This window comes from Rutidosis leptorrhynchoides, chromosome 6 (assembly GCF_046630445.1).
Source record: "Rutidosis leptorrhynchoides isolate AG116_Rl617_1_P2 chromosome 6, CSIRO_AGI_Rlap_v1, whole genome shotgun sequence".
Classification (NCBI taxonomy): Eukaryota; Viridiplantae; Streptophyta; class Magnoliopsida; order Asterales; family Asteraceae; genus Rutidosis; species Rutidosis leptorrhynchoides.
In genome coordinates, this window is record NC_092338.1 from 159,683,790 (window position 1) to 159,755,878 (window position 72,089).

At 34.9% G+C, this 72,089-nt stretch overlaps 1 protein-coding gene, 2 long non-coding RNA genes and 1 pseudogene across 3 annotated transcripts; all 4 read right to left on the reverse strand.

The window, feature by feature from the left end:
- Window positions 1-35,207: 35,207 nt before the first annotated feature.
- On the reverse strand, window positions 35,208-36,577 carry LOC139855363 (uncharacterized). Its single transcript, XR_011761402.1, has 3 exons — window positions 35,720-36,577; window positions 35,561-35,633; window positions 35,208-35,466 (listed from the first exon to the last, which is right to left on the reverse strand). It is a non-coding gene; the product is annotated as an uncharacterized lncRNA (long non-coding RNA).
- Window positions 36,578-39,108: 2,531 nt separating this feature from the next.
- On the reverse strand, window positions 39,109-41,223 carry LOC139854212 (uncharacterized). The gene is made up of 3 exons (XM_071843530.1): window positions 41,219-41,223; window positions 41,015-41,040; window positions 39,109-40,271 (listed from the first exon to the last, which is right to left on the reverse strand). The coding sequence occupies exons 1-3, from the start codon at window positions 41,221-41,223 to the stop codon at window positions 39,109-39,111; spliced, it is 1,194 nt and encodes a 397-aa protein (XP_071699631.1).
- A 166-nt stretch (window positions 41,224-41,389) lies between these two features.
- Window positions 41,390-43,284, reverse strand: LOC139855364 (uncharacterized). The gene is made up of 3 exons (XR_011761403.1): window positions 42,991-43,284; window positions 41,545-41,813; window positions 41,390-41,439 (listed from the first exon to the last, which is right to left on the reverse strand). It is a non-coding gene; the product is annotated as an uncharacterized lncRNA (long non-coding RNA).
- A 1,794-nt stretch (window positions 43,285-45,078) lies between these two features.
- LOC139854214 (glycine--tRNA ligase, mitochondrial 1-like) lies at window positions 45,079-46,393 on the reverse strand (annotated as a pseudogene).
- Between the last annotated feature and the right edge of the window lie 25,696 nt (window positions 46,394-72,089).

A 72,089-nucleotide genomic window follows, 5' to 3' on the forward strand; every position in this document is an offset into this window, starting at 1 on the left:
ATATGCCCCTTTTTATTAAGTCTGGTAATCTAAGAATTTGGGAACAGACACCCTAATTGACGCGAATCCTAAAGATAGATCTATTGGGCCTAACAAACCCCATCCAAAGTACCGGATGCTTTAGTACTTCGAAATTTATATCATATCCGAAGGGTGTCCCGGAATGATGGGGATATTCTTATATATATATGCATCTTGTTAATGTCGGTTACCAGGTGTTCACCATATGAATGATTTTTATCTCTATGTATGGGATGTGTATTGAAATATGAAATCTTGTGGTCTATTGTTACGATTTGATATATATAGATTAAACCTATAACTCACCAACATTTTTGTTGACGTTTAAGGCATGTTTATTCTCAGGTGAATACTAAGAGCTTCCGCTGTTGCATACTAAAATAAGGACAAGATTTGGAGTCCATGTTTATATGATATTGTGTAAAAACTGCATTCAAGAAACTGATTTCGATGTAACATATTTGTATTGTAAACCATTATGTAATGGTCGTGTGTAAACAGGATATTTTAGATTATCATTATTTGATAATCTACGTAAAGCTTTTTAAACCTTTATTTATGAAATAAAGGTTATGGTTTGTTTTAAAAATGAATGCAGTCTTTGAAAAACGTCTCATATAGAGGTCAAAACCTCGCAACGAAATCAATTAATATGGAACGTTTTTAATCAATAAGAACGGGACATTTCAGTTGGTATCCGAGCGTTGGTCTTAGAGAACCAGAAAATTTGCATTAGTGTGTCTTATCGAGTTTGTTAGGATGCATTAGTGAGTCTGGACTTCGACCGTGTTTTCTTTAAAAATGATTGCTTAACATTTTTGTTGGAAACTATATATTTTTAACATATGAATATTATGTGATATATTAATCTCTTAACGTGTTTGATATTATGTGATAGATGTCTACCTCTAGAACAAGTCCCATTGACTCACCTAATAATAATGAAGAGTCAAAGGTAAATTGGAATGATTCGTGGACTGATTCACAAGTTCCCGAAGAGGAACCGGAAGAAGAGTCGGAACCGGAAGAAGAATCGGAACCGGAAGAAGAAATAGAACCGGTGGGGGAAATAATAAAATGGTTAAGTAAAAGAGAATCCTCAACCAACCGACCAAGGTTAATTATGGTCAATGGTGTTTCCGCCAAGGAAGCAAAATATTGGGAGGATTACCAATTCTCCGATGAATCGGATTCCGACGAGAATTCCGATGACGTTATAGAAATTACCCCAACTGAATTTAAAAAGGCAAAAGAAAATAATAAGGGAAAGGGCATAAAAATATAGAAATCTAATTCCAACCCCGATGAACTTTATATGTATCGTCAACCCCCGAAGTCCTTAAGTTGTAACAATGACCCGGGAACCTCTAAACCACCAGGTTTTTCAAAACCAATGTGGACAACGACGGCTCGTATTAGGGGAACATCATATATCCCTAGAAACTTGGCAAAACGAACCAAAATCGAACAAGAAGAAACGAGCGAGTCGGAATAAGATAGTTGTATTCGTGTGGTGTAATATATGTAATATAGTGTGCTTATGCTTTATGATATATGTAAAAAAAATTGCTTGTATTAATAAGTATTTTTATATGAATCTAACTCTTGTCTATTTTACAGTATAAAAACACAAAATGGATAGACAACCCAATATTTTAAGAGACCTACCCGGAGACATGATTGATGAAATCTTGTCTAGAGTCGGTCAGAATTCCTCGGCACAACTATTTAAGGCGAGATCAGTTTGTAAGACATTCGAAGAACGTTCCAAGAATGCCTTGGTTTATAAAAGGCTTTCGTTCGAAAGATGGGGGATATCACATTGGGAAATCCATAAGTTACGATGTGTTTACTTTGACGCATATATTGCGGGGAACCCAAATGCTATTTTACGCAACGGGTTAAGAAATTATTTTGACTCAGTATATCCGAATATAGGACTTCGTAATTTAGAAAAAGCGGCTAACATGCAACATAAAGAAGCATGTTATGCTTACGGGTTAGTAATGTTCGCTTCTCACCAAAGTGAGAACAAGAACATCGGGCTACAACTATTAAACAAAACGTTCCCACAAGTGACGGAGTCGGTAATTGGGGTAAGAAATGAGGTTTTTAGGTTATTACGAGACTGTTGGTCATTACATAACCCTCGTCCCTTTGACGACGTTACAACACGCTGTCTTATCAACAGCCATAACGGTTATGTTCCACAAGACCAAGGATGGGAAGTAGTCCTGGTAAAACCAGAATGCATGACTTGTTTCTGGACGTATGAATTACGTGTCTTTATTGCCTTTGCTGAACGACTTGTGTACTAGCTAGAATTATCTTCACAACTATCTTGTATCAAAGTTATTGTGTGCTATATTTCATGCTTTATGTAAAATAAGCGGTATTGCAAGTTTGTAAAATATTGTATAAAAGTTTGAACGCGAAATATTATTACAATCAGTTTTTCATATAAAATTGTAGTAGTTGAATTGTATATTAGCTACTAAGTATGAACTTAACGGGTAGGTAATACCCGAATTTAAACTTATAAAACGCTAATATGAAGAAAAAGCTTTTATAAATGAGTTCATATTATGCTACGAAATACTATTAACTACTCTTAATATTCTGTATGATTAACTTGTTCCATTTGACTATTTTGAAGGAAATGGCACCGACTACTCGACACACCGTGAATATGAATGAAGAGGAATTCCGTACTTTTCTAGCTTCAAACATAGCCGCAGTACAGGCTGCGCTACATACCAATAATAACCTTGGATCTGGCAGTACAGGAAATCGTGTAGGATGCACCTACAAAGAATTCACTGCCTGCAAACCTTTGGAATTTGATGGAACCGAAGGACCGATCGGATTGAAATGGTGGACCGAGAAGGTCGAATCGGTGTTTGCCATAAGTAAGTGTACTGAAGAGGACAAAGTGAAGTACGCTACGCATACCTTCACAGGTTCTGCGTTAACATGGTGGAATACCTATCTAGAGCAAGTGGGACAAGATGATGCGTACGCACTACCGTGGTCAGCATTCAAGCACTTGATGAACGAGAAGTACCGTCCCAGAACCGAGGTCAATAAGCTCAAGACAGAACTTAGAGGGTTATGAACCCAAGGATTTGATATTACCACGTACGAAAGACGATTCACAGAATTGTGCCTATTGTGTCCGGGAGCATTCGAAGATGAGGAAGAGAAGATCGACGCGTTTGTGAAAGGATTACTGGAAAGAATCCAAGAAGATATAAGTTCACACGAGCCCGCCTCCATACAACAGGCATGTAGAATGGCTCACAAACTAGTGAACCAGATTGAAGAAAGAATTAAAGAACGGACTGCTGAAGAGGCCAATGTGAAGCAAGTCAAAAGAAAGTGGGAGGAAAACGGTGATAAGAATCACCAATACAACAACAACAGCAATTACAACAATAATCGCAACAATTATCCCAACAATCGCAACATTAATCGCAACTACAACAAACGGCCCAACAACAACAACAACAACAACAGCAACTACAACAATCATCCCAACAACAATAATAACCGTAACAACAACAACAATCAGAAGCAGCTATGCCAAAGGTGTGAAAAGTATCACTCGGGGTTCTGCACCAAATTTTGCAACAAGTGTAAAAGAAATGGTCATAGCGTGGCGAAGTGTGAGGTCTACGGACCAGGGGTTAATAGAACGAAAGGAACAAATGGTGTCGGAACGAGTAATGGCGGAGCAAGTAGTGTCGGAGCAAGTTATGCCAATGTAGTTTGTTATAAATGTGGAAAACCGGGCCACATTATTAGAAATTTCCCGAACCAGGAGAACACGAATGGACAAGACCGCGGAAGAGTTTTCAATATTAATGCGGCAGAGGCACAGGAAGACCCAGAGCTTGTTACGGGTACGTTTCTTATTAACAATAAATCTGCTTACGTTTTATTTGATTCGGGTGCGGATAGAAGCTATATGAGTAGAGATTTTTGTGCTAAATTAAGTTGTCCATTGACGCCTTTGGATAGTAAATTTTTACTCGAATTAGCAAATGGTAAATTAATTTCAGCAGATAATATATGTCGGAATCGAGAAATTAAACTGGTTAGCGAAACATTTAAGATTGATTTGATACCAGTAGAGTTAGGGAGTTTTGATGTGATAATCGGTATGGACTGGTTGAAAGAAGTGAAAGCAGAGATCGTTTGTTACAAAAATGCAATTCGCATTATACGAGAAAAAGGAAAACCCTTAATGGTGTACGGAGAAAAGGGCAACACGAAGCTACATATTATTAGTAATTTGAAGGCACAAAAACTAATAAGAAAAGGTTGCTATGATGTTCTAGCACACGTCGAGAAAGTACAAACTGAAGAAAAGAGCATCAATGATGTTCCCATTGCAAAAGAATTTCCCGATGTATTTTCGAAAGAATTACCGGGATTACCCCCACAGCGATCCGTTGAATTTCAAATAGATCTTGTACCAGGAGCTGCACCAATAGTTCGTGCTCCTTACAGACTCGCACCCAGCGAGATGAAAGAACTGCAAAGCCAATTACAAGAACTTTTAGAGCGTGGTTTCATTCGACCAAGTACATCACCGTGGGGAGCTCCTGTTTTGTTTGTCAAGAAGAAAGATGGTACATTCAGGTTGTGTATCGACTACCGAGAGTTGAACAAACTTACCATCAAGAACCGCTACCCACTACCAAGAATCGACGACTTATTTGATCAACTACAAGGCTCGTCTGTTTATTCAAAGATTGACTTACGTTCCGGGTATCATCAAATGCGGGTGAAAGAAGATGATATTCCAAAGACTGCTTTCAGAACATGTTACGGTCATTACGAGTTTATGGTCATGCCGTTTGGTTTAACTAATGCACCAGCTGTGTTCATGGACCTTATGAACCGAGTGTGTGGACCATACCTTGACAAGTTTGTCATTATTTTCATTGATGACATACTTATTTACTCAAAGAATGACCAAGAACACGGTGAACATTTGAGAAAGGTGTTAGAAGTATTGAGGAAGGAAGAATTGTACTCTAAGTTTTCAAAGTGTGCATTTTGGTTGGAAGAAGTTCAATTTCTCGGTCACATAGTGAACAAATAAGGTATTAAGGTGGATCCGGCAAAGATAGAAACTGTTGAAAAGTGGGAAACCCCGAAAACTCCGAAACACATACGCCAGTTTTTAGGACTAGCTGGTTACTACAGAAGGTTCATCCAAGACTTTTCCAGAATAGCAAAACCCTTGACTGCATTAACGCATAAAGGGAAGAAATTTGAATGGAATGATGAACAAGAGAAAGCGTTTCAGTTATTGAAGAAAAAGCTAACTACGGCACCTATATTGTCATTGCCTGAAGGGAATGATGATTTTGTGATTTATTGTGACGCATCAAAGCAAGGTCTCGGTTGTGTATTAATACAACGAACAAAGGTGATTGCTTATGCGTCTAGACAATTGAAGATTCACGAACAAAATTATACGATGCATGATTTGGAATTAGGCGCGGTTGTTTTTGCATTAAAGACTTGGAGGCACTACTTATATGGGGTCAAAAGTATTATATATACCGACTACAAAAGTCTTCAACACATATTTAATCAGAAACAACTGAATATGAGGCAGCGTAGGTGGATTGAATTATTGAATGATTACGACTTTGAGATTCGTTACCACCCGGGGGAGGCAAATGTGGTAGCCGATGCCTTGAGCAGGAAGGACAGAGAACCCATTCGAGTAAAATCTATGAATATAATGATTCATAATAACCTTACTACTCAAATAAAGGAGGCGCAACAAGGAGTTTTAAAAGAGGGAAATTTAAAGGATGAAATACCCAAAGGATCGGAGAAACATCTTAATATTAGGGAAGACGGAACCCGGTATAGGTCTGAAAGGATTTGGGTGCCAAAATTTGGAGATATGAGAGAAATGGTACTTAGAGAAGCTCATAAAACCAGATACTCAATACATCCTGGAACGGGGAAGATGTACAAGGATCTCAGGAAATATTTTTGGTGGCCGGGTATGAAAGCCGATGTTGCTAAATACGTAGGAGAATGTTTGACGTGTTCTAAGGTCAAAGCTGAGCATCAGAAACCATCAGGTCTACTTCAACAACCCAAAATCCCGGAATGGAAATGGGAAAACATTACCATGGATTTCATCACTAAATTGCCAAGAACTGCAAGTGGTTTTGATACTATTTGGGTAATAGTTGATCGTCTCACCAAATCAGCACATTTCCTGCCAATAAGAGAAGATGACAAGATGGAGAAGTTAGCACGACTGTATTTGAAGGAAGTCGTCTCCAGACATGGAATACCAATCTCTATTATCTCTGATAGAGATGGCAGATTTATTTCAAGATTCTGGCAGACATTACAGCAAGCATTAGGAACTCGTCTAGACATGAGTACTGCCTATCATCCACAAACTGATGGGCAGAGCGAAAGGACGATACAAACGCTTGAAGACATGCTACGAGCATGTGTTATTGATTTCGGAAACAGTTGGGATCGACATATACCATTAGCAGAATTTTCCTACAACAACAGCTACCATTCAAGCATTGAGATGGCGCCGTTTGAAGCACTTTATGGTAGAAAGTGCAGGTCTCTGATTTGTTGGAGTGAAGTGGGGGATAGACAGATTACGGGTCCGGAGATTATACAAGAAACTACCGAGAAGATCATCCAAATTCAACAACGGTTGAAAACCGCCCAAAGTCGACAAAAGAGCTACGCTGACATTAAAAGAAAAGATATAGAATTTGAAATTGGAGAGATGGTCATGCTTAAAGTTGCACCTTGGAAAGGCGTTGTTCGATTTGGTAAACGAGGGAAATTAAATCCAAGGTATATTGGACCATTCAAGATTATTGATCGTGTCGGACCAGTAGCTTACCGACTTGAGTTACCTCAACAACTCGCGGCTGTACATAACACTTTCCACGTTTCGAATTTGAAGAAATGTTTTGCTAAAGAAGATCTCACTATTCCGTTAGATGAAATCCAAATCAACGAAAAACTCCAATTCATCGAAGAACCCATCGAAATAATGGATCGTGAGGTTAAAAGACTTAAGCAAAACAAGATACCAATTGTTAAGGTTTGATGGAATGCTCGTAGAGGACCCGAGTTCACCTGGGAGCGTGAAGATCAGATGAAGAAGAAATACCCGCATCTATTTCCAGAAGATTCGTCAACACCTTCAACAGCTTAAAATTTCGGGACGAAATTTATTTAACGGGTAGGTACTGTAGTGACCCGAACTTTTCCATGTTTATATATATTAATTGAGATTGATATTTACGTGATTAAATGTTTCCAACATGTTAAGCAATCAAACTTGTTAAGACTTGATTAATTGAAATATGTTTCATATAGACAATTGACCACCCAAGTTGACCGGCGATTCACGAACGTTAAAACTTGTAAAAATGACATGACGATATATATATGGATATACATATGGTTAACATGAGATTATGATAAGTAAGTATCTCCATAAGTATATTAACAATGAGTTATATACATATAAACAAGACTACTAACTTAAGGATTTTGAAACGAGACATATATGTAACGATTATCGTTGTAACGACATTTAAATGTATATATATCATATTAAGATATATTAATATATCATAATATCATGATAATATAATAATTTAACATCTCATTAGATATAATAAACAATGGGTTAACAACATTAATTGAGATCGTTAACTTAAAGGTTTCAAAACAACACTTACATGTAACGACTAACGATGACTTAACGACTCAGTTAAAATGTATATACATGTAGTGTATTTAGATGTATTAAAATACTTTTGGAAGACTTCAAGACATATATCAAAACACTCATACTTAACGAAAATGGTTACACTTACTTTTCCATTCTTTTCTTTCATCAAGAATTCTAGTCGTATTCTTACCCGTATTATACACAGCTTCAAAACGTACTTACTATGAGTATATACCAATAGGAACTAGCATGGGATTCCACTCTTGATTATGTCATATATGACTAATCAATTTTAACTTCTACCATGAGCTAGTCAACTAACTAGAACTCCTTTTAACCCCACTCACCACTCACCAATTACCACTCATCATTCACTCCATTTCACTTCCAATTCTCTTTCTAATTCTCTCTTTGACCTCCCCAGAAGGTAATTTTAATGTGGCCGATTTCCCTTCTTTTGCAATAAGTTTCGCTACAGCACCCGCTGCTCTAGCTAATTGTCCACCCTTTCCAAGTGTGATTTCTATGTTATGTATGGCCGTGCCTAAGGGCATATCGGTTGAAGTAGATTCTCTCTCAACACACACACACTATTATGAACGTATTTTTCCAGTAGTTAATCATCATCTTCATCAAAAATCACTTCAAGAATCAAGCTATAATCATCATAGGAAGAACACTTCAAGAACACTTCAAAAATCCCTTCAAGTTTACTAATTTACTTCCAAGCTTTCTAATCCATTCCAAGTAATCATCTAAGATCAAGAAACCTTTGTTATATACAGTAGGTTATCTTTCTTATTCAAGGTAATATTCATATTCAAACTTTGATTCAATTTCTATAACTATAAACTATCTTAATTCGAGTAAAAATCTTACTTGAACTTGTTTTTGTGTCATGATCCTACTTCAAGAACTTTCAAGCCATCCAAGATCCTTTGAAGCTAGATCATTTCTTGTCACTTCCAGTAGGTTTACCTACTAAACTTGAGGTAGTAATGATGTTCATAACATCATTCGATTCATATATATAAAACTATCTTATTCGAAGGTTTAAACTCGTAATCACTAGAACATAGTTTAGTTAATTCTAAACTTGTTCGCAAACAAAAGTTAATCCTTCTAACTTGACTTTTAAAATTAACTACACACATGTTCTATATCTATATTATATGCTAACTTAATGATTTAAAACCTGGAAACACGAAAAACACCGTAAAACCGGATTTACGCCGTCGTAGTAACACCGCGGGCTGTTTTGGGTTAGTTAATTAAAAACTATGATAAACATTGATTTAAAAGTTGTTATTCTGAGAAAATGATTTTAATTATGAACATGAAACTATATCCAAAAATTATGGTTAAACTCAAAGTGGAAGTATGTTTTCTAAAATGGTCATCTAGACGTCGTTCTTTCGACTGAAATGACTACCTTTACAAAAACGACTTGTAACTTATTTTTCCGACTATAAACCTATACTTTTCTATTTAGATTCATAAAATAGAGTTCAATATGAAACCATAGCAATTTGATTCACTCAAAACGGATTTAAAATAAAGAAGTTATGGGTAAAACAAGATTGGATAATTTTTCTCATTTTAGCTACGTGAAAATTGGTAACAAATCTATTACAACCATAACTTAATCAACTTATATTGTATATTATGTAATCTTGAGATACCATAGACACGTATACAATGTTTTGACCTATCATGTCGACACATCTATATATATTTCGGAACAACCATAGACACTCTATATGTGAATGTTGGAGTTAGCTATACAGGGTTGAGGTTGATTCCAAAATATATGTAGTTTGAGTTGTGATCAATACTGAGATACATATACACTGAGTCGTGGATTGATTCAAGATAATATTTATCGATTTATTTCTGTACATCTAACTGTGGACAACTAGTTGTAGGTTACTAACGAGGACAGCTGACTTAATAAACTTAAAACATCAAAATATATTAAAAGTGTTGTAAATATATTTTAAACATACTTTGATATATATGTATATATTGTTATAGGTTCGTGAATCAACCAGTGGCCAAGTCTTACTTCCCGACGAAGTAAAAATCTGTGAAAGTGAGTTATAGTCCCACTTTTAAAATCTAATATTTTTGGGATGAGAATACATGCAGGTTTTATAAATGATTTACAAAATAGACACAAGTACGTGAAACTACATTCTATGGTTGAATTATCGAAATCGAATATGCCCTTTTTATTAAGTCTGGTAATCTAAGAATTAGGGAACAGACACCCTAATTGACGCAAATCCTAAAGATAGATCTATTGGGCCTAACAAACCCCATCCAAAGTACCGGATGCTTTAGTACTTCGAAATTTATATCATATCCGAAGGGTGTCCCGGAATGATGGGGATATTCTTATATATATATGCATCTTGTTAATGTCGGTTACCAGGTGTTCACCATATGAATGATTTTTATCTCTATGTATGGGATGTGTATTGAAATATGAAATCTTGTGGTCTATTGTTACGATTTGATATATATAGATTAAACCTATAACTCACCAACATTTTTGTTGACGTTTAAGGCATGTTTATTCTCAGGTGAATACTAAGAGCTTCCGCTGTTGCATACTAAAATAAGGACAAGATTTGGAGTCCATGTTTGTATGATATTGTGTAAAAACTGCATTCAAGAAACTGATTTCGATGTAACATATTTGTATTGTAAACCATTATGTAATGGTCGTGTGTAAACAGGATATTTTAGATTATCATTATTTGATAATTTACGTAAAGCTTTTTAAACCTTTATTTATGAAATAAAGGTTATGGTTTGTTTTAAAAATGAATGCAGTCTTTGAAAAACGTCTCATATAGAGGTCAAAACCTCGCAACGAAATCAATTAATATGGAATGTTTTTAATCAATAAGAACGGGACATTTCAATTTATATAATGGTTTTCTGTCATCAGCAGACCTGCCCCTGCTCTTGCTTCTGCCTCTCCATTTGTTTTTGCTACTCATTCGCTGTCTCCTCCGATTCTCTGTGACAAAGGCATGGGTCTGATCTGTGCCCATGTCTTTTCTCCGTGCCTCTTCACTGAATAGAGCATCCTTGACCATTGACATGGTAAGTTTGCCATTCGGGGCTGAGTTGCTGAGTGTTACTACTAGCGTTTCCCAACTATCGGGAAGGGAACTAAGTAGCAGTAGCACCTGAGCTTCATCGCCAAGCGGCATCTCTACAGACGAAAACTGGTTGACCAAGCTCTGGAACTCACTGGTATGCTCGGCAACTGAAGTTCCACTTTTGAGCTTCATGTTGACTAAACGCCTCATCAGCAGGGCTTTATTCCGAGCAGTCTTGGCCTGGTACATGTCCTCCAACTTTTTCCAGAGGACATATGCGTCTGTCTCTTGTGCAACATGGTGGAAGACACTATGATCAATCCATTGACAGATCTGACCAATAGTTTTTCGATTTGATTTCTTCCACTCTTTCTCTTTGGCAGAATCAGGGTTTATACCCTTCAATTCAATAGGATCGAACAAATCCTTATAGCTGAGGAGATCTTCCATCCGAGGTTTCCACAGCGTGTAGTTTATGGTTGTGAGCATAATCATAGCTCCCGAAGATGATGTTGACTCTTCTGTGGATATTATCACCTTACAATTGAATTTTCAACACTAACGGGGTTGAATTTTAGAAAACAGATATCATCGTTACGTCCGGAACGGTTGAAAATGGTGGAATAGACACTTCGCGGCTCAATTTCACTTACGGGGCAAAATTATAATTTGTTATAAACATCAGGGACCAAAAATGAAATTCTGAAAATTTCAGGGACCAAATTGTAAAATTTCAGTACTGCTACAGTGCCGACAGCTGCTACAGTGAATTGCTACAGGACTACTACAGTGAATTGCTACAGGACTGCTACAGTGATCGTCTTCTCCGGCGAAAATTCCGGCACCGGTCGTCTTCTCCAGCGAGTTGACCAAACTTTGACCGCATTTTCTGGGCTCGTTATAACTCCAACCCAAGTCCATCTGGGCCTCCCCTCCAACGATAGTCCAGATCCAACCTTTATCGCCGCCAACTCGGAACTCTCAACCTGGTGGGAGGGCAGGGAGATTTCGATACAAGGCTTCCAGGATCAACTCATCGTGCCAGGGTCGATCGGTGCCGGAATTTTCGCCGGAGAAGACGATCACTGTTGTAGTGACCCGAACTTTTCCATGTTTATATATATTAATTGAGATTGATATTTACATGATTAAATGTTTCCAACATGTTAAGCAATCAAACTTGTTAAGACTTGATTAATTGAAATATGTTTCATATAGACAATTGACCACCCAAGTTGACCGGCGATTCACGAACGTTAAAACTTGTAAAAACGACATGACGATATATATATGGATATACATATGGTTAACATGAGATTATGATAAGTAAGTATCTCCATAAGTATATTAACAATGAGTTATATACATATAAACAAGACTACTAACTTAAGGATTTCGAAACGAGACATATATGTAACGATTATCGTTGTAACGACATTTAAATGTATATATATCATATTAAGATATATTAATATATCATAATATCATGATAATATAATAATTTAACATCTCATTAGATATAATAAACAATGGGTTAACAACATTAATTGAGATCGTTAACTTAAAGGTTTCAAAACAACACTTACATGTAACGACTAACGATGACTTAACGACTCAGTTAAAATGTATATACATGTAGTGTATTTAGATGTATTAAAATACTTTTGGAAGACTTCAAGACATATATCAAAACACTCATACTTAACGAAAATGGTTACAGTTACTTTTCCATTCTTTTCTTTCATCAAGAATTCAAGTCGTATTCTTACCCGTAATATACACAGCTTCAAAACGTACTTACTATGAGTATATACCAATAGGAACTAGCATGTAATTCCACTCTTGATTATGTCATGTATGACTAATCAATTTTAATTTCTACCATGAGCTAGTCAACTAACTAGAACTCCTTTTAACCCCACTCACCACTCACCAATTACCACTCATCATTCACTCCATTTCACTTCCAATTCTCTTTCTAATTCTCTCTCAACACACACACACTATTATGAACGTATTTTTCCAGTAGTTAATCATCATCTTCATCAAAAATCACTTCAAGAATCAAGCTATAATCATCATAGGAAGAACACTTCAAGAACACTTCAAAAATCCCTTCAAGTTTACTAATTTACTTCCAAGCTTTCTAATCCATTCCAAGTAATCATCTAAGATAAAGAAACCTTTGTTATATACAGTAGGTTATCTTTCTTATTCAAGGTAATATTCATATTCAAACTTTGATTCAATTTCTATAACTATAAACAATCTTAATTCGAGTAAAAATCTTACTTGAACTTGTTTTTGTGTCATGATCCTACTTCAAGAACTTTCAAGCCATCCAAGATCCTTTGAAGCTAGATCATTTCTTGTCACTTCCAGTAGGTTTACCTACTAAACTTGAGGTAGTAATGATGTTCATAACATCATTCGATTCATATATATAAAACTATCTTATTCGAAGGTTTAAACTCGTAATCACTAGAACATAGTTTAGTTAATTCTAAACTTGTTCGCAAACAAAAGTTAATCCTTCTAACTTGACTTTTAAAATTAACTACACACATGTTCTATATCTATATGATATGCTAACTTAATGATTTAAAACCTGGAAACACGAAAAACACCGTAAAACCGGATTTACGCCGTCGTAGTAACACCGCGGGCTGTTTTGGGTTAGTTAATAAAAAACTATGATAAACTTTGATTTTAAAGTTGTTATTCTGAGAAAATGATTTTTATTATGAACATGAAACTATATCCAAAAATTATGATTAAACTCAAAGTGGAAGTATGTTTTCTAAAATGGTCATCTAGACGTCGTTCTTTCGACTGAAATGACTACCTTTACAAAAACGACTTGTAACTTATTTTTCCGACTATAAACCTATACTTTTCTGTTTAGATTCATAAAATATAGTTCAATATGAAACCATAGCAATTTGATTCGCTCAAAATGGATTTAAAATGAAGAAGTTATGGGTAAAACAAGATTGGATAATTTTTCTCATTTTAGCTACGTGAAAATTGGTAACAAATCAATTCCAACCATAACTTAATCAACTTGTATTGTATATTATGTAATTTTGAGATACCATAGACACGTATACAATGTTTCGACCTATCATGTCGACACATCTATATATATTTCGGAACAACCATAGACACTCTATATGTGAATATTGGAGTTAGCTATACAGGGTTGAGGTTGATTCCAAAATATATATAGTTTGAGTTGTGATCAATACTGAGATACGTATACACTGGGTCTTGGATTGATTCAAGATAATATTTATCGATTTATTTCTGTACATCTAACTGTGGACAACTAGTTGTAGGTTACTAACGAGGACAGCTGACTTAATAAACTTAAAACATCAAAATATATTAAAAGTGTTGTAAATATATTTTGAACATACTTTGATATATATGTATATATTGTTATAGGTTCGTGAATCAACCAGTGGCCAAGTCTTACTTCCCGACGAAGTAAAAATCTGTGAAAGTGAGTTATAGTCCCACTTTTAAAATCTAATATTTTTGGGATGAGAATACATGCAGGTTTTATAAATGATTTACAAAATAGACACAAGTACGTGAAACTACATTCTATGGTTGAATTATCGAAATCGAATATGCCCCTTTTTATTAAGTCTGGTAATCTAAGAATTAGGGAACAGACACCCTAATTGACGCGAATCCTAAAGATAGATCTATTGGGCCTAACAAACCCCATCCAAAGTACCGGATGCTTTAGTACTTCGAAATTTATATCATATCCGAAGGGTGTCCCGGAATGATGGGGATATTCTTATATATATGCATCTTGTTAATGTCGGTTACCAGGTGTTCACCATATGAATGATTTTTATCTCTATGTATGGGATGTGTATTGAAATATGAAATCTTGTGGTCTATTGTTACGATTTGATATATATAGGTTAAACCTATAACTCACCAACATTTTTGTTGACGTTTAAAGCATGTTTATTCTCAGGTGAATACTAAGAGCTTTCGCTGTTGCATACTAAAATAAGGACAAGATTTGGAGTCCATGTTTGTATGATATTGTGTAAAAACTGCATTCAAGAAACTGATTTCGATGTAACATATTTGTATTGTAAACCATTATGTAATGGTCGTGTGTAAACAGGATATTTTAGATTATCATTATTTGATAATCTACGTAAAGCTTTTTAAACTTTTATTTATGAAATAAAGGTTATGGTTTGTTTTAAAAATGAATGCAATCTTTGAAAAACGTCTCATATAGAGGTCAAAACCTCGCAACGAAATCAATTAATATGGAACGTTTTTAATCAATAAGAACGGGACATTTCAGTTGGTATCCGAGCGTTGGTCTTAGAGAACCAGAATTTTGCATTAGTGTGTCTTATCGAGTTTGTTAGGATGCATTAGTGAGTCTGGACTTCGACCGTGTTTACTTGAAAAATGATTGCTTAACAAATTTTGTTGGAAACTATATATTTTTAACATGTGAATATTATGTGATATATTAATCTCTTAACGCGTTTGATATTATGTGATAGATGTCTACCTCTAGAACAAGTCCCATTGACTCACCTAATAATAATGAAGAGTCAAATGTAAATTGGAATGATTCGTGGACTGATTCACAAGTTCCCGAAGAGGAACCGGAAGAAGAGTCGGAACCGGAAGAAGAATCAGAACCGGAAGAAGAATCGGAACCGGAAGAAGAAATAGAACCGGTGGGGGAAATAATAAAATGGTTAAGTAAAAGAAAATCCTCAACCAACCGACCAAGGTTAATTATGGTCAATGGTGTTTCCGCCAAGGAAGCAAAATATTGGGAGGATTACCAATTCTCCGATGAATCGGATTCCGAAGAGAATTCCGATGATGTTATAGAAATTACCCCAACTGAATTTAAAAAGGCAAAAGAAAATAATAAGGGAAAGGGCATAAAAATAGAGAAATCTAATTCCAACCCCGATGAACTTTATATGTATCGTCAACCCCTGAAGTCCTTAAGTTGTAACAATGACCCGGGAACCTCTAAACCACCAGGTTTTTCTAAACCAATGTGGACAACGACGGCTCATATTAGGGGAACATCATATATCCCTAAAAACTTGGCAAAACGAACCAAAACCGAACAAGAAGAAACGAGCGAGTCGAAATAAGATAGTTGTATTCGTGTGGTGTAATATATGTAATATAGTGTGCTTATGCTTTATGATATATGTAAAAATTGCTTGTATTAATAAGTATTTTTTTTATGAATCTAACTCTTGTCTATTTTACAGTATAAAAACACAAAATGGATAGACAACCCAATATTTTAAGAGACCTACCCGGAGACATGATTGATGAAATCTTGTCTAGAGTCGGTCAGAATTCCTCGGCACAACTATTTAAGGCGAGATCAGTTTGTAAGACATTCGAAGAACGTTCCAAGAATGCCTTGGTTTATAAAAGGCTTTCGTTCGAAAGATGGGGGATATCACATTGGGAAATCCATAAGTTACGATGTGTTTACTTTGACGTATATATTGCGGGGAACCCAAATGCTATTTTACGCAACGGGTTAAGAAATTATTTTGACTCAGTATATCCGAATATAGGACTTCGTGATTTAGAAAAAGCGGCTAACATGCAACATAAAGAAGCATGTTATGCTTACGGGTTAGTAATGTTCGCTTCTCACCAAAGTGAGAACAAGAACATCGGGCTACAACTATTAAACAAAACGTTCCCACAAGTGACGGAGTCGGTAATTGGGGTAAGAAATGAGGTTTTTAGGTTATTACGAGACTGTTGGTCATTACGTAACCCTCGTCCCTTTGACGACGTTACAACACGCTGTCTTATCAACGGCCATAACGGTTATGTTCCACAAGACCAAGGATGGGAAGTAGTCCTAGTAAAACCAGAATGCATGACTTGTTTCTGGACGTATGAATTACGTGTCTTTATTGCCTTTGCTGAACGACTTGTGTACTAACTAGAATTATCTTCACAACTATCTTGTATCAAAGTTATTGTGTGCTATATTTCATGCTTTATGTAAAATAAGCGGTATTGTAAGTTTGTAAAATATTGTATAAAAGTTTGAACGCGAAATATTATTTCAATCAGTTTTTCATATAGAATTGTAGTAGTTGAATTGTATATTAGCTACTAAGTATGAACTTAACGGGTAGGTACTACCCGAATTTAAACTTATAAAACGCTAATATGAAGAAAAAGCTTTTATAAATGAGTTCATATTATGCTACGAAATACTATTAACTACTCTTAATATTCTGTATGATTAACTTGTTCCATTTGACTATTTTGAAGGAAATGGCACCGACTACTCGACACACCGTGAATATGAATGAAGAGGAATTCCGTACTTTTCTAGCTTCAAATATAGCCGCAGTACAGGCTGCGCTACATACCAACAATAACCTTGGATCTGGCAGTACAGCAAATCATGTAGGATGCACCTACAAAGAATTCACTGCCTGCAAACCTTTGGAATTTGATGGAACCGAAGGACCGATCGGATTGAAACGGTGGACCGAGAAGGTCGAATCGGTGTTTGCCATAAGTAAGTGTACTGAAGAGGACAAAGTGAAGTACGCTACGCATACCTTCACAGGTTCTGCGTTAACATGGTGGAATACCTATCTAGAGCAAGTGGGACAAGATGATGCGTACGCACTACCGTGGTCAGCATTCAAGCACTTGATGAACGAGAAGTACCATCCCAGAACCGAGGTCAATAAGCTCAAGACAGAACTTAGAGGGTTACGAACCCAAGGATTTGATATTACCACGTACGAAAGACGATTCACAGAATTGTGCCTATTGTGTCCGGGAGCATTCGAAGATGAGGAAGAGAAGATCGACGCGTATGTGAAAGGATTACCGGAAGTAATCCAAGAAGATATAAGTTCACACGAGCCCGCCTCCATACAACAGGCATGTAGAATGGCTCACAAACTAGTGAACCAGATTGAAGAAAGAATTAAAGAACAGACTTCTGAAGAGGCCAATGTGAAGCAAGTCAAAAGAAAGTGGGAGGAAAACGGTGATAAGAATCACCAATACAACAACAACAGCAATTACAACAATAATCACAACAATTATCCCAACAATCGCAACATCAATCGCAACTACAACAAACGGCCCAACAACAACAACAACAACAACAGCAACTACAACAATTATCCCAACAACAATAATAACCGCAACAACAACAACAACAATCAGAAGCAGCTATGCCAAAGGTGTGAAAAGTATCACTCGGGGTTCTGCACCAAATTTTGCAACAAGTGTAAAAGAAATGGTCATAGCGCGGTGAAGTGTGAGGTCTACGGACCAGGGGTTAATAGAACGAAAGGAACAAATGGTGTCGGAACGAGTAATGGCGGAGCAAGTAGTGTCGGAGCAAGTTATGCCAATGTAGTTTGTTATAAATGTGGAAAACCGGGCCACATTATTAGAAATTGCCCGAACCAGGAGAACACGAATGGACAAGGCCGCGGAAGAGTTTTCAATATTAATGCGGCAGAGGCACAGGAAGAACCGGAGCTTGTTACGGGTACGTTTCTTATTGACAATAAATCTGCTTACGTTTTATTTGATTCGGGTGCGGATAGAAGCTATATGAGTAGAGATTTTTGTGCTAAATTAAGTTGTCCATTGACGCCTTTGGATAGTAAATTTTTACTCGAATTAGCAAATGGTAAATTAATTTCAGCAGATAATATATGTCGGAATCGAGAAATTAAACTGGTTAGCGAAACATTTAAGATTGATTTGATACCAGTAGAGTTAGGGAGTTTTGATGTGATAATCGGTATGGACTGGTTGAAAGAAGTGAAAGCAGAGATCGTTTGTTACAAAAATGCAATTCGCATTATACGAGAAAAAGGAAAACCCTTAATGGTGTACGGAGAAAAGGGCAACACGAAGCTACATATTATTAGTAATTTGAAGGCACAAAAACTAATAAGAAAAGGTTGCTATGCTGTTCTAGCACACGTCGAGAAAGTACAAACTGAAGAAATGAGCATCAATGATGTTCCCATTGCAAAAGAATTTCCCGATGTATTTCCGAAAGAATTACCGGGATTACCCCCACAACGATCCGTTGAATTTCAAATAGATCTTGTACCAGGAGCTGCACCAATAGCTCGTGCTCCTTACAGACTTGCACCCAGCGAGATGAAAGAACTGCAAAGCCAATTACAAGAACTTTTAGAGCGTGGTTTCATTCGACCAAGCACATCACCGTGAGGAGCTCCTATTTTGTTTGTCAAGAAGAAAGATGGTACATTCAGGTTGTGTATCGACTACCGAGAGTTGAACAAACTTACCATCAAGAACCGCTACCCACTACCGAGAATCGACGACTTATTTGATCAACTACAAGGCTCGTCTGTTTATTCAAAGATTGACTTACGTTCCGGGTATCATCAAATGCGGGTGAAAGAAGATGATATTCCAAAGACTGCTTTCAGAACACGTTACGGTTATTACGAGTTTATGGTCATGCCGTTTAGTTTAACTAATGCACCAGCTGTGTTCATGGACCTTATGAACCGAGTGTGTGGACCATACCTTGACAAGTTTGTCATTGTTTTCATTGATGACATACTTATTTACTCAAAGAATGACCAAGAACACGGTGAACATTTGAGAAAGGTGTTAGAAGTATTGAGGAAGGAAGAATTGTACGCTAAGTTTTCAAAGTGTGCATTTTGGTTGGAAGAAGTTCAATTCCTCGGTCACATAGTGAACAAAGAAGGTATTAAAGTGGATCCGGCAAAGATAGAAACTGTTGAAAAGTGGGAAACCCCGAAAACTCCGAAACATATGCGCCAGTTTTTAGGACTAGCTGGTTACTACAGAAGGTTCATCCAAGACTTTTCCAGAATAGCAAAAACCTTGACTGCATTAACGCATAAAGGGAAGAAATTTGAATGGAATGATGAACAAGAGAAAGCGTTTCAGTTATTGAAGAAAAAGCTAACTACGGCACCTATATTGTCATTGCCTAAAGGGAATGATGATTTTGTGATTTATTGTGACGCATCAAAGCAAGGTCTCGATTGTGTATTAATGCAACGAACGAAGGTGATTGCTTATGCGTCTAGACAATTGAAGATTCACGAACAAAATTATACGACGCATGATTTGGAATTAGGCGCGGTTGTTTTTGCATTAAAGACTTGGAGGCACTACTTATATGGGGTCAAAAGTATTATATATACCGACCACAAAAGTCTTCAACACATATTTAATCAGAAACAACTGAATATGAGGCAGCGTAGGTGGATTGAATTATTGAATGATTACGACTTTGAGATTCGTTACCACCCGGGGAAGGCAAATGTGGTAGCCGATGCCTTGAGCAGGAAGGACAGAGAACCCATTCGAGTAAAATCTATGAATATAATGATTCATAATAACCTTACTACTCAAATAAAGGAGGCGCAACAAGGAGTTTTAAAAGAGGGAAATTTAAAGGATGAAATACCCAAAGGATCGGAGAAACATCTTAATATTCGGGAAGACGGAACCCGGTATAGGGCTGAAAGGATTTGGGTACCAAAATTTGGAGATATGAGAGAAATGGTACTTAGAGAAGCTCATAAAACCAGATACTCAATACATCCTGGAACGGGGAAGATGTACAAGGATCTCAAGAAACATTTTTGGTGGCCGGGTATGAAAGCCGATGTTGCTAAATACGTAGGAGAATGTTTGACGTGTTCTAAGGTCAAAGCTGAGTATCAAAAACCATCAGGTCTACTTCAACAACCCGAAATCCCGGAATGGAAATGGGAAAACATTACCATGGATTTCATCACTAAATTGCCAAGGACTGCAAGTGGTTTTGATACTATTTGGGTAATAGTTGATCGTCTCACCAAATCAGCACACTTCTTGCCAATAAGAGAAGATGACAAGATGGAGAAGTTAGCACGACTGTATTTGAAGGAAGTCATCTCCAGACATGGAATACCAATCTCTATTATCTCTGATAGGGATGGCAAATTTATTTCAAGATTCTGGCAGACATTACAGCAAGCATTAGGAACTCGTCTAGACATGAGTACTGCCTATCATCCACAAACTGATGGGCAGAGCGAAAGGACGATACAAACGCTTGAAGACATGCTACGAGCATGTGTTATTGATATCGGAAACAGTTGGGATCGACATCTACCATTAGCAAAATTTTCCTACAATAACAGCTACCATTCAAGCATTGAGATGGCGCCGTTTGAAGCACTTTATGGTAGAAAGTGCAGGTCTCCGATTTGTTGGAGTGAAGTGGGGGATAGACAGATTACGGGTCCAGAGATTATACAAGAAACTACCGAGAAGATCATCCAAATTCAACAACGGTTGAAAACCGCCCAAAGTCGACAAAAGAGCTACGCTGACATTAAAAGAAAAGATATAGAATTTGAAATTGAAGAGATGGTCATGCTTAAAGTTGCACCTTGGAAAGGCGTTGTTCGATTTGGTAAACGAGGGAAATTAAATCCAAGGTATATTGGATCATTCAAGATTATTGATCGTGTCGGACCAGTAGCTTACCGACTTGAGTTACCTCAACAACTCGCGACTGTACATAACACTTTCCACGTCTCAAATTTGAAGAAATGTTTTGCTAAAGAAGATCTCACTATTCCGTTAGATGAAATCCAAATCAACGAAAAACTCCAATTCATCGAAGAACCCGTCGAAATAATGGATCGTGAGGTTAAAAGACTTAAGCAAAACAAGATACCAATTGTTAAGGTTCGATGGAATGCTCGTAGAGGACCCGAGTTCACCTGGGAGCGTGAAGATTAGATGAAGAAGAAATACCCGCATCTATTTCCAGAAGATTCGTCAACACCTTCTACAGCTTAAAATTTCGGGACGAAATTTATTTAACGGGTAGGTACTGTAGTGACCCGAACTTTTCCATGTTTATATATATTAATTGAGATTGATATTTACATGATTAAATGTTTCCAACATGTTAAGCAATCAAACTTGTTAAGACTTGATTAATTGAAATATGTTTCATATAGACAATTGACCACCCAAGTTGACCGGCGATTCACGAACGTTAAAACTTGTAAAAACGACATGACGATATATATATGGATATACATATGGTTAACATGAGATTATGATAAGTAAGTATCTCCATAAGTATATTAACAATGAGTTATATACATATAAACAAGACTACTAACTTAAGGATTTCGAAACGAGACATATATGTAACGATTATCGTTGTAACGACATTTAAATGTATATATATCATATTAAGATATATTAATATATCATAATATCATGATAATATAATAATTTAACATCTCATTAGATATAATAAACAATGGGTTAACAACATTAATTGAGATCGTTAACTTAAAGGTTTCAAAACAACACTTACATGTAACGACTAACGATGACTTAACGACTCAGTTAAAATGTATATACATGTAGTGTATTTAGATGTATTAAAATACTTTTGGAAGACTTCAAGACATATATCAAAACACTCATACTTAACGAAAATGGTTACAGTTACTTTTCCATTCTTTTCTTTCATCAAGAATTCAAGTCGTATTCTTACCCGTATTATACACAGCTTCAAAACGTACTTACTATGAGTATATACCAATAGGAACTAGCATGGAATTCCACTCTTGATTATGTCATGTATGACTAATCAATTTTAACTTCTACCATGAGCTAGTCAACTAACTAGAACTCCTTTTAACCCCACTCACCACTCACCAATTACCACTCATCATTCACTCCATTTCACTTCCAATTCTCTTTCTAATTCTCTCTCAACACACACACACTATTATGAACGTATTTTTCCAGTATTTAATCATCATCTTCATCAAAAATCACTTCAAGAATCAAGCTATAATCATCATAGGAAGAACACTTCAAGAACACTTCAAAAATCCCTTCAAGTTTACTAATTTACTTCCAAGCTTTCTAATCCATTCCAAGTAATCATCTAAGATCAAGAAACCTTTGTTATATACAGTAGGTTATCTTTCTTATTCAAGGTAATATTCATATTCAAACTTTGATTCAATTTCTATAACTATAAACTATCTTAATTCGAGTAAAAATCTTACTTGAACTTGTTTTTGTGTCATGATCCTACTTCAAGAACTTTCAAGCCATCCAAGATCCTTTGAAGCTAGATCATTTATTGTCACTTCCAGTAGGTTTACCTACTAAACTTGAGGTAGTAATGATGTTCATAACATCATTCGATTCATATATATAAAACTATCTTATTCGAAGGTTTAAACTCGTAATCACTAGAACATAGTTTAGTTAATTCTAAACTTGTTCGCAAACAAAAGTTAATCCTTCTAACTAGACTTTTAAAATTAACTACACACATGTTCTATATCTATATGATATGCTAACTTAATGATTTAAAACCTGGAAACACGAAAAACACCGTAAAACCGGATTTACGCTGTCGTAGTAACACCGCGGGCTGTTTTGGGTTAGTTAATAAAAAACTATGATAAACTTTGATTTTAAAGTTGTTATTCCGAGAAAATGATTTTTATTATGAACATGAAACTATATCCAAAAATTATTATTAAACTCAAAGTGGAAGTATGTTTTCTAAAATGGTCATCTAGACGTCGTTCTTTCGACTGAAATGACTACCTTTACAAAAACGACTTGTAACTTATTTTTCCGACTATAAACCTATACTTTTCTGTTTAGATTCATAAAATATAGTTCAATATGAAACCATAGCAATTTGATTCACTCAAAACGGATTTAAAATGAAGAAGTTATGGGTAAAACAAGATTGGATAATTTTTCTCATTTTAGCTACGTGAAAATTGGTAACAAATCTATTCCAACCATAACTTAATCAACTTGTATTGTATATTATGTAATCTTGAGATACCATAGACACGTATACAATGTTTCGACCTATCATGTCGACACATCTATATATATTTCGGAACAACCATAGACACTCTATATGTGAATGTTGGAGTTAGCTATACAGGGTTGAGGTTGATTCCAAAATATATATAGTTTGAGTTGTGATCAATACTGAGATACGTATACACTGGGTCGTGGATTGATTCAAGATAATATTTATCGATTTATTTCTGTACATCTAACTGTGGACAACTAGTTGTAGGTTACTAACGAGGACAGCTGACTTAATAAACTTAAAACATCAAAATATATTAAAAGTGTTGTAAATATATTTTGAACATACTTTGATATATATGTATATATTGTTATAGGTTCGTGAATCAACCAGTGGCCAAGTCTTACTTCCCGACGAAGTAAAAATCTGTGAAAGTGAGTTATAGTCCCACTTTTAAAATCTAATATTTTTGGGATGAGAATACATGCAGGTTTTATAAATGATTTACAAAATAGACACAAGTACGTGAAACTACATTCTATGGTTGAATTATCGAAATCGAATATGCCCCTTTTTATTAAGTCTGGTAATCTAAGAATTAGGGAACAGACACCCTAATTGACGCGAATCCTAAAGATAGATCTATTGGGCCTAACAAACCCCATCCAAAGTACCAGATGCTTTAGTACTTTGAAATTTATATCATATCCGAAGGGTGTCCCGGAATGATGGGGATATTCTTATATATATGCATCTTGTTAATGTCGGTTACCAGGTGTTCACCATATGAATGATTTTTATCTCTATGTATGGGATGTGTATTGAAATATGAAATCTTGTGGTCTATTGTTACGATTTGATATATATAGGTTAAACCTATAACTCACCAACATTTTTGTTGACGTTTAAAGCATGTTTATTCTCAGGTGAATACTAAGAGCTTTCGCTGTTGCATACTAAAATAAGGACAAGATTTGGAGTCCATGTTTGTATGATATTGTGTAAAAACTGCATTCAAGAAACTGATTTCGATGTAACATATTTGTATTGTAAACCATTATGTAATGGTCGTGTGTAAACAGGATATTTTAGATTATCATTATTTGATAATCTACGTAAAGCTTTTTAAACCTTTATTTATGAAATAAAGGTTATGGTTTGTTTTAAAAATGAATGCAGTCTTTGAAAAACATCTCATATAGAGGTCAAAACCTCGCAACGAAATCAATTAATAAGGAACGTTTTTAATCAATAAGAACGGGACATTTCAACTGTAGCAGTCCTGTAGCAGCTGGCGGCACTGTAGCAAGTTCCTGTAGCAGTACTGTAGCAGTACTGTAGCAATTCTGAAATTTTACAATTTGGTCCCTGAAATTTTCAGAAATTCATTCTTAGTCTCTGAAAGTTTAGAAAATTATAATTTTGTCCCATAAGTGGAATTTAAGCCGCGAAGTGTCTATTCCACCATTTTCAACCGTTCTGGACGTAACGGTGATCTTTGTTTTCTACAATTCAACCCCGTTTGTGCTGAAAAATTATTTGTAAGGTGATAATGTCCATAGAAGAATCAACATCATCTTCGGGAGCTATGATTATGCTCACAGCCACAAACTACACGCTGTGGTGAATCGGATGAACGAAGATCCCCTCAAACCCAAGTCCATCTGGGCCTCCCCTCTAACGATAGTCCAGATCCAACCTTTACCGCCGCCAACTCGAAACTCTCAACCTGGTGGGAGGGCAGGGAGATTTCGATACAAGGCTTCCAGGATCAACTCTTCGTGCCAGGGTCGCGCCACGTCGCTGCGTGCGCTCAGGGGTACGCCCACTGCGATGTCCACCACAACGAGGCTATAGCCTAGCTCTGATACCATTTGTAAGGATCGTATAGCCCAAACACAATGTCCTGCAATATAAGCCCAAGATTCCATCCTTTTCTAAAACCAATTGGTGATAGAGGGACTTCCCCTTAGACTTATATACATATATTTGTTTTGTCCCATGACCGATGTGGGACTTTGGTTTTCACCCCAACACAACTGTCACCGGAAAGTTCAAACGATTCCGTTCAGATCTAGGATTCCTTCCAGAGCTTGTTCTTTTTAGATCTTGTTTCCTTCATCTTGATACCGCCTTCAAACCCAGATCTTGTTATTTTTAGATGACGAAGATGGTGATTAATTTGACGTCAGATCTAGATCTAGTTCGAGTTTGTCGAGGTGGAAACCTAAGATGTGTAGGTGACTTTATATAATTTAACCTGCAAAACCCATTTGTACTAGATCTTGAAAACCAATCACGATGATTTCAAAACCCATTTGTAGAAACGAAAGTTCATAAGATGATGATGATGATGATGATGATGATGATTAATTATTTGTTTTTGTAGCAGTAATCTAAAATTGGTAAAACCCATTTGTAAAACCCATTTGTAAAACGAAATGGATATATGTACTTGTTCATCGAGTTAACGAGGATAATTTGACCAATTTAAGATAAAAGATGAAGATGAATGGATGATGATAATGAAGGGACCAATGAAATTAGAATTTATATACATGGGGGACTAATAATGTAAATATCTAATAGAAGATACATATTATAACAGGTTAAATACATACAATAGGACAATTTAGAAAGTTAAATGCATACAATAGGAGATTTGAAAGTTGAATGCATGCAATAGGAATTTGGTGAAAGTTCAATGCATTTTCATATACTTTTCCCTTGATAATATTAATTATGATTAGTTTCTTACTTATCTCAACTATAGATATGCAGTTTGTATTTTGTTTCGTTAACTGTCTTTGGAGGTATTTGGATTGTTATCTTTTATATGTGTATGCTTGTGACTTTTGGTTTATGTCAAATTCTATTTTGCGTGATGTCTGGTTTTTACGTGATGCTCGTGGGAGCATACCCTTTTGAAGACCAAGAATTTTAGGCAGACTATTCAAGTAAGCTTAAATTTTTGAATTTAATAATTTTTCCTTTATACGTTGAAATTGAAATTTGTTTCAGCTTTTACGTTTGACAGCGAATAATGGTTGTGTAATACAGGATCCCAGATTACGTTCACATATCTCAAGACTGTAGGCATCTCCTTTCTCAGATATTTGTTGTCAATGCTTCCAGGGTACGTGTATATTCAAAGTTGTGAATTGTATTCAACTTTCAATTGGTTTAGCTTTAAAACATGAACTTTTGACTAAAGATTTGGTCACCGGAAGATTAATGTAAAGGTCCACATTGTCTGGAATAATTGGGTTAGTATGAATTTTTTTTATAGTACGCAGTGAACATATTTGAAACTAACACTTTTACATACATATTCAGCTGCTGACGACACAACCATATCAGCAAAAAAGAAAAAGGAAAGAAGATCGACAAAACTAGGCATATGCAGGTAATGATCACAAGAAGATCTCAAATGAAGCTCTCAATTGATAACAAATGTTGTACCTTCTTTTGAAGAGTTCTTTCTTGTGAACCTCATTCATAAATATAAACTGTTTGCTTGTGATAAACAAAAGTGCAGGCCATTTACTATCCTTGTTTAGTTATTTTCAAAATACAAGTTCCAACTCAGCAAGCAATTTTAAGGCTTTGCTGGAAGACCCTTAGAATGACAGAAAATAAATGAAGAAAAAATTGAATGAAGTAAGCATATAAAATAATAAAGACCTCAAAGATATGTGACTTTGTGTTACCAAATCAAATCTTGCTTTCTATTACCATTGAAATTAGGTATTAGGTAAATCAATAATTAGTGTGTTGTTTTGCATAGATTTATTTAATAATCAGACTATTTTGTGATATACTGTATATCTAGGAGATCAATTAGGGTATAGTGCATGGCCAACATGCGATACATTTTAACAAATAGTCCAACTGAGGTTTTAACAAAAGATCTAGGTATATATGTAGGAAATAAAGGTTGTAACTTGTAAGTATTGGGTCGAATGGGTCAAATGTTTGGTGCATCAGATTCAATTTGTGTTGCTAGTGAAAAGGTGAGTGTTGTTGATTAGTTTTATGATTGTTACGGCTGGTAATAATATAATTCGGTATATTAAAATGTGATTATTGTTTAGTTACATGTTTGATGTGTTCATGTTCTCAAATAGTTTATGGTTTGCAACTCAAGAGATCATTTCATATGTGTTGTGGTGCAACATCTACTTGAGGTAACTCATTCTGTTCTTTCTAAATATTTAATCTGACCCAAGCCCATTTTGACACTCTGTCACGTATTCGGTCACATTTCAGGTACATGAATCGATTGAACAGAGTGTTTGAGAATTTAGATTAGCTTTATCTCAAGTAGATTTTCATATGAAGAATCCAAAAAAAACTCAGGTATGATGATAATCGACGAAGATAATTTGATTTTTGATGAATTAATAAAGAAAAAAATGAAGTTTCTACTTGGGTTGGAACACATTGTTAATAATCGATTAACAAAATAGTCAATATGAGAATCTATTAGTAGGGCTATATTTTTTCAAATGTTAAAACTGGACTTGGTGTATTGATATTGTAATTCCAGATCACTAGGAACACTTCAAAAGATGTACAATTAAGGGACTTTGGATCAAACCTCACCACACCATCGAAGCGCAAGAAAAATGTGGAACCCACACCTTCATCCTCAACCACACAAGTTCAAGCTACTGATGAGTTATTGGGACAAACGTTAAGGTCATATTGGGAATAGCATTTGTGTCAATAATCATTGGTATAGTTCTCAGTAAATGTTATTAGATCATGTTATTTACTTCTATTTTGGTGGATGAATCATGCATGTTGTCCTTTTTCTTTTTGATTTCTATGGTGGGGAAGGAATGGGGTTGTTTGATTTGGTTTTTCGTGTTATTGTTTATGCTCGTATGAGCTTAATTTAAGCTTAACATTGTCGATACCCCTAACCTGTTAGGGTTTAAATTTTGTGGATTTTAATGCTTCATTTCCAGTTGTATAAATAAAATTTCATGATTTGTGTTTGCCTACCCTATCAATTCCCCTTTATCCCTGCACTCATATCAGTAGCCAAGGTAAAATGTGTCGGTTAGAAGACTCGAAATATGTTCCATCAGAGTACAAAAAGAGCTCTAACTGTACTAGATTTTGTTATACATTGAATGGATACACCTATACTATTTCCGCAGCTAAATGTTCTGTATTACAGAAAGTAATCTGTACCAAATAACCACCAAACAAATAGATGAGTGTAATCCATATAGGACAACTTGAGTTTGTAAAATACTTAAAAATGAACTTCATTAAGTATGCTGCAAAAATACATCCTGATGCATATACTCAGTCAGTTTGGTGGTTAAAATAGTAATAATCTAATCAATATGATGTTATCCAGGTTGGTGGACACCTGACATGAGCTTATCGAATGTGTGTACTTATATATGGAAAAAACATGAAGATTTACAAAAGGTTTTTTTGTTGCTAATTTGATATTGTGGGCAGAGAACTTCCGGAATCAAAGATAAAGTGCTTGAGTAATTATTGTGCTTGCAAATAATGTTGTTGTCTCGTGCCAACCAAATAAGTTAAGTTTGTATTTTGTACATGTTATTACACAAGTGTCTCAACTGATTGTTATGTCTTTGTAACTAAAGATAACTTTATAGAGGACTAATTATGATTTGTTATGTCTTTGTAACTAAAGATAACTTTATAGAGTACTAATTATGATTTTTATTTCAAGTGGCCCATAAGCCCATTTAATTACTCCAATTAAGTGGTACTAGACAACATAATCCAGCGATTGTGGATGATAATTGGTTGAATGATGTTTTTCCTTCGGATCTCATTACTATTTCGAACCAGATTGTTATAACGGGACATCCTTTTTATGAAAAACAAGTTGACAAGGTGCAAGTTGCATTAGAAGTTGTGGATTCAGATGTTGGTCATGAAACTGTTCAAGTAAATGGTGATGCAGTCGACGAGTTAACTGCCGAAGATGGTGTTGTAGGAGAGCAGACAAGAGGCATTGACGGGTCGAGCTTGAAGTTTGTATCTTTTGATGAAGATGCTTGTCCTAATTCGTCGGTTCGGGTTCATGATAATGATGATGCACTAAATGTTGTCACAAATGCGGTTGTCTCTTCTCTTCAAGATCATGCCGCTTCCATTCGAACGTTGGATCCCTGTGTCAAGAATGGTAAGAACAAGGCGAAAAAGGCGAAGAAGGTTAAGGATTCGTATGTGCTTAGGGATGAAGAGGAAATGGACATGTCGAATGAAGATGGTAACAAGTTCACGCTTCGGGATCATCGAATGTTCTAATGCTATTTATTTTAAAATTTTCTTGCAGGCGGATAGATTACACTCTTTTATTGAAAGAGATTCAGAGTATATTTGTACTAAAACAATCAGCTTTCGCTCTCTATGCAATTCATCAACATGTTAAGAGATTACAATCATGGAGTAATATGTGGAAAAGTCGACCAAAAAATTAACTACAAACTAAACTTTTTTTCCAATATTATGGGTTTCTTTGTGTTATTTGTTTTTTCGGATTATAATTTGATTGCTTTATTGTCAATAATTCAACACTACTACTGATCTGTTTTGGTTTCTTAACAATCTAACAAATACTATATAAAATATAATTATTCTGACAGTTCCTTTCTTTATTCATCCCTAAAAAATCCCGCGAATTCACGGGCATTAAGCTAGTAACAATATAAAACAAATTTGAATTTAAGTATTGTATAGGAAAAGAAAAGATCAAAAGGTTTGCGAGTTAATTACTCCATTCAAATGAACGAATAAGTAAATGATTACGATTAGTAAACCTAGGGTGCAAAGTAAAATACTTTAAAATCAAGGGGCCCTTTTTGCCATAATCATAAACTTTATAATTGAATCAGATTCTTCCAACGAATAAGTAAATGAATCAGATTCTTCCAACTTTATAATTGCCCTACTGTTGTGCAATACTGCTATATGTGTTCTTTTTTTAGTTACTGTGTTTGGTTGCATCTTGCTAGGTGCACGTAACTCTTACAGGTACGTATCTTTTGCCCTATTTATTTCATTTTTATGAGCACTTCTGGCCGGAGGTCCTTTTTAGAAGCAATCTCTTTTGCTTTAAAGTAGAGGGAGGGACGACGTTATCTAGTTCTATACTCACGGGGTAGAGTAGCTACTTCCTTCAATCTAGGTACGAGGAATGATTACCACAAAAAGTGGGATCTGGTATTGTTGTTATTTGTTGTTGATTCTTCCAACTATTTTCTGTTTTGATTTTAAACCGACTCAACCTACTCTAACAATACGAATAATAATCCAAATCCAAATATATATATTTTGAACCCTTCTTATAAACACATTGCTTCACATTCGGAACGAAAACCCTAATAATTCGATTCAAAGTTTTCTTACTGTATTTTCATTTACAAAGTGTTAAAGCGATCAATGAAGGTACGTTTCTATTCGAAATAGTGATTATTCAGTATTTATCTTCGTTAATTATTCACTATGTTTGTTAATGATCGATAAATGTTCAATAGATTTCAAAACAATGTTGTTTCTTCTTTACAAAATTGACAAAATTCACATGTATTTGCAATAAATATGCGAAAGAATTATGCATGATACCGGGTTGTTAACACCGGGTTCGGGTCAAAAAGTCGGGTTGTAGAGAAGACTTATTTTGAAGCTATTTTAATATATTTCCTTAAATTTTGAATACTAGTTTATTTCAAGTTTATGTATATTGCTGGTTTTTTAGCTTTTCTCGGTGTATAGTATATATACATATACATTTGTTTGTATAATGTATTGATTGATCGATACAATATTCATTATGTAAAATATCATTTTAGGCTTTAATGAAAAATAATTTTGTAGATTAATGATTGTGGTTTTTGATGTGTTCAGAAGAAAGGCAGAAATCAGCAGATGGAAGTTGAATATTATGATCCTGTAACCGGTTTGGTATCGAAAAATACTGATAATGACAGTTCAGGCCAAATTTCCAGCACTGAACTAATTGATATTTCTACTCAAGATGCTAGAAATAAGAAGGTATATCAATTAATTTAAGATTATTATATTAATTTTGTCATTAAATGATCAATTTGATTAATCTGCCCTAGTTTGAATCACTACTGATGTTTATTTACATCAAATATTAGTCTTGAAATGTTTTCAGTAGTTAAACGGCTGTTTAACGTTCTATTTATATGAATTTTGAAGAATACGTGACCAATACTCGATTGATTTACGTGATAATTCTAATCAATGAGTTTTCTTTGCAGGAAAATATTGTTTCGAACATGGATTTGATCAAGAGCTTAATGAGAGAAGTGGAATCTAAAGAGAAAGCAGCAGAAAAAGCGAAGGAGGCTGCTGATAAGTACAGGTTGTATGTTCTTGCTAAGGTGGATGAACTCAAAAGGGCACAACAGATTGCAAAAGAAGCAAATGATTTGGTATTAAATTATATGAACACGTTTAAGTATATGCACAATGTTATGTTTTTGAATGCTTGCAAATATTAGTCCCTGTTACCCTACAGTTATAAGCAGTGTTGTAAAAAACCCGATTACTCGCCGATTAATCTTCGATTAATCATTTTTAGGAGCAATCCGTTCCGATTTTCAAAAATCCGTTTAATTAAATGGTCAACGTCAATTGATGGATCAAAATCGAACTTGGTAATCAAAGTCAGTCAAAGTAAAAAATGGTTAACATTTTAACATGAATTTAAACTAGAATTTCATAGTTTTGAATCAAAATGAACAATTTTAGACAATTATGTTAGAAGTTATCTTTATATTTATGGTTTTTTTCTATGGTTACACACATAATTTTTAAAATTTAATATTTAAATGTATACAGTACAATCCGATTAATCTCCGACTAATCCCCGAATTGTCGATTAATCCTTCCAAAGTCCCGACCGATTAATCCCCGAATAGCGATTTTTGCAACCATGGTTATAAGTATGAATTTCTATCAGCATTTTTGCATGTTTATAACTCATATTATGATGAAAATTGGATATAATTTGTGGTTGGAACTGATTGAACATGTTAGATTTTACTTTTATTTGGTTTGAACTTATTTTTCGGTCTATGCAGAAATCTAGAGAAGTATATACCCAAAAGGCTGCTTTAGCTACTGAAATGAATGAGCTGCAACTTTGTGTTTCGGGAGTGATAAAAAGAGGGGATGAACACATTACTGATCTTGCTCAGGTATTACTTTTTTTGAATAAATGTGGGTCAATTAGTACTTGTATTGTGATTGTAACGATTTGAAATTTTTTCTTAATTAGATGCGTAAATCACTGGAGCATAGATTAACTTCTGCAGCTATGAAAAAGAAAGCAGCTGATAAGGAAAAGTCTGAGTGTAAAATCATTTTCTTACCAAAATCAACAAATGGAAAAGTTGAAAGAAGATTCAAAGAGACTAAAACAAGAAGCAATGTAGAATTTGAAGGTAGTAATAATTAAATCAAAACATATAATTTTCAAAATTGTTTGTAGTCTTTGGTACCCTTTTAAAATAGCGCATTCTGACTTTTTTCTGGTTATACAGTTGCAGCAGTTTCTTAATGATCGTAAGCGCGCAGTCAATATGCTAAAGTAAGTTGCAGTATTCATAATAGTTTTATAAACAGTTGCTTGATTTTGCAGAGAAGAAATATCGTGCAAGTGTTTGGACGTTAAACTGCTAAAAGGGGAGATTAAAGATTATCTAGGTATAAAAGGGGATTTTCAAGAAGCGTTGGTTAGCGAGGAATATTGTTCTTTTGGGCCAATTATACAAGAAATTCGACCTGCAGAAGAATATCAGAGGACTGATGGTATGATTAGAGGGTAGTTAAGAGACCGCACGAGCAGGTATTATGAAAAGGAATCAAGGAACAAAGCTATGAAGGAATGGATTAAAGGTGAGATCAAAGATGCGATTACAGAGTATGAACAAGGAGTGTTTGATATTCATGGATATATATGGATGCTATTCTGGAGAGGTTATGGATGCTGAACTGGATTGGGAAGAGATGTATTTTGATATGATTGCAGTTGCACATTGATTTGACATAGATTTACTTGGACAGTGTTGGATTTTGGTATGAATGCAGTGGCACATTGTTTTGATGTTCATTTACTTCAACAGTATGTGTTGGATTTTGTTTAGTGTAATTGTTCTCTTACATGAATAATTGGTTGTAATTCATATATTGATCATTTCCTTTATGTAGCTTTTGAAAGTTTTAGTAGAAGAAAAACACTATGGGCCCATTAACTTTGTTATCAGTAGTGTAGGGGTGTTCATCGGTTCGGTTTTCGGTTTGTTCGGTTTATTCGGTTCGGTGTATTCGGTTTTTAATTTTTATTAGGCAAAACCGAAAACCGAATCGAAAACCGAATTCAAAGTTAAAATCGAACCGAACGGATTCGGTTCGGTTTTCGGTTAAAACCGAATATTATGAAAAAACTGAGAACGATGGTAGTTTAATTGTGACGTTACTGATGTCTTAGTTATTTATATCTTAAAACAATGACGTACTATTAAATTATCAAGAATTCGATTATTTTTTAATATTTACAGTTTAATTATGACGTTTACTGCTTCTGTTATTAAGAAGAAGAACATAAAAATTTGAGTAACATAATTATAATGTGAGCTACGAAATCTTCATATATGTGAGAACATATTTTATTGATTGGATCCTAAATTATAATGAAATTAAAACATAAATATACAAATTAAATATATAAAAATTTTGAATTCGTTTTTCGGTTAAACCGAATTCAGAATTTTCAAAACCGAAAACCGAACCGAAAACCGAATTTAAATTTGGTTTCGGTTTGACTTGATCCGAAAATCGTTTTTCAAATTCGGTTTGGTTTTTTCTGGTTTGGTTTTCGGGTTTCACGGTTTCAAACCAAATACTGACCACCCCTAATCAGTAGAGAAAAATAGAGCAAAAAATAAAGGATGTATATTTTCACCATTAAATTTATAAATTTACTCATAATGCATAATAATAGTGGACTTATCGAATTTAATGGTGGAAATATCAATATTCTTAAAAGGTCAAAATCAATTCGATACTTGTGTATGTATTGATATGTTTTATGACCCTTTTAATACTAACTAGTTTATAACCCGCGCATTCGCGTGTTTTTTTTCATTATCTTTTACATAATACTAGTTAAAGACCCGTGAATTCAATGGATTTTTAAAAAAATATCTATAATGAAGTTATAGATTTTAAAATTACAATGAAGTTATACATTTTAAAAAATATATGTATCTTTTATTTGATTATATGATATGATACACAATGACATATAAGAAAGAATAATAAAATGATAAGCAAATATACAATTTAAGAATTTGTAGAGCAATCAGGAATCTTGCTATTAGCTTATTTACATTAGCTTGATCAACTACGAAATCGTACAAGGGGGATCTATCTGCAATTTTTAACATCAATGATATGATTTAGTTGACATGCTTAATAACTAACATCAGTTTTTAACATCACTATTTTGGTCCACTAATTCTTCTTTCTCTTAGCCCCATTCATGAGAGGTGCATGTTATAGTGAGTGAATCTTAGTTGGCCTCCTGGTGACATAAACATACTTGGCCAACTTCCTACCATATAGACCTGCACAACAACAACAAAACAATCTAAAGTGAGCATTAAAAGTACTATAACTCAATAAAAAAATTAAACATCAAAATGGTACTATTGTGCCAACCATGAAATAAAAGTAACGCCACAACATTATATAGGCATCAAATTGCCTCTGTTCCATCAATTCCTACATTACACTGTCAAATATCTTAGCGAACAATACAAATACATTTGCATAAAAACAAATATTTTATAATTGGTAATGAATATAAACACAACTAACACTTAGAAACTGGTAGTCAGCTCATTTAGCAGGAGCCCAGATGTACGCCACTATATTACCTAATCCACTACATCAAGTAAATGGGTTAGCGGGAGCTCATTTAACAATGATCTATGCATATAAATAGTCAAACTTTCGAAGTCTATAGTTTCCTTTTTAGTAGGTATAATAAAAAGTCAAAGTTACATATTTGCAAATTGTTACTCGTATTATGCATTTCATGTGGGTGGTTTGAAGCAACCCTTCATAGCTAATAGACTAAAAAAAAAAGAGAGAGGTATAAAACAACCTGTCTAGAAGTAACTGTGAACACATGATGTCTAAAATTTGCAACACTTCATAGCTAATAGTGCGTGTTCACCTATAAATGCAAGATAAGTTGCAAATTGTTACATAAGTTCCAAATTGGGACTTATAGATCTAGCAAGTAGCAACTCATCCCCTCTATGACTTGCTACAGTTCCTTTAAATCGGGCAGGTTCATTTAAAAGATAACCATCACATACAAAACTCAACAACAACAACAACAACAACAACAATACTCAATCCCACAAAAGTGGGGTATGGGAGAGGTGGGTGTAGACAATCATTCCTCGTACCCTAGATTAGAAGGAAGTCACTACTCCACCCGCGGGTATAGAACCCGCGCCTAGATAAGGTCGTCCCTACCTCTACTCTAGAGCAAAAGAGATTGCTTCCAAAAAGGACCTCTGGCCAGAAGTGCTCATAAAAACGAAATAGATAGGGCAAAAGATATGTACCTGTAAGAGTTATGTGCGCCTAGCAAGATGCAACCAAACACAGTAACCAAAAATGGAACACATATAGCAGTATTGCACAACAATAGGGCAAATAGCATGAATCATATAGAGCACAAAACCATTTAAATTCAAGTAGACATACAGACAAACAAAATATATATATATATATATATATATATATATATATATATATATATATATATATATATATATATATATATATATATATATATATAATATAGCAGTATTGCACAACAATAGAGCAAATAGCATGAATCATATAGAGCACAAAACCATTTAAATTCAAGTAGACATACAGACAAACAAAATATATATATATATATATATATATATATATATATATATATATATATATATATATATATATATATATATATATATATATATATACACACACACGCACCACACATAAGCATGGATAAAAACCCATGCTTAAACATATATACATATAGATAAATTCATAAATATATATACCTAGGTACAGAAACAAGACAGACAAGCATACATACACCAGTACATGTTACTTAGATACATAGATACATATATAGATATGTGTATATGTATAGATAAATTTGTAGATGTATATACCTAGGTACAGGACCAAGACAGACAAGCATACATACACCAATACATGTTACTTATATACATAGATACATATATAGATACACACATATGCAACGGTACATATATATAGCCTAAATACATATAAATAGATACATGTGCATATATACTATGTGGAGGGGTATAAATAGTGTAACTATAGAATAACTAGTTATAGTTATATATGTAGTTGTACAATAAATGTAATAAAAACATTAAAAAAAAAAAAAAAAAAAACTTACTCAATTATTCTAATTCTACTCCTCCACAGGCTCCTATCAGAAGTCATGTCCTCCGTCAGTAGAAGCTCTTTCATGTCCAGCTTCAATCTATCCTCCATCCTACGTCTAGGTCTACCCCTTCTCCTTACGCCGCCAAAGGCGAGGGTCTCGACTCTCCTAACCGGGGCTAAAAGTGGGCGCCTCCTGACATGCCCAAACCATCTAAGTCGTCCTTCCCTAAGTTTGTTGATGATGTTCTCAACTTTCAATTTCTCCCTAAAAACTCCATTTGGTATCATATCTAGCATGGTCTTACCACACGTCCATCTAAGCATCCTCATTTCTGCCACCTCCATTCTCCTCTCTTGGGCCTTCGTCATTGGCCAACACTCCGATCCGTACAACATGGCTGGTCTGATTGCCACCTTGAAGAATTTCCCTTTCAGCTTAAGGGGGACCTTCTTGTCGCACAACACCCCTTTCGCAGCCCTCCACTTCAACCATCCTACACGTATACGATGCGTCACGTCCTCTCTATCCTTCCCGAATTGTGAAGCATCGAGCCTAAATATCTAAAGGACCCTTGCGGGGGTAAAATCTGATCCCCAATTCGGATATCCACTATATCGTCGTGTTCCTCTTCACTCGTCTTGAAATCACATCTAAGGTACTCCGATTTAAGTCTGCTAATCCGTAGGCCATTTGATTCTAAGGCGATCCTCCATTGCTCAAGCCTTCTGTTAAGCTCATCCTGGGAATCCGAAACTAATACAATATCGTCGGCAAAAATCAGGCACCATGGGATGTTGTCTTGTATCCTATGAGTCAACTCGTCTAGGATCAAAGCGAAAAGATAAGGGCTAAGGGCAGATCCCTGATATAGACCTACCTCAACAGGGAAAAACTCAGTGTTTCCTACTGTCGTGCGTACACGAGTCTTCGCCCCCTCGTACATATCTCTAATAGATCTTATATATCTACTTGGGACACCCCTAACATTAAGAGTCTTCCAAATCAGCTCACGCGGGACACAATCATAAGCTTTTTCCAAGTCTAAGAATGCCATATGTAGGTTCTTTTGTTTTTCCCTACACTTCTCCATAAGGCTTCTAACTATGTGAATCGCTTCCATCGACGAGCGACCTGGCATGAAACCGAATTGGTTCTCTGAAACCTTTGTCTCGCGTCGGAGCCTCGTCTCCATCACTCTTTCCCAAAGCTTCATAGTATGACTAAGTAACTTTATGCCTCTATAGTTACTACATATTTGCGCATCTCCCTTGTTCTTGTAAATGGGAATAACCTCACTGAGTCTTCATTCCATAGGCATATTTGCGCTTCTAAACATCGTGTTGAAAAGGTTTGTCAACAATCTAACCCCATCGCCTCCTAGGCACTTCCACGCCTCAATCGGAATTTGATCTGGTCCTACTGCTTTGTTTCTCCCCATCTTTCGTAGGGCCAATCTAACTTCCTCCTCGTTAATCCTCGTGCAGAAACAGTTGTTTTGAAACTCCCGAACCTCGTGGGATTCACCGTTCCGCTCTGGTCTTCCCCTACCGAAAAGGGATGCAAAATAATCTTCCCATCTTTTCCTAATAAGATCTTCTCTTACTATACTTTAACCCGCTACATCCTTGATATATTTGATGTTACCTAAGTCCCTGCTTCTTCACTCCCTAGCTTTGGCTATCCTATATATGTCATTAGCTCCCTCTTTAGAGTCTAGTTTCCTAGATAAATCTTCGTATGCTTTGTCTTTTTCAATTGCTACGGCCTTCTTTGCTTATCTTTTAGCTTCTTTATATCTTTCTTCTACCCTAGTTCGCTCTTCATGTGACCCTTCTCCAAGAGTAATGAGCTCCCTAAACCTCACCTGCTTTAAAGCGACTTTCGTGTGGACATCGTCACTAAGCCACCACGACTCTCTTCTACTCTTATGGGCTCTCGATGTCCCTGTAGCCATTCCTAAGGTCTCTTTTGCCACATCTCTGATAGTGGACGCCATGCGATTCCATATGTGGTCTGCTTCAGTAGGGGCAACGTTATCCCCTTCTACACTCAATCTCTCAACAACATTAGCTCTAAAAGTCTCCGCATTCGCTCCATAGAGGTTCTTCCAAAGGATTCTAGGTTGTATAACCCTAGATCTCCTTCCAACTCTTCCCCTAGTGTCTAGGTCCATGACCAGAAATCTGTGCTGGGAGGAGCTCGTCAAAGCTGGAAGGACCTTACAGTCCCTACAGGTCCTAAGTTCCCCTTTACGAAGAAGCAAAAAGTCAATCTGGGTGCTACGACCTCCGCTATGGAAAGTGGCTAACTGAGCATCCCTCTTCTTGAAGAAAGAGTTTGCTACCACCAACTCGTGGGCAATGGCAAACTCAAGAATTGAGCTCCCCTCTTCATTTCTAGGACCAAACCCAAAGCCCCCATGGGCTCCCTCATAACCTTCTGTCTCCGCTCCTATATGTCCATTCAGATCACCACCTATAATCAGTCGATGGTCAGCTGGGCACCCCCTCACCAGGTCATCTAACAATTCCCAGAAACTCATCTTTTCGGCATCACCTAAACCCGCATGAGGTGCGTATGCACTAATGACCGTGAAAGTCTCCTCCTTAATAATTAAACTAACCGACATAATCCTATCGCTAAACCTGCCTACGTCAACGACGTTATCTATATGTAGTTTACCTAAAAAGATACCTACCCCGTTCCGTGCTATCCTAGAACCCGAGTACCACAACTTATAGTCCTCAATCTCTATCGCCTCTTCACCCTTCCATCTAGTCTCTTGAACACACACAATGTCTACATTACTCTTACGAAAGGTATCAACGAGCTCAATCCTCTTACCAGTCAAGGTTCCTATATTCCAGCTACCCACTCTAATCCTACCAAGGGTGGCTACCCTACAACCACCTCTAAACCCTCTAGGCCTACCCGCCCCTAAATTGGGAGAACATGACCTCAAGTGACCATAATTACGCGTAGGATCTATATTACTTTATTCACTAAAAAGGTGACCAAGTACAAGTAAAAAAAATGAATAAGTTAAATTCGTATAAAAAACTAAGAAAAACAGTGTCCAATTATTAAGTATAAGGGTATGGGTATATCTATATTACCAGTTAATTAAAAACTAAATAAATGAAGATGGTATGTCAGTTTCATATTCAATTGCTACCAGCTAAATAAATAAAGAGCTAATTTAAAATACAATACTAGACCAGATAAATAAATAAAGGTATAAGTCAGTTTCAGATTCAATTGCTACCAGTATATTATTAGTGAAAAAGGCAGCTGTAGATACGCAAAAACAAGCGGGCAATCAGAGAAAAAGTTAGCACAAAGAGATAAAGGTAGAGGTAACCGGTCGAAAAATTTAATTTCCGATAGCTGACGGCGGTGGTCGACAGGGCAAAGTGTAGCTAGCCGAAAAAAATTGGTAGTTTCTTATGCGATAAAGTCGTCCCTGGGTCAGATAAGTAGGCGGTGATAGCACACTCGCCGGAGAAATGACCGGAAAGCAAGTTTATTCGCAGGAAAAAACCTACCTCCGGCGGTTGCTCCAGGCGGCGCATGGGAGCTCCGACGACGGCAAGACTAGTCTGGTCTGGTTCGTTTTGTTAATTCGAGTATAATGGTAGTGGCGGTGTCTTCTAATACTCCGATATGAGAACTATATTTACCAGCAAAAAATTTGGGAATACTATGTCTTTGAACGAGCAAAAAAAAAAAAAAAAAAAAAAAAAAAAAAAAAACTCAATCAAATTGAAAAGATGATGCCAGTGAACTCTGCTAAGTAGCAGCCATAGAAAATTTGAAATTGTCGAATTAGGCCGAGCTTAATACATTACGGATATCATTCCAATATCATTTTCTCAAAATCAAACATCATTATTCCTTCATTAGTAATTGGATTGGATGATAAACAGATAGACACAATAAAAAATTTTAACAGAGAATAAAAAATTAAAGAGAGTATAGACAAACCCTGATACAATATTAACCCGCGGTTTTGACTGTCAGTATCCAATCCAGATTAATGTCATAAACTATTATACATTATACACAAACGTGAAGACTAAAAATTACCCCAATCCATATTGTTAACCTAATTGACAAAAAAAAAAAAAAAAAAAAAAAAAAAAATTAAGTAAATCGAAGAATTTTCTGACTATTTTCATTCTTACAATTGTTGGATATTAGAATGACATACCTCCTGAAGTCGTGAGAAGACCTTGAAATTTAATAACTGTATCAGCTTGCTTGCTCGAAATATCAGGCATTGTCAGTACCAATTACCCACCGCAATAACTGTGGCTTTATTAATAAAATGCCAGGGAAAATGTTCACACACTATCATTAACATGTTAACAATGAATATGCATAAATAAATTTTCATAAATGATTTATCACTGCATCGGCATAGTCGAAACGGAAGATGATCGCAACGGATGGTTTAGTCCCCTCGGGTGATCCCAATCGCTGTTCAAAAAAAAATATATTCATAAATGATAACGTCAACTTATATTACAAAATAACTTAAATAGAAACTTGTGTCTAACTTGAAGCTGTTCGAGTAGTGGACCTATTTGATTCATATTTCATCTATCAATAGCAAACATAATCACAAAATAAGTAATATCATTAAATGGATTGCTATAGGTCACCGTCTTTCACAGAGGTCAACAGAAGACAATAACAGTATGCATTGCCCACAATAATTCACCAATTCTACAACAAATTGTTCCAGTGACCTTTTTAACACTATACGTACATTACCCAATCCAGACACAGTTCAGCATATCCCAAAACAATTACATTTTTACTCAAATTACCACATCTGAATTTGTAATTTAATATGATTATGTCAACTGATTTAAAAAAATGAAATGTAATAGGTAATGAAATAATAGTAGATCATGAGGTTATTATCTGAAAAAGGTAGGATTCAGCACTCATAAAATGATACCATGGCGATACATCAACTTCTTGTGAGTAAATACCACTTTTTTTTTCTTTTCTTATTTCATTGTTTACTTTTGCTAAAACATTGGGAAAGAATTCCGATAATTTTTCGTTGAATTCCGATAAGTTCATTTCATACTTCGTCCACCGCATAAGATATATTAACCGTTGTAAGGAAAAATTAATCAGAACATTTATTCAAAAGACACAATCAGTTTAAAATTTTCTTACAAAAAAATTTGATTCAACACATTCTTAATACACAAGTATACACAATAATTTTCGTGCTTATAGAGCTTCGACATTAATATGCTGAGAAAGTTGTCCTGCACTTCAAGAATAGGTTAAGTACAACTTCCCGTCCCTACCTATATACTCCGTACCATTTAGGTATGATCATGTATGCTTGAAGAATGCGAATATAATCAACGATTCGCATCTATTTCAAAACTGTAAAACATCATTTATATCAAAATCTGTTTACCAACAATTATTGTCAAAATCTATCAAGTAAAATAAACGATTTTGAATTCGAATATAGAATAAATATAATCAAATAATTAACCACTGACTGATAAGAAACATAATAATAACAAAAACATTGTATGCACAGAACATAAACCCCAAATTTAGAAATATGAAGAAGGAGACTGAAGGAGAATTGAAATATGGAGAAGGGGAATTGAACACAAACCTTGTAATCAAATGAACGCAACATTTGAAACACATATTCACATATAGTCATCATGTTCACAAGAACCGAACGTGGCCGGAATACTGACGGTGCCCGTATGATTTCTTCAAGGGCTTGAATATTAAGTGAATGGATAGAAAAAAATATCTCTGCTCAAATTATATATTTTACTGATTAAAGGATTTGAATTTTGAATGAAAATTAAGATGACAGTTCTATCTTCTTTTATTTGATTGAATGAGGTTTGAGAATGAGAATGAGAATTGAGATTGAGATTGAATTGAGATGGATAAGCGTAATTCATGCAATATTGATTGATTCTATATTAATTCAAATAGCCCGAATTTTGTGGGTCGATTTAATTTAATTCCTGAAAATTGTAATATTAAATTATTTTAAGGACAGATTAGTCTTTGAGTTAACATTCTTAAATGTTGTTAGTAATATAATTTCGGGATTTGAATTAATGGTTAGATCATTGAGTTTACTTTTAATCTGATGGATAGGATTTAATTTAAACACTCAAAATGAAAAATTATTTTACTATTTTGCTCTAATAAGTAGGGAGATTGGTAAGAAATATAACAAAATTGTATTGTACTAATAGTGTTATTTATTGTCCTCTTATTTATAGTAGCAGAATAGTTATGCCAAGTTAATATATTCAAAGAAAGTAAAACACAAGAAACTAACAACTTTGATTGAATTAAATAAAAAGTCAATCGTGTTGAATAAAGTAAACAATATAGATATATAGATATAGATAGATATTTATACAGAAACAAAAACAAAGTACCCAAATATAGCAAAAAACCTAAACAACTTGCACCAATAATATAAAAAATTAAAGGGAACATATAAGAACTGATAGTAAAATGAATTTTAGTTTATACCAACTTGCTACTAAAATCAGAGTCTTTTTCAAACTGACATATATTGTCAGAGCTTAAAAAAGACCTCACAAAGTTGCAGAAACTCATATTTGTGCTGAAACAGTACATGTTAATAAAAAAATTGAAACCAAATAACTTACATCATCATGGTTTGACTATTGCCTTATCTTGTATCTCATCACCCTAGATCAGTGAAAAAAATATAAAATTAGCTAAGAATCAACGTTTAAAACTCAACAAACTAATAAAGTTGACCCATTAAATTTAAACTTGCAATTAAACCTAGCAACAAATCCTATATATACCCAAGCAACAAATATCCCACTATTACCATGAAAATTGTAAATTTATGAAAATTTTTAGATCATTCAAATATGTGTGGACAACTTTATTCAAATGACTAATAGATAACTTCCATCAGCTCATTACTCGTTTGGCCAGTTTGATTAAGATTATTCAACCTGACCAATGTAGCAATCCCACATGAACTTTTACCATTTAAAATACAACACTCAAACCTGAATTGTGACATTTTATATCATTTAGAGAATGCTCAGTCCATATCATACCCATAGTGCCACCCATTTTCAATTTACAGCAACTTTGAGTAAATAAATGTGACCCGTCAACCTAATACTTTGACTTTCACCATGTTGATTTTTAATTCCATTGTTTCCTACCGACCCGTCTTCCTGCACTCAAACTGTAACAGAGGTTAAATTAATGTATTTAAGTAGAAACAAATTTATAGGTTTATGAGTTGATAATTATTGAGGGTAATAAGTCAACCTCATCAAGACTTCAACATCTCGTTGAATACGGAGATATATTCATCATCGTCACCGTATTCCTTTATCGTGTTAACAGGATATGCATTTAACCTATTAATGTCAGCCACACTACCCTTATACAATAGTTTCTTGCCAACAATCTGTTGAAGTTCAGAGGGTATCTCATCATCGTCTACAACAGACTTCTTTAAATCATAAGCCGTTTTATTGAGAAACTTTTTAAGGTCATCTTCGAACATTGTAAAGAAGGCTGATCATATATCATTGATAAGCCTAACCGGTACTTTGAACCTACAAAATAGAGAGATTGTGAATAAGCATAACTAAAATTCTAGAGTTTTACATCAAGTCCTTCATCTCTAGAATATAGAGATTGTAAATATACATGTAATTATCTTTCTTGCTCATATTCGTGATTCTGTACCCAACGGGAAGACGATACATTTGATGGGGGGCCACAAGTGGGGAAAAATCATTCAACTGTTGATCCACAGGTTCACTTGGTCTCGTGTAGGAGTGTTTATAGAGACAATAGATGATTCCTCCAATACCAAACGATGGTTCAGTTTCAGAAGGTGTAAAAACTCTCGGTGTTCTTTCTTTATTTCCTTTGATATTAAAACCATGTTTTCCTTTAGCAACACCGTCTTCAAAGGGTACATACTTAAAATTCTACCTCTGCTTTTTCGGATTCTAAAGCAGCCTTCATGTCCCTCTTTTTCATTCACCGCCTAAGAAAATGCATAGAAAAATCACATTAAACACTACCGTACAAATGATTCAACATCAGCAGGTCAGTAACATGTCAAAACATGATCCCCAGTTGTTTTTTTATATTTAAATTTGTAATTTAATAAATTTAATTGTAATTGATGTCAAAAAAAATCTGATTTAACATCCTTAGATAAACATAATTTAATTACCTTGTTAGGAAACAGGGAAGAATTCCACACCACTCCTTTAGGTGCTGCAAATTTCTCTTGAGCTCCAAGAGCAGCACCACTATTATCCTACATATGAAACACATCCATAAGTTGATAGAAAGCATAGCGCAAAATCATCTTTTCAACAAGTTTGATAAATAAGCTCGCTAACAGAGTTCAATTCTTACTGTGTGTGCACGCAGATCTATCGGCAATCCCAACACACTCAATCCAACCATAAGGAGACTCGATTTTAGCATACCAACAATCTGAAACATAATGTGCCATCTCACTTGGAAGATGTTGCCTAAATCGCAATCGTTGTTCCTTAATCCCTACCCGTGTCAAAAATAGATATACTCTCCCGATAAAGTACGCCAGGGTTTCATTATTAACAATCCCCTTACAAATTGCTTCACCAAGACAGAGACTTTTTTGCAGACTGCCCTGACATTTGTTCATCTTTTGGAAACATAAGAAAGTGTAGTTTTGAAACTTTAGAAAACTTCGGATGTGATTCTTCATCAGGTCTACAAAGTGCTCCATCTCTGCAAGTGTGAACTCACGGACTCGTAATAGACCTTGTCGGGGAGATATCTGAAACCGTGAGAAACGTATGTCAGAAAACCAAGTTCACAAAGCATCAATGATTGCAAACATATACTTTAAAAAAAGCACATGACCTAGTTTCTTAAAACCTGAGCAAATTGAGCAGCAGCAAATGGAAGCTTTTTCCAATTATAATGTATAAGTCTCCGAAGTTAACATAAATTCCTTGCGCAGTTTCTGGATGCATGTAACTGAACCATATCATAAGAAGAAAAAAATAAAGCCATATAATAAATGCGATAAAGTCCTACCATAACATAACATTAACATTTAACATCATTCACTATAATACGTTTTTCTTAGAGTCGGGACGAAGTAGCCCCCAAACGGCCGTATCGACCGCTACAACCGACTTTTGCAACACTTATCAAACTTAGGTAATAACAACTTTAACATTGTTAACTAAATTCAAAGTAAGTATATATAAAAACCTACATGATTATTAATATAACTGATCTCAATAGTCAAGAACTGCCATTGATATTTCATCGTGTGTGTTCAAAATTGGTAAGTGATGAAAATACAGTAACTGCTTCGACATAAAAGAAAGCAACAATCCATCGAAACCCTATTTTTTGTCAAAAACTTCGACTAACTGAAAAGAATAACATGAAAAAGATTAAGTTTCACACAAAGAGTGCGAAGGAGTCGGTTAATCAGTTGTTGAATCAGAAAACTTACAACAATCGCTCTATAATTCTGGAAGAAATCGATCGTGAAAACTGAGTTAGGGATGAAACCCAAAGCCAAAACCAATCGCACGATGAAACCAACCGCCAAAAATCTGATTTAGGGAAACCCTTAAATCGACCGTGAAAGAAAGATGTAGAAGAAACCTGGCAACAGTTAAATGGCGGATATAAAACCATGAATTTCAAAAAGGTTATAAATACCGATGTTAAACCTGTAATTATATAATTAAGGATAAGGATATTAGTGTAATTAGGTACTGTAACTGCCGTTAAATTTCTTAAATGATGTCATTATCAATTTAAAGGGCTGGGATTGAAAGTAAACTTTCTCATCTAATGGCTAGAATTTTTACATGTAGGATTTTTTAAATAACTATAACATCATATTTGTTTTCTTATTATAGATTAGAGAGATTATAAAACCTAAAAAAAAAATCACCTTACTATTTAATATGTTATCTAATAATAATAATAATATTACGAGATTAAATTCTCCAATTTATTCTCGTTAATTACTCTTCATTCTTTATTTTACTAAAGAAATTAGTCAATTTTGTCTTGAATATTATGATGAATAGGGCATTTATCAAAATAATTTTAAATCTAACAAATATTTGTTAGATATAGTTTTTTATGACGAATGAATAACTATATGTAATTAACATGAAGAGGTAAGGTTGGTGGAAATAATTTTGCCAAAAGTTGTATGATTATATATAATTTATATGAAGAGGTTAGGCTCGTGAAATTAACATTGCTAAAAATTGTATAATTCTATGTAATTGATATGAAGAGGTAAGGCTCTTGAATTCAACATTTCCAAAAATTGTGTGATTTATAGTAGTGTTCACCTTTGCCAAAAAAAATCTATACTATATAATAAAAGGGAGTTGAGGATAATGTCATTATGTACTTCAATGACTTGTACCATGTACTTTTAATGGTTGTAAATGGGAATTTGATGATGTAATCCTCCTAATACCTTTGTATTAAATGTCTTTTTTTTATTGTTAATTAAATTAAGTTATATTAAATTAAATAGATCGATTAAGTTTATGGAGTATAATTTTCGATTTTCGAAATCTGATGGACTATGGACTATAGTTGTAAAGTTGATAAAGTTATCATCATTCATTGGAAATTGATTTGCAGACATGCTTTTTTGATTCTTTAAAAATTCAAATTTAATACACATATTACCGAATAATCTATACGGAGTACTATCTATCTATTTATACTTTTATACTATCTAACAAAACAAAATTGATGATGATACAATAACAATAATGCTTAGTTATCTCTAAGGCTAATGAAATTATATGTGGATTAAAAAAAAAAAAAAAGTAATGATGTAATCCAAATAAATTAAAGAAGATTTGAAATCGTGTAATATGTCTGTTTTTTACGTTTTCTAAGGCCTTAATTTTTAGACTCTCAAAATTTATTTGAATTCATTAGCAGCCTTTTTATACTTTCCATATATAATATGAGATGTGCTCCCACAATCAAATCTCAATGTTTACATTTAGGTAGTAAATGCTCACTCTCAATTTTTCAAATTCATTAATTTTTTCTATTTCATCTGTGTTATACCTTCTTCTCTATCATTTTCTTATCCCAACAATTGTTAATATCATATGGTGACGTACCTTTGATATATTTGTTTCCTATATGGATGGAAGTTGCAAATTAGACGATAATCGATGTTGCTGAAGATAAGTTCAAGGTTGATTTATATCATATTTAAAGTTATATTGTAGGTTTCTTATAGTGTAAAGCTATAATATTGTGATGGTTGCTACTATTTTTGCTGGAAAAGTGTTTGGCGTTTTTCGACAATAACTGCCGCTCAAACACAAAAAAGGTGTGAAAAATGTTGATAACTTTAGTTGCATGATATCGAGTAATAGTAACCATGTTTATCATATTGATATTTTGTGTGTTGGGTTTTAATTTATTTAATTGATTATAAGTATTAAGAGTATCTTTTATGCGCGCAAGGTGTTCGATGAAAAGCTTAAACGAACTTATTCATTGAATATTATTAAAATTAAAATTTGGTTTAAAAGTTTGCCTATCTCCAATGATTTAATTCTAGCCAATTCGTTGGTACTTAGTTTATGTTAATTTCAATTTTTATTTTTTTTTTTATAAATTTTGATTGCATCTATTTTGGGTATTAATAATAGACTTTGTAATATGTATTCATGTCTGGTAAAATTATGCACGGGCAAATGTTATCACGTTAGGTGTATGCTTCTCATAACAATTTATGTTATATTCTATAGTAATATGATTCATTATGCTAACTGAGTGATATTATTATCAACTTAATATTCCTATATGGTTTTTAACCAAACCCGTGAATTCACGGGTCACTTAACTAGTTATAGTCTATTTTAATCTTATAAAAGAGTAACACAATGATGTCATTAAAAAGAATTTTTAAGGCTTATAAAAAATTAAAATAAAAAAGAAACAATTTTAGACATCTTGATGATGTCATTAAACTATTAATTATCTTTAAAATAATTTCAATTTAAACACAAAACAAAAAAAAATGTTTTTTTAAATAATTTCACTCAGTATTAATTAAATTGACCCATCGGTTAAAGAAAAAAAAAAATTGAATCGACCCATCAGTTGTCCTTATCCATATGTCATTAAAGTAAAATACAGAAGATATATTTGCAGATATATTTGCATACACGTTTCCTTTTCCCAATTCAAATAAACCTTAGATACTCCAATCAACCTTGAATTCTTTCAATTCCAATAAAACCTTACAGATTTATAACCATATCGATATTGATGTTCTTCATCCTTTAAACATTATGTATTAAGCTACACTTACATCTTCATCCTCATCCTCTAAACTGCAGATATTGAAATTTAAAAGTTTGGATTCTTAGTATTTGAAAGACGATGTATGAACTGCAAATGATTATCATGCATGAAAAGGTATTATTATTGTATGCTTGTGTTTAAATTGTTTTGATATTTCTTTTGTTATGCTATTAATACATGTTTTATTTGAACATAAATTTGTATGATACATTTATCACTTTTTTTAGATCTTCATGCTTTATTTTTAATAAAGTTGTTTTAAAATAATTTGTTTAAAGGATGGTGCAATGTATGTTGTTTAATACTTTTAGTGTCGTATTAGTTTTAAAAACAATATATCATTAAGAAATGCAGTTCCTTTATCGAAAAGAAGTGAAGTTTTAACAGCACGCTTCACTACTACATGGTAATTAATACACTGTCTTTAAGAATTCAAATTAAGATTTTTCCATCAAATTTATATCTATGCTACTTGAATAAGGATTTCATGGATGGTGTTTGATTATATGCAGGTTCTTAAAGAATGAAGATTAATAGTCATTCTGAAAGTGCATAAAACGTGTTTGATGAAATGTCCGAGAGAAATGCAGTTATATGGTATAAAATTTTCTTGCTCGCTAATTTATTAATTGCGTATCTTTTTTTTGTTTTGTCAATGACAATATGTATCTTATATATATATATATATATATATATATATATATATAGTGGTAGGATCAAGAGGGAAGTAACCAATCGGGGGGAAGCGGGGGAAGCAAAAACTTTTTTTTTCGTTTTTTGAAAAAACTTTGTTCACGAACATTATAGATGAGATGAAAATATGAACATTTAGTAGAGACACTTTGTGATAAATGTTTTTATTTTGGCGGGAAAACGCTCGAAGAAGTAATATATAACAATTATCGTATTTTTCGAGCGTATGTTGAGGTTTTAACTATTGGGGTTTAGATATTAGGGTTTAGATATTAGGGTTTACAGGGTTTAGATATTAGGGTTTAGAAATTTAGGGTTTAGAGTTTAGATTTAGGGTTTAGATTGAGTTTTTAACACGAACGGTTTAGGAGCATCTCGTTCTTCATAGAGATATTGCCTTGCCTTTGGCATGCGTCGCAACGCTTTACAAGCTCTTGCGCATCTCGAAATATAGACAGCCAGTAAAATCCTGATTCGTAGACTTTCCTCGCGGTTAAGTTTGCTCCATGATGACCTCCAGTTGGTCCATGGTGACATTGGTGAAGAATCCCTGCTGCTTGCTTTTCATCTGCGCACCTCCTGATTATCTGATCAGGGCAAATTCTAAACAGGTAGGGATCTTCCCAGTAGTAGTACTTGGCATCCCTGAAGAACTTCCTTCTTTGGGAGGTACTCATCCCCTTTTGTACTACTCCGGCAACTAGGTAGTTGGCCATGTCGGCATACCAAGGAGTGTCATTAAACTGTGATCCTATGTGAGTTTGTCCTAAACTCATAAGCTGTTCTTCTGGAAATTTATCTCTGATATCTTGTTCTGCAAGTTTTTCCATCGTTGGGTTCTACAAACGACTAAGATGATCTGCTGCGACGTTCTCTGCTCCTTTCTTGTCTGAAATCTCAATGTCGAATTCTTGAAGGAGTAAGATCCATCGGAGGAGTCTTGGCTTTGCGTTTTGCTTTGTGAATAGATATTTGAGGGCTGAATGATCTGTATAGACTGTAGTCTTGGACAGGATAAGATAGGAACGGAATTTGTCGAAGGCGAATACTACGGCTAGCAGCACCTTCTCCGTGGTAGTGTAATTCTCTTGAGCTCCGGTTAAGGTTTTGCTTGCGTAATAGATTGGATGAAAGTGTTTATCTACCCGTTGTCCAAGCACTGATCCAACTGCGAAATCGCTCGCATCACACATGATCTCAAAGGGTAGACTCCAATCAGGAGCTATCATGATCGGTGCATGTATTAATTGCTCTTTCAGATAGTTGAATGCTTTTCGACATTCTTCATCGAAGACAAACGTGACTTCCTTTCCTAAGAGGTGAGTAAGAGGTCGTGTGACCTTTGAAAACTCCTTAATGAATCGTCGGTAGAAACCGGCGTGTCCTAGGAAACTCCTTATTGCTCTTACTGTGGTAGGTTCTGGAAGTTTGGTGATAGTCTCAATCTTAGCCTTATCAACTTCTATTCCTGCTTTAGAGATCTTATGTCCTAAAACTATCCATTCTTTTACTATAAAGTGACCTTTTTCCCAGTTTAGAACTAGATTTGACTCTACACACCGGGTGAGCATCTTGTCAAGGTTTGATAGGCACGAATCAAAGGTACTACCAAAGACTGAGAAGTCGTCCATGAAGACTTCCATACAACGCTCAATCATGTCATGGAATATTGCTACCATGCATCGCTGGAATGTAGCTGGTGCATTGCATAACCCAAAGGGCATACGTCGATAAGCAAATGTTCCATAAGGACAGGTAAAGGTTGTTTTCTCTTGGTCCTTTGGATCGAGGGGAATTTAAAAGTAGCTGGAAAAACCGTCTAGGAAACAGTAGTACTCATTTCCTGATAGACGTTCCAACATTTGATCAATGAAAGGTAAAGGAAAATGATCCTTTCGGGTTGCATCGTTTAATTTACGATAGTCTATGCAAACCCTCCAACCGGTGACTTCCCGAGTTGGAATAAGTTCATTATTATCATTTGAAATTACGGTCGTCCCTCCCTTTTTGGGTACCACTTGAACAGGACTGACCCATGGTGAATCGGAGATGGGATAGATCAGACCGGCGTCCAGAAGTTTGATTACTTCTTTCTTGACGACTTCTTGAATCATAGGGTTGACCCTTCTTTGCCTCTGAACTGATGGTTTGAAATCATCCTCCATGAAGATCTTGTGGGTGCAATAGTTGGGGCTGATCCCTTTGATGTCGGAGATCTTCCAAGCAATTGCCTTCTTATGTGATTTCAAAACTTGAATCAATTTCGCCTTTTCTTGTGGCGCGAGGTCTTTCGATATGATCACAGGGAGTTGCGATTCTCCTTCTAAGAATGCATACTACAGATTGTCGGGTAACTTCTTTAGTTCCAATTCTGGAGGCTCCTCGATAGATGGCTTCATTCTAACTATCTCCTTTCGGTCTAACGAGTCGTATCTTTCCTGGAATTTTGGTTCTTCAGTAGCGGTCACTGATGCTATCTGTTCTTCATTTCTAGAAATTGTCCTTCTTACTGCTTCCTCTTCAGAAACGTCTTCTTTAGTTTCGAAGGTAGGTTCGGGAAACTCCTCACAGTCTTCCCTTGACTGGGGTTCCTGATATACCGGAATGAAATCTGTTTCTTCATTCGGTCTTCTCCTTAATAGAGGTAAAGGAATGCTGAAAGGACCCGTTTATATACATTATAAACGATTCACAATAGTTGATTACATTGCGAGGTATTTGACCTCTATATGATACATTTTACAAACATTGCATTCGTTTTTAAAAGACAAACTTTCTTTACATCGAAAATTGACAGGTATGCATACCATTTCATAATATCCACTATCCAACTATAAATTGATTTAATAATAATCTTTGATGAACTCAATGACTCGAATGCAACGTTCTTCGAAATATGCTATGAAAGACTCCAAGTAATATCTTTAAAATGAGCAAATGCACAGCAAAAGATTTCTTTAACACCTGAGAATAAACATGCTTTAAAGTGTCAACCAAAAGGTTGGTGAGTTCATTAGTTTATCATAATCATTTATTTCCATCATTTTAATAGACCACAAGAATTTCATTTCCAGTTCTCATAAATATACGTCCCATGCATAGAGACAAAAATAATCATTCATATGGTGAACACCTGGTAACCGACATTAACTAGATACATATAAGAATATCCCCTATCATTTCGGGATCCTCCTTTGGACATGATATAAATTTCGAAGTACTAAAGCATCCGGTACTTTGGATGGGGTTTGTTAGGCCCAATAGATCTATCTTTAGGATTCGCGTCAATTAGGGTGTCTGTTCCCTAATTCTTATATTACCAGACTTTAATAAAAAGGGGCATATTCGATTTTGATAATTCAACCATAGCATGTAGTTTCAATTACTTGTGTCTATTTCGTCAAACATTTATAAAAGCGCATGTATTCTCAGTCCCAAAAATATAAAGGTAAAAAGGCAAATGAAACTCACGCATATAAATATTGTAAAACAGTTAATAAAGCATTTACATGTATTCTCAGCCCAAAAACGTAAAGAGTAAAAGGGAGCAAATGAAACTCACCATACTGTATTTCGTAGTAAAAATACATATAACGTCATTGAACAAGTGAAAGGTTGGCCTCGGATTCACGAACCTATATTAATTATATATTTATATGTTGGTCAATATTTGTCTAACAATTAAGGTCAAGTCATAGTTGTAGTGACCCGAACTTTTCCATGTTTATATATATTAATTGAGATTGATATTTACATGATTAAATGTTTCCAACATGTTAAGCAATCAAACTTGTTAAGACTTGATTAATTGAAATAGGTTTCATATAGACAATTGATCACCCAAGTTGACCGGTGATTCACGAACGTTAAAACTTGTAAAAACTATATGATGACATATATATGGTTATATATATAGTTAACATGATATTATGATAAGTAAACATATCATTAAGTATATTAACATTGAACTACATATGTAAAAACAAGACTACTGACTTAATGATTTTGAAACGAGACATATATGTAACGATTATCATTGTAACGACATTTAATGTATATATATCATATTAAGAGATATTCGTACATCATAATATCATGATAATATAATAATTTAAAATCTCTTTTGATATTATAAACATTGGGTTAACAACATTTAACAAGATCGTTAACCTAAAGGTTTCAAAACAACATTTACATGTAACGACTAACGATGACTTAACGACTCAATTAAAATGTATATACATGTAGTGTTTTAATATGTATTCATACACTTTTGAAAGACTTCAAGACACTTATCAAAATACTTCTACTTAACAAAAATGCTTACAATTACATCCTCGTTCAGTTTCATCAACAATTCTACTCGTATGCATCCGTATTCGTACTCGTATAATACACAGCTTTTAGATGTATGTACTATTGGTATATACACTCCAATGATCAGCTCTTAGCAGCCCATGTGAGTCACCTAACACATGTGGGAGCCATCATTTGGCAACTAGCATGAAATATCTCATAAAATTACAAAAATATGAGTAATCATTCATGACTTATTTACATGAAAACAAAATTACATATCCTTTATATCTAATCCATACACCAACGACCAAAAACACCTACAAACACTTTCATTCTTCAATTTTCTTCATCTAATTGATCTCTCTCAAGTTCTATCTTCAAGTTCTAAGTGTTCTTCATATATTTTACAAGTTCTAGTTACATAAAATCAAGAATACTTTCAAGTTTGCTAGCTCACTTCCAATCTTGTAAGGTGATCATCCAACCTCAAGAAATCTTTGTTTCTTACAGTAGGTTATCATTCTAATACAAGGTAATAATCATATTCAAACTTTGGTTCAATTTCTATAACTATAACAATCTTATTTCAAGTGATGATCTTACTTGAACTTGTTTTCGTGTCATGATTCTGCTTCAAGAACTTCGAGCCATCCAAGGATCCGTTGAAGCTAGATCCATTTTTCTCTTTTCCAGTAGGTTTATCCAAGGAACTTAAGGTAGTAATGATGTTCATAACATCATTCGATTCATACATATAAAGCTATCTTATTCGAAGGTTTAAACTTGTAATCACTAGAACATAGTTTAGTTAATTCTAAACTTGTTCGCAAACAAAAGTTAATCCTTCTAACTTGACTTTTAAAATCAACTAAACACATGTTCTATATCTATATGATATGCTAACTTAATGATTTAAAACCTGGAAACACGAAAAACACCGTAAAACCGGATTTACGCCGTCGTAGTAACACCGCGGGCTGTTTTGGGTTAGTTAATTAAAAACTATGATAAACTTTGATTTAAAAGTTGTTATTCTGAGAAGATGATTTTTATTATGAACATGAAACTATATCAAAAAATTATGGTTAAACTCAAAGTGGAAGTATGTTTTTCTAAAATGGTCATCTAGACGTCGTTCTTTCGACTGAAATGACTACCTTTACAAAAACGACTTGTAACTTATTTTTCCGACTATAAACCTATACTTTTTCTGTTTAGATTCATAAAATAGAGTTCAATATGAAACCATAGCAATTTGATTCACTCAAAACGGATTTAAAATGAAAAAGTTATGGGTAAAACAAGATTGGATAATTTTTCTCATTTTAGCTACGTGAAAATTGGTAACAAATCTATTCCAACCATAACTTAATCAACTTGTATTGTATATTATGTAATCTTGAGATACCATAGACACGTATACAATGTTTCGACCTATCATGTCGACACATCTATATATATTTCGGAACAACCATAGACACTCTATATGTGAATATTGGAGTTAGCTATACAGGGTTGAGGTTGATTCCAAAATATATATAGTTTGAGTTGTGATCAATACTGAGATACGTATACACTGGGTCGTGGATTGATTCAAGATAATATTTATCGATTTATTTCTGTACATCTAATTGTGGACAACTAGTTGTAGGTTACTAACGAGGACAGCTGACTTAATAAACTTAAAACATCAAAATATATTAAAAGTGTTGTAAATATATTTTGAACATACTTTGATATATATGTATATATTGTTATAGGTTCGTGAATCAACCAGTGACCAAGTCTTACTTCCCGACGAAGTAAAAATCTGTGAAAGTGAGTTATAGTCCCACTTTTAAAATCTAATATTTTTGGGATGAGAATACATGCAAGTTTTATAAATGATTTACAAAATAGACACAAGTACGTGAAACTACATTCTATGGTTGAATTATCGAAATCGAATATGCCCCTTTTTATTAAGTCTGGTAATCTAAGAATTAGGGAACAGACACCCTAATTGACGCGAATCCTAAAGATAGATCTATCGGGCCCAACAAGCCCCATCCAAAGTACCGGATGCTTTAGTACTTCGAAATTTATATCATATCCGAAGGGTGTCCCGGAATGATGGGGATATTCTTATATATGCATCTTGTTAATGTCGGTTACCAGGTGTTCACCATATGAATGATTTTTATCTCTATGTATGGGATGTGTATTGAAATATGAAATCTTGTGGTCTATTACTATGATTTGATATATATAGGTTAAACCAATAACTCACCAACATTTTTGTTGACGTTTTAAGCATGTTTATTCTCAGGTGATTATTAAGAGCTTCCGCTGTCGCATACTTAAATAAGGACGAGATTTAGAGTCCATGCTTGTATGATATTGTGTAAAAACTGCATTCAAGAAACTTATTTTGTTGTAACATATTTGTATTGTAAACCATTATGTAATGGTCGTGTGTAAACAGGATATTTTAGATCATCATTATTTGATAATCTACGTAAAGCTTTTTAAACCTTTATTGATGAAATAAAGGTTATGGTTTGTTTTAAAATGAATGCAGTCTTTGAAAAACGTCTCATATAGAAGTCAAAACCTCGCAACGAAATCAATTAATATGGAACGTTTTTAATCAATAAGAACGGGACATTTCAGTTGGTATCCGAGCGTTGGTCTTAGAAAACCAGAATTTTGCATTAGTGTATCTTATCGAGTTTGTTAGGATGCATTAGTGAGTCTGGACTTTGACCGTGTTTACTTGAAAAATGATTGCTTAACAAATTTTGTTGGAAACTACATATTTTTAACATGTGAATATTATGTGATATATTTATCTCTTAACGCGTTTGATATTATGTGATAGATGTCTACCTCTAGAACAAGTCCCATTGACTCACCTAATAATAATGAAGAGTCAAATGTAAATTGGAATGATTCGTGGACTGATTCACAAGTTCCCGAAGAGGAACCGGAAGAAGAGTCGAAACCGGAAGAAGAATCGGAACCGGAAGAAGAATCGGAACCGGAAGAAGAATCAGAACCGGAAGAGGAGGAACCGGAGGAGGAAATAGAACCAGTGGGGGAAATAATAAAACGGTTAAGTAAAAGAAAATCCTCAACCAACCGATCAAGGTTAATTATGGTCAATGGTGTTTCCGCTAAGGAAGCAAAATATTGAGAGGATTACCAATTCTCTGATGAATCGGATTCCGACGAGAATTCCGATGATGTTATAGAAATTACCCCAACTGAATTTAAAAAGGTAAAAGAAAATAATAAGGGAAAGGGCATAAAAATAGAGAAATCTAAATCCAACCTCGATGAACTTTATATGTATCGTCAACTCCCGAAGTCCTTAAGTTGTAACAATGACCCGAGAACCTCTAAACCGCCAGGTTTTTCTAAACCGTTGTGGAAAACGACAGCTAGTATTAGGGGAACATCATATATCCCTAGAAACTTGGCAAAACGAACCAAAACCGAAGAAGAAACGAGCGAGTCGGAATAAGATAGTTGTATTCGTATGGTGTAATATATGTAATATAGTGTGCTTATGCTTTATGATATATGTAAAAATTGCTTGTATTAATAAGTATTTTTTTTTATGAATCTAACTCTTGTCTATTTTACAGTATAAAAACACAAAATGGGTAGACAACCCAATATTTTAAGAGACCTAACTGGAGACATGATTGATGAAATCTTGTCTAGAGTCGGTCAGAATTCTTCGGCACAACTATTTACGGCGAAATCAGTTTGTAAGACATTCGAAGAACGTTCCAAGAATGCCTTGGTTTATAAGAGACTTTCATTTGAAAGATGGGGGATATCACATTTCGAAACTCATAAGTTACGATGTGTTTACTTTGACGCATATATTGCGGGGAACCCAAGTGCTATTTTACGCAATGGGTTAAGAAATTATTTTGACTCAATATATCCGAATATTGGACTTCGTGATTTAGAAAAAGCGGCTAACATGCAACATAAAGAAGCATGTTATGCTTACGGATTAGTAATGTTCGCTTCTCACCAAAGTGAGAACAAGAACATCGGGCTACAACTATTAAACAAAACGTTCCCACAAGTGACGGAGTCGGTAATTGGGGTAAGAAATGAGGTTTTTATATTGTTACGGGACTGTTGGACATTACATAACCCTCGTCCCTTTGACGATGTTACAACACGCTGTCTTATCAACGGCCATAACGGTTATGTTCCACAAGACCAAGGATGGGAAGTAGTCCTAGTAAAACCAGAATGCATGACTTGTTTCTGGACGTATGAATTACGTGTCTTTATTGCCTTTGCTGAACGACTTGTGTACTAGCTAGAATTATCTTCACAACCATCTTGTATCAAATTTATTGTGTGCTATATTTCATGCTATATGTAAAATAAGCGGTATTGTAAGTTTGTAAAATATTGTGTAAAAGTTTGAACGCGAAATATTATTATAATCAGTTTTTCATATAGAATTGTAGTAGTTGAATTGTATATTAGCTACTATGTATGAACTTAACGGGTAGGTAATACCCGAATTTAAACTTATAAAACGCTAATATGAAGAAAAAGCTTTTATAAATGAGTTCATATTATGCTACGAAATACTATTAACTACTCTTAATATTCTGTATGATTAACTTGTTCCATTTCACTATTTTGAAGGAAATGGCACCGACTACTCGACACACCGTGAATATGAATGAAGAGGAATTCCGTACTTTTCTAGCTTCAAACATAGCCGCAGTACAGGCTGCGCTACATACCAACAATAACCTTGGATCTAGTAGTACAGGAAATCGTGTAGGATGCACCTACAAAGAATTCACTGCCTGCAAACCTTTGGAATTTAATGGAACTGAAGGACCGATCGGATTGAAACGGTGGACCGAGAAGGTCGAATCGGTGTTTGCCATAAGTAAGTGTACTGAAGAGGACAAAGTAAAGTACGCTACGCATACCTTCACAGGTTCTGCGTTAACATGGTGGAATACCTATCTAGAGCAAGTGGGACAAGACGATGCGTACGCACTACCGTGGTCAGCATTCAAGCACTTGATGAACGAGAAGTACCGTCCCAGAACCGAGGTCAATAAGCTCAAGACAGAACTTAGAGGGTTACGAACCGAAGGATTTGATATTACCATGTACGAAAGACGATTCACAGAATTGTGCTTATTGTGTCCGGGAGCATTCGAAGATGAGGAAGAGAAGTTCGACGCGTTTGTGAAAGGATTACCGGAAAGAATCCAAGAAGATATAAGTTCACACGAGCCCGCCTCCATACAACAGGCATGTAGAATGGCTCACAAACTAGTGAACCAGATTGAAGAAAGAATTAAAGAACAGACTGCTGAAGAGGCCAATGTGAAGCAAGTCAAAAGAAAGTGGTAGGAAAACGGTGATAAGAATCACCAATACAACAACAACAGCAATCACAACAATAATCGCAACAATTATCCCAACAATCGCAACATCAATCGGAACTACAACAAACGGCCCAACAACAACAACAACAACAACAACAACAGCAACTACAACAATCATCCCAACAACAATAATAACCGCAACAACAACAACAATCAGAAGCAGCTATGCCAAAGGTGTGAAAAGTATCACTCGGGGTTCTGCACCAAATTTTGCAACAAGTGTAAAAGAAATGGTCATAGCGCGGCGAAGTGTGAGGTCTACGGACCAGGGGTTAATAGAACGAAAGGAACAAATGGTGTCGGAACGAGTAATGGCGGAGCAAGTAGTGTCGGAGCAAGTTATGCTAATGTAGTTTGTTATAAATGTGGAAAACCGGGCCACATTATTAGAAATTGCCCGAACCAGGAGAACACGAATGGACAAGGCCGCGGAAGAGTTTTCAATATTAACAGGAAGACCCGGAGCTTGTTACGGGTACGTTTCTTATTGACAATAAATCTGCTTACGTTTTATTTGATTCGGGGGCGGATAGAAGCTATATGAGTAGAGATTTTTGTGCTAAATTAAGTTGTGCATTGACGCCTTTGGATAGTAAATTTTTACTCGAATTAGCAAATGGTAAATTAATTTCAGCAGATAATATATGTCGGAATCGAGAAATTAAACTGGTTAGCGAAACATTTAAGATTGATTTGATACCAGTAGAGTTCGGGAGTTTTGATGTGATAATCGGTATGGACTGGTTGAAAGAAGTAAAAGCAGAGATCGTTTGTTACAAAATTGCAATTCGCATTATACGAGAAAAAGGAAAACCTTTAATGGTGTACGGAGAAAAGGGCAACACGAAGCTACATCTTATTAGTAATTTGAAGGCACAAAAACTAATAAGAAAAGGTTGCTATGCTGTTCTAGCACAAGTCGAGAAAGTACAAACTGAAGAAAAGAGCATCAATGATGTTCCCATTGCAAAAGAATTTCCCGATGTATTTCCGAAAGAATTACCGGGATTACCCCCACATCGATCCGTTGAATTTCAAATAGATCTTGTACCAGGAGCTGCACCAATAGCTCGTGCTCCTTACAGACTCGCACCCAGCGAGATGAAAGAACTGCAAAGCCAATTACAAGAACTTTTAGAGCGTGGTTTCATTCGACCAAGCACATCACCGTGGGGAGCTCCTGTTTTGTTTGTCAAGAAGAAAGATGGTACATTCAGGTTGTGTATCGACTACCGAGAGTTGAACAAACTTACCATCAAGAACCGCTACCCACTACCGAGAATCGACGACTTATTTGATCAACTACAAGGCTCGTCTATTTATTCAAAGATTGACTTACGTTTCGGGTATCATCAAATGAGGGTGAAAGAAGATGATATTCCAAAGACTGCTTTCAGAACACGTTACGGTCATTACGAGTTTATGGTCATGCCGTTTGGTTTAACTAATGCACCAGCTGTGTTCATGGACCTTATGAACCGAGTGTGTGGACCATACCTTGACAAGTTTGTCATTGTTTTCATTGATGACATACTTATTTACTCAAAGAATGACCAAGAACACGGTGAACATTTGAGAAAGGTGTTAGAAGTATTGAGGAAGGAAGAATTGTACGCTAAGTTTTCAAAGTGTGCATTTTGGTTGGAAGAAGTTCAATTCCTCGGTCACATAGTGAACAAAGAAGGTATTAAGGTGGATCCGGCAAAGATAGAAACTGTTGAAAAGTGGAAAACCCCGAAAACTCCGAAACACATACGCCAGTTTTTAGGACTAGCTGGTTACTACAGAAGATTCATCCAAGACTTTTCCAGAATAGCAAAACCCTTGACTGCATTAACGCATAAAGGGAAGAAATTTGAATGGAATGATGAACAAGAGAAAGCGTTTCAGTTATTGAAGAAAAAGCTAACTACAGCACCTATATTGTCATTGCCTGAAGGGAATGATGATTTTGTGATTTATTGTGACGCATCAAAGCAAGGTTTCGGTTGTGTATTAATGCAACGAACGAAGGTGATTGCTTATGCGTCTAGACAATTGAAGATTCACGAACAAAATTATACGACGCATGATTTGGAATTAGGCGCGGTTGTTTTTGCATTAAAGACTTGGAGGCACTACTTATATGGGGTCAAAAGTATTATATATACCGACCACAAAAGTCTTCAACACATATTTAATCTGAAACAACTGAATATGAGGCAGCGTAGGTGGATTGAATTGTTGAATGATTACGACTTTGAGATTCGTTACCACCCGGGGAAGGCAAAGTGGTAGCCGATGCCTTGAGCTGGAAGGACAGAGAACCCATTCGAGTAAAATCTATGAATATAATGATTCATAATAACCTTACTACTCAAATAAAGGAGGCGCAACAAGGAGTTTTAAAAGAGGGAAATTTAAAGGATGAAATACCCAAAGGATCGGAGAAGCATCTTAATATTCGGGAAGACGGAACCCGGTATAGGGCTGAAAGGATTTGGGTACCAAAATTTGGAGATATGAGAGAAATGGTACTTAGAGAAGCTCATAAAACCAGATACTCAATACATCCTGGAACGGGGAAGATGTACAAGGATCTCAAGAAACATTTTTGGTGGCCGGGTATGAAAGCCGATGTTGCTAAATACGTAGGAGAATGTTTGACGTGTTCTAAGGTCAAAGCTGAGCATCAGAAACCATCAGGTCTACTTCAACAACCCGAAATCCCAGAATGGAAATGGGAAAACATTACCATGGATTTCATCACTAAATTGCCATGGACTGCAAGTGATTTTGATACTATTTGGGTAATAGTTGATCGTCTCACCAAATCAGCACACTTCCTGCCAATAAGAGAAGATGACAAGATGGAGAAGTTAGCACGACTGTATTTGAAGGAAGTCGTCTCCAGACATGGAATACCAATCTCTATTATCTCTGATAGGGATGGCAGATTTATTTCAAGATTCTGGCAGACATTACAGCAAGCATTAGGAACTTGTCTAGACATGAGTACTGCCTATCATCCACAAACTGATGGGCAGAGCGAAAGGACGATACAAACGCTTGAAGACATGCTACGAGCATGTGTTATTGATTTCGGAAACAGTTGGGATCGACATCTACCGTTAGCAGAATTTTCCTACAACAACATCTACCATTCAAGCATTGAGATGGCGCCGTTTGAAGCAATTTATGGTAGAAAGTGCAGGTCTCCGATTTGTTGGAGTAAAGTGGGGGATAGACAGATTACGGGTCCGGAGATTATACAAGAAACTACCGAGAAGATCATCCAAATTCAACAACAGTTGAAAACCGCCCAAAGTCGACAAAAGAGCTACGCTGACATTAAAAGAAAAGATATAGAATTTGAAATTGGAGAGATGGTCATGCTTAAAGTTGCACCTTGGGAAGGCATTGTTCGATTTGGTAAACGAGGGAAATTAAATCCACGGTATATTGGACCATTCAAGATTATTGATCGTGTCGGACCAGTAGCTTACCGACTTGAGTTACCTCAACAACTCGCGGCTGTACATAACACTTTCCACGTCTCGAATTTGAAGAAATGTTTTGCTAAAGAAGATCTCACTATTCCGTTAGATGAAATCCAAATCAACGAAAAACTTCAATTCATCGAAGAACCCGTCGAAATAATGGATCGTGTGGTTAAAAGACTTAAGCAAAACAAGATACCAATTGTTAAGGTTCGATGGAATGCTCGTAGAGGACCCGAGTTCACCTGGGAGCGTGAAGATTAGATGAAGAAGAAATACCCGCATCTATTTCCAGAAGATTCGTCCACACCTTCAACAGCTTAAAATTTCGGGACGAAATTTATTTAACGGGTAGGTACTGTAGTGACCCGAACTTTTCCATGTTTATATATATTAATTGAGATTGATATTTACATGATTAAATGTTTCCAACATGTTAAGCAATCAAACTTGTTAAGACTTGATTAATTGAAATAGGTTTCATATAGACAATTGATCACCCAAGTTGACCGGTGATTCACGAACGTTAAAACTTGTAAAAACTATATGATGACATATATATATATATATGGTTATATATATAGTTAACATTATATTATGATAAGTAAACATATCATTAAGTATATTAACAATGAACTACATATGTAAAAACAAGACTACTGACTTAATGATTTTAAAACGAGACATATATGTAACGATTATCGTTGTAACGACATTTAATGTATATATATCATATTAAGAGATATTCGTACATCATAATATCATGATAATATAATAATTTAAAATCTCTTTTGATATTATAAACATTGGGTTAACAACATTTAACAAGATCGTTAACCTAAAGGTTTCAAAACAACATTTACATGTAACGACTAACGTTGACTTAACGACTCAGTTAAAATGTATATACATGTAGTGTTTTAATATATATTCATACACTTTTGAAAGACTTCAAGACACTTATCAAAATACTTCTACTTAACAAAAATGCTTACAATTACATCCTCGTTCAGTTTCATCAACAATTCTACTCGTATGCATCCATATTCGTACTCGTATAATACACAGCTTTTAGATGTATGTACTATTGGTATATATGTAGTGACCCGAACTTTTCCATGTTTATATATATTAATTGAGATTGAAATTTACATGATTAAATGTTTCCAACATGTTAAACAATCAAACTTGTTAAGACTTGATTAATTGAAATATGTTTCATATAGACAATTGACCACCCAAGTTGACCGGTGATTCACGAACGTTAAAACTTGTAAAAACTATACGATGACATATATATGGTTATATATATAGTTAACATGTTTTTATTATAAGTATGTATCTCATTAGGTATTTTAACAATGAGTTATATACATAAAAATGAGACTATTAATTTAAGAAACTCGAAAACGATATATATAACAATTATCGTTATAACAACGTCTTACTAGGTACATATGAATCATATTAAGATATTGATACACTTGGTTAATTATGTTAAATGATAAGTAAATATATTATTAAGTGTATTAACAATGAAATACATATGTAAAAATAAGACTACTAACTTAATGATTTCGAAACGAGACATATATGTAACGATTATCGTTGTAACGACATTTAACTGTATATACATCATACTAAGATATATTATATATCATAATATCATGATAATATAACAATTTAACATCTCATTTGTTATAATAAACAATGGGTTAACAACATTCAACAAGATCGTTAACCTAAAGGTTTCAAAACAACATTTACATGTAACGACTAACGATGACTTAACGACTCAGTTAAAATGTATATACATGTAGTGTTTTAATATGTATTCATACACTTTTGAAAGACTTCAAGACACTTATCAAAATACTTCTACTTAACAAAAATGCTTATAATTACATCCTCGTTCAGTTTCATCAACAATTCTACTCGTATGCACCCGTATTCGTACTCGTACAATACACAGCTTTTTGATGTATGTACTATTGGTATATACACTCCAATGATCAGCTCTTAGCAGCCCATGTGAGTCACCTAACACATGTGGGAGCCATCATTTGGCAACTAGCATGAAATATCTCATAAAATTACAAAAATATGAGTAATCATTCATGACTTATTTACATGAAAACAAAATTACATATCCTTTATATCTAATCCATACACCAACGACCAAAAACACCTACAAACACTTTCATTCTTCAATTTTCTTCATCTAATTGATCTCTCTCAAGTTCTATCTTCAAGTTCTAAGTGTTCTTCATATATTTTACAAGTTCTAGTGACATAAAATCAAGAATACTTTCAAGTTTGCTAGCTCACTTCCAATCTTGTAAGGTGATCATCCAACCTCAAGAAATCTTTGTTTCTTACAGTAGGTTATCATTCTAATACAAGGTAATAATCATATTCAAACTTTGGTTCAATTTCTATAACTATAACAATCTTATTTCAAGTGATGATCTTACTTGAACTTGTTTTCGTGTCATGATTCTGCTTCAAGAACTTCGAGCCATCCAAGGATCCGTTGAAGCTAGATCCATTTTTCTATTTTCCAGTAGTTTTATCCAAGGAACTTAAGGTAGTAATGATGTTCATAACATCATTCGATTCATACATATAAAGCTATCTTATTCGAAGGTTTAAACTTGTAATCACTAGAACATAGTTTAGTTAATTCTAAACTTTTTCGCAAACAAAAGTTAATCCTTCTAACTTGAATTTTAAAATCAACTAAACACATGTTCTATATCTATATGATATGCTAACTTAATGATTTAAAACCCGGAAACACGAAAAACACCGTAAAACCGGATTTACGCCGTCGTAGTAACACCGCGGGCTGTTTTGGGTTAGTTAATTAAAAACTATGATAAACTTTGATTTAAAAGTTGTTATTCTGAGAAAATGATTTTTATTATGAACATGAAACTATATCCAAAAATTATGGTTAAACTCAAAGTGGAAGTATGTTTTCTAAAATGGTCATCTAGACGTCGTTCTTTCGACTGAAATGACTACCTTTACAAAAACGACTTGTAACTTATTTTTCCGACTATAAACCTATACTTTTTCTGTTTAGATTCATAAAATAGAGTTCAATATGAAACCATAGCAATTTGATTCACTCAAAACGGATTTAAAATGAAGAAGTTATGGGTAAAACAAGATTGGATAATTTTTCTCATTTTAGCTACGTGAAAATTAGTAACAAATCTATTCCAACCATAACTTAATCAACTTGTATTGTATATTATGTAATCTTGAGATACCATAGACACGTATACAATGTTTCGACCTATCATGTCGACACATCTATATATATTTCGGAACAACCATAGACACTCTATATGTGAATGTTGGAGTTAGCTATACAGGGTTGCGGTTGATTCCAAAATATATATAGTTTGAGTTGTGATCAATACTGAGATACGTATACACTGGGTCGTGGATTGATTCAAGATAATATTTATCGATTTATTTCTGTACATCTAACTGTGGACAACTAGTTGTAGGTTACTAACGAGGACAGCTGACTTAATAAACTTAAAACATCAAAATATATTAAAAGTGTTGTAAATATATTTTGAACATACTTTGATATATATGTATATATTGTTATAGGTTCGTGAATCAACCAGTGGCCAAGTCTTACTTCCCGACGAAGTAAAAATCTGTGAAAGTGAGTTATAGTCCCACTTTTAAAATCTAATATTTTTGGGATGAGAATACATGCAGGTTTTATAAATGATTTACAAAATAGACACAAGTACGTGAAACTACATTCTAAGGTTGAATTATCGAAATCGAATATGCCCCTTTTTATTAAGTCTGGTAATCTAAGAATTAGGGAACAGACACCCTAATTGACGCGAATCCTAAAGATAGATCTATTGGGCCTAACAAACCCCATCCAAAGTACCGGATGCTTTAGTACTTCGAAATTTATATCATATCCGAAGGGTGTCCCGGAATGATGGGGATATTCTTATATATGCATCTTGTTAATATTGGTTACCAGGTGTTCACCATATGAATGATTTTTATCTCTATGTATGGGATGTGTATTGAAATATGAAATCTTGTGGTCTATTATTATGATTTGATATATATAGGTTAAACCTATAACTCACCAACATTTTTGTTGACGTTTTAAGCATGTTTATTCTCAGGTGATTATTAAGAGCTTCCGCTGTCGCATACTTAAATAAGGACGAGATTTGGAGTCCATGCTTGTATGATATTGTGTAAAAACTGCATTCAAGAAACTTATTTTGTTGTAACATATTTGTATTGTAAACCATTATGTAATGGTCGTGTGTAAACATGATATTTTAGATTATCATTATTTGATAATCTACGTAAAGTTTTTTTTTTAAACCTTTATCTATGAAATAAAGGTTATGGTTTGTTTTAAAAATGAATGCAGTCTTTGAAAAACGTCTCATATAGAGGTCAAAACCTCGCAACGAAATCAATTAATATGGAACGTTTTTAATCAATAAGAACGGGACATTTTAGTTGGTATCTGAGCGTTGGTCTTAGAGAACCAGAATTTTGCATTAGTGTGTCTTATCGAGTTTGTTAGGATGCATTAGTGAGTCTGGACTTCGACCGTGTTTACTTGAAAAATGATTGCTTAACAAATTTTGTTGGAAATTATATATTTTTAACATGTGAATATTATGTGATATATTAATCTCTTAACGTGTTTGATATTATGTGATAGATGTCTACCTCTAGAACAAGTCCCATTGACTCACCTAATAATAATGAAGAGTCAAATGTAAATTGGAATGATTCGTGGACTGATTCACAAGTTCCCGAAGAGGAACCGGAAGAAGAGTCGGAACCGGAAGAAGAATCGGAACCGGAAGAAGAATCGGAACCGGATGAAGAAGTAGAACCGGTGGGGGAAATAATAAAACGGTTAAGTAAAAGAAAATCCTCAACCAACCGACCAAGGTTAATTATGGTCAATGGTGTTTCCGCCATGGAAGCAAAATATTGGGAGGATTACCAATTCTCCGATGAATCGGATTCCGACGAGAATTCCGATGATGTTATAGAAATTACCCCAACTGAATTTAAAAGGGTAAAAGAAAATAATAAGGGAAAGGGCATAAAAATAGAGAAATCTAATTCCAACCCCGATGAACTTTATATGTATCGTCAACCCCCGAAGTCCTTAAGTCGTAACAATGACCCGGGAACCTCTAAACCACCAGGTTTTTCTAAACCGTTGTGGAAAATGACAGTTAGTATTAGGGGAACATCATATAACCCTAGAAACTTGGCAAAACGAACCAAAACCGAAGAAGAAGAAACGAGCGAGTCGGAATAAGATAGTTGTATTCGTGTGGTGTAATATATGTAATATAGTGTGCTTATGCTTTATGATATATGTAAAAATTGCTTGTATTAATAAGTATTTTTTTATGAATTTAACTCTTGTCTATTTTACAGTTTAAAAACACAAAATGGATAGACAACCCAATATTTTAAGAGACCTACCCGGAGACATGATTGATGAAATCTTGTCTAGAGTCGGTCAGAATTCCTCGGCACAACTATTTAAGGCGAGATCAGTTTGTAAGACATTCGAAGAACGTTCCAAGAATGTCTTGGTTTATAAGAGACTTTCGTTTGAAAGATGGGGGATATCACATTGGGAAACCCATAAGTTACGATGTGTTTACTTTGACACATATATTGCGGGGAACCCAAATGCTATTTTACGCAACGGGTTAAGAAATTATTTTGACTCAATATATCCGAATATTGGACTTCGTGATTTAGAAAAAGCGGCTAGCATGCAACATAAAGAAGCATGTTATGCTTACAGATTAGTAATGTTCGCTTCTCACCAAAGTGAGAACAAGAACATCGGGCTACAAATATTAAACAAAACGTTTCCACAAGTGACAGAGTCGGTAATTGGGGTAAGAAATGAGGTTTTTAGATTGTTACGGGACTGTTGGACATTACGTAACCCTCGTCCCTTTGACGACGTTACAACACGCTGTCTTATCAACGGCCATAACGGTTATGTTCCACAAGACCAAGGATGGGAAGTAGTCCTAGTAAAACCAGAATGCATGACTTGTTTCTGGACGTATGAATTACGTGTCTTTATTGCCTTTGCTGAACGACTTGTGTACTAGCTAGAATTATCTTCACAAGTATCTTGTATCAAAGTTATTGTGTGCTATATTTCATGCTTTATGTAAAATAAGCGGTATTGTAAGTTTGTAAAATATTGTATAAAAGTTTGAACGCGAAATATTATTATAATCAGTTTTTCATATAGAATTGTAGTAGTTGAATTGTATATTAGCTACTAAGTATGAACTTAACGGGTAGGTACTACCCGAATTTAAACTTATAAAACACTAATATGAAGAAAAAGCTTTTATAAATGAGTTCATATTATGCTACGAAATACTATTAACTACTCTTAATATTCTGTATGATTAACTTGTTCCATTTGACTATTTTGAAGGAAATGGCACCGACTACTCGACACACCTTGAATATGAATGAAGAGGAATTCCGTACTTTTCTAGCTTCAAACATAGCCGCAGTACAGGCTGCGCTACATACCAATAATAACCTTAGATCTAGCAGTACAGGAAATCGTGTAGGATGCACCTACAAAGAATTCACTGCCTGCAAACCTTTGGAATTTGATGGAACCGAAGGACCGATCGGATTGAAACGGTGGACCGAGAAGGTCGAATCGGTGTTTGCCATAAGTAAGTGTACTGAAGAGGATAAAGTGAAGTACGCTACGCATACCTTCACAGGTTCTGCGTTAACATGGTGGAATACCTATCTAGAGCAAGTGGGACAAGACGATGCGTACGCACTACCGTGGTCAGCATTCAAGCACTTGATGAAAGAGAAGTACCGTCCCAGAACCGAGGTCAATAAGCTCAAGACAGAACTTAGAGGGTTACGAACCCAAGGATTTGATATTACCACGTACGAAAGACGATTCACAGAATTGTGCCTATTGTGTCCGGGAGCATTCGAAGATGAGGAAGAAAATATCGACGCGTTTGTGAAAGGATTACCGGAAAGAATCCAAGAAGATATAAGTTCACACGAGCCCGCCTCTATACAACAGGCATGTAGAATGGCTCACAAACTAGTGAACCAGATTGAAGAAAGAATTAAAGAACAGACTGCTGAAGAGGCCAATGTGAAGCAAGTCAAAAGAAAGTGGGAGGAAAACGGTGATAAGAATCACCAATACAACAACAACAGCAATTACAACAATAATCGCAACAATTATCCCAACAATCGCAACATCAATCGCAACTACAACAAACGGCCCAACAACAACAACAACAACAACAACAACAACAACTACAACAATCATCCCAACAACAATAATAACCGCAACAACAACAACAATCAGAAGCAGCTATGCCAAAGGTGTGAAAAGTATCACTCGGGGTTCTGCACCAAATTTTCAACAAGTGTAAAAGAAATGGTCATAGCGCGGCGAAGTGTGAGGTCTACGGACCAGGGGTTAATAGAACGAAAGGAACAAATGGTGTCGGAACGAGTAATGGCGGAGCAAGTAGTGTCGGAGCAAGTTATGCCAATGTAGTTTGTTAAAAATGTGGAAAACCGGGCCACATTATTAGAAATTGCCCGAACCAGGAGAACACGAATGGACAAGGCCGCGGAAGAGTTTTCAATATTAATGCGGCAGAGGCACAGGAAGACCCGGAGCTTGTTACGGGTACGTTTCTTATTGACAATAAATTTGCTTACGTTTTATTTGATTCGGGTGCGGATAGAAGTTATATGAGTAGAGATTTTTGTGCTAAATTAAGTTGTCCATTGACGCCTTTGGATAGTAAATTTTTACTCGAATTAGCAAATGGTAAATTAATTTCAGCAGATAATATATGTCGGAATCGAGAAATTAAACTGGTTAGCGAAACATTTATGATTGATTTGATACCAGTAGAGTTAGGGAGTTTTGATGTGATAATCGGTATGGACTGGTTGAAAGAAGTGAAAGCAGAGATCGTCTGTTACAAAAATGTAATTCGCATTATACGAGAAAAAGGAAAACCCTTAATGGTGTACGGAGAAAAGGGCAACACGAAGCTACATCTTATTAGTAATTTGAAGGCACAAAAACTAATAAGAAAAGGTTGCTATGCTGTTCTAGCACACGTCGAGAAAGTACAAACTGAAGAAAAGAGTATCAATGATGTTCCCATTGCAAAAGAATTTCCCGATGTATTTCTGAAAGAATTACCAGGATTACCCCCACATCGATCCGTTGAATTTCAAATAGATCTTGTACCAGGAGCTGCACCAATAGCTCGTGCTCCTTACAGACTCGCACCCAGCGAGATGAAAGAACTGCAAAGCCAATTACAAGAACTTTTAGAGCGTGGTTTCATTCGACCAAG

What these genes read in the sequence shown, in the direction of transcription:
- LOC139854212 (XM_071843530.1), bottom strand. An exon ending in TATTCCCAAATTTTTTGCTG is followed by an intron (nt 40,272 to 41,014) that starts GTAAATATAGTT and finishes CTCCCAATTTAG; the next exon opens with GGGCGGGTAGGCCTAGAGGG.